Genomic DNA, 65,311 nt, shown 5'->3' with positions numbered 1-65,311 from the left:
CATGAAAGGCTGGCATGTCCTGCAGGAAGAAATACACAGCTTTGAGGACTCAGGTGAAAAGTAATATAATGACGGGGCAGAATTAAAAAAAAAAAATCTTCTATAAGTGGGAGCTCATGAGTGGACATAACATCATGAGCTGGGGAGGAAAACACATGAAATTATATTTTGGTTGCAACATTGCTCATGAGCTGGTCAGGAAGATGCCTCCACCAGCAAGAAGATACATCAAGCAAGATAACTTTAATGGACCTTGGGGAGTATTGACAACATTGTACAAGGAATGGCAAGATCTAATGTTGTCACCAGTGTTCAGAAAGGATGGGCTGAATTGTTAGAGATGCTGAGAAGGGTCATGTGAGTGACTGAGGAAAGAATAATGTGTCATATGAATTTGCATTAGAGGGACTGGAGCTATTTAGCAAGTATTATTTTATTCTCTAGGAGCAACTCCTTTAGCTACTTAAGCTTAAGGCCAGTGCTTCTCAGAAATGGGCATAAAATGGCCGTGATACATATAGAATGGATAGAGAAGAAAGATCCTAATAACTCGAACCTTCCATTGGGGTTCAGAAACTACCAGCTCTTAAAGGTGAGTTCAATAGGAAAGGGGTCGTACAAAGTCATTCCTAGTATTTCAGGAGATAGGACTGAAAGGCTGAAAAGCTCCCTCCAGTTTCTTATTCTTATCACATCCAGAAGAGAAGTGAGCTCGTGCTGAACAAAATCCATGGGTCCAATCATGTTGAACCCTCATTCTGTTGTACATTATTGGAGAGCTTGGCATTGTTACCTTGAAAGCCTCTTTTGCTGTATCCTTTTCCAATGGGATATTTTTGCAAGGTACAAAAGTATGTTAGAAATACATGTTTGGGTTATAAAGTCTTAATCTTGAATTTTAGGATAATTGCTAAACAAATACCCAATAATTAGAAACATGAAAGGAATATTTGCATCTGGAGTGAAAACGGTATTGTAGAGAGATTCTAGCAAGACTGAAACATGTAAAGGCTTTTGCTTTGTAGCAGTATATATAAAAAAAAACTTAGCAGTATTAACCTTTGGCATCATGCCCAATGTGGATGGTTTTATGTGCCAGAATTCTTGAACGAATGACTGAAATAGAACTGCTAGTCTTTGGTGAAGATGCCATGTTAAGATTACTCCTAGTACATGTACAGCATGAAGATAAAATGGTGGTATGGTTGAAGAGTTAAGTACCTAAAAGGTAGAAATGCATATTGGATTGTCTCTAGTTGTCCCTCCCTGTTTTCCAGGCTTCTCTTTGGCTCCGTCTCATTTCATCTTGTCCTTCCCAGCTCTTGTACCTCTCACCTTACTGTTTGTTCAGATCTAGTTTCTGCTACTGGAAGTGTTTACATATTTTACCTCTTAACTATTTGTTTTAAAATGTACAAAACTGTAGGGGAGGGATCAAACTCAGGGTCTCCTGCTCCTACCTATGTGCCCTTACCAGGGCACAAAGCCAGGCTGCATTTCTGATCTCATGAGTAGAATTTGTTGGCTGGAGACTGGCTCTGCTGATCTCCCTGATAACAATTGGGGAATGTGGCCTTCTTCTCAGTGGAATAGACTTGATGGCATCTAAGCTCTATGCCTTCTACCACTGTTCAGTGTGTTACAGAAAACCGAAAGGGGGTACTGGTGCTCCTGCTGGACATTGTTTCCAGTAAATCCTGAAGTTACAACATTTTTCCTAACCATGTGGCCAGTATTAGTTTGTATTCCAAATGCTTATTCCTGAAATCTATCTTCAAATTAGGACAGTTCAAAAAACATTAGATGAGAAGAAGAATCATACTGAGACATTTCAAGTGTGTCTGGTTGTTAAGAACAATGTTTTGACTAGTACCAGGATGGGGAGTTGAATTTACTGGTTACATTTGATATCATTATCTCTTCTTAATACTCTGAGTCTCACATGCCCTACTTTGGTATCTCTGTTCAAGGATGGAAGAAATACACTGAATTCAGTTCAATTGTTTAAAGTGAGATATCTAGTGTCATTTGAGGTCTGTCAGGGCTCCTGACCCCTGTAAGGTTGGCAAGTATGCCACAGGACCTGTGGGAGATCTATGCCCTTCTGGAAGAGCAGATGAGGACCAGGCAGGATATCCAGCATCAGAAAATCATTGCCTGCTGTTACAGGAACAGATGCATATGATACGGGGTTTCCCTCAGCACAGAAGAATTAGTTTGCAAATGCATAAGGCAAATCTGCATTAATACTGTAATATTATCTAGTGCTAAGCACCAGATATGGTCTAGCTTTCACAAGGCTATTTCATTACGTCAACCACTTTGACCTACTCAGTCACAACTTCTGTATTGAGCAAAGAAATGCTGAAGTCTTACTAAAGTCAAAACATGAATATTTGGTGTTGCCTAAGTTGTAAGAAACCTGAAGAGAAGTTTGAGAACAAACTTGCTTAGTGTACACTTAAAAAAAAAAAATTTCTCCCTTTAGCACCTATTACAAGTAATAAATTATACATTACACTGTATGTACTTTCTTCCTTGAGAATATCCAAGTATACTTTGCAGCACTGCTTTAAACCTCTCCATAGCCATTTGAACCAGATATTGCTGACATCTTAGGAACAAATCAAGAGACTTGCCAAAAATTACGAAACTCTTGATGTAACAGTGAACAGGATCCAGTTCTCCTGACTTCTGGCTTTTATGGCATGGTCAGTTGCTTCTGTTACCATCCATCTTTAGTCTTGCCTCGTATTCTGAAAAGCCTCAACTCAGCTCCAGGGAACTTTTCCCTCCTTTTGTTACTGCATGAGAGCCACTGCTTCTCATTCCTTCCTCTGGGCTTCTAGATTATGATCTCCCCCGCAACACACACACACCTTCTTTCTCCCCTTCTCTCTGCTGCCGTTTCTAGGTATTTTGTCTCAGATGCTCTCATTTACTGTAAATTAGAGGTGAACTTGTTGCACTGGTGAATCTGAACAGTGCTGTCTCACCATTACTGAACCTTGGCATGCAGGGCCTGAACAAGGCAGCGGCTTTCTCTTGTTATTCTTAACTAAATAACTGTTGCACCTAGAGGTGGGCCTGTCGGCCTGTATAACACAGGGTTTTTCATATCACACTGACAAATTCTTTATCAATATTATATGCAATATTATGGCTCTCACATTTCCATTGGCCTTTGCTACTTTCTCTGCTGCTGCTCCCATTCAGGAAGTGAGCTGAGAGGCACTGCCAGCTGCTCCCATCCCATCTCCCTCCTGCTCTGCTCTTTGCAATGCCTCCAGCTATCTGTATCCAGTCCTGTACTCCAGCAGCAACAGCAGCAGTGAGCGCTAGAGACTGTGAGGAGCTGTGGAGAAGGGAGCAGGAGCTGGTGCTGATGTCTGTATATGGGCAGAGAAGTGGATCTGGGGCAGAGGGTTGCTAGCGGCTGTGCCCTTCGACCGTTTCTCAAAGCCTATCTGGGCTGCAAAAGTTACTGCTGCCTATTTTTCTTTAAGCCTCTCCACCGCCTTTCCTGGTTCCTCGCAGCATCTTCTGCCCATTGTTATGTCGCATCCTTTCAGACTGAACCCGTACTCTCTCAGGATCGGCCTCCTTGTGTACAAACACTGTCTCATAGAGAAAAACCTTGAATTCATATGTAGGAAATGAGTATAACGAAACTGATTAGTATGGATCAGTATAAGATCAGCAAGATCTTATGGAAAGGAAAAGTGATACTATCCTGCAAAAGCTCTAAAGTTTCCCACTCTCACTCATTCTCTCATAGATTTTGCTCACTCACACTTACATACTCCCAGGCACCAACTCATGTGTTCAGTGGCCTGATCAGGATCACTTGTATGTGATGGAGAAGACAAGCGACAATGGCTATCGTGTCTCTAGGGTTCTTCACTGGCTACAATGGACTGATTTGCGACTTGCCTTTGATACTCCTTAGGAATGGGGTGTTTAGGATTCCCCTTCCGTTTATTTTTTTTGGTCCCAGTGCCATATAAGTATTAGGAAAAGTTCTTGAATTTCACAGTTTTCCTGTTAGCCTCATCTGGGTATTTTAAGGCTCTAGTCCTTTTCTCTATCTTCTTGAGTCTTTATCTTAGGTCATTTTGTTCCACCACTTCATCTGAATGAAAGTCAATTAATGCATAACTTTTCTGTTAATCCTTTTTTTGCTGTTTTTGTGTGCTTTCATACATACGCACACACACGCACACACGCACGCACATTTACATTCATATTTCATTCATACCCATTTTAATATTTTTCTGACAAATCTTTACATGTAAAAAGAAAGATGATACATGGGCACAGGTAAAATCACATGAACTGCAGAAAGGAAAAGCTTGGATTAGTTATGCGCAATGCACTCAAGCTATTAGTACAGTATTAACAAGAAGTGAGAAAGCAAAATTGTTCCTGGGTTTATGCACAGACATTATTGGCAGATAGTATTTTGGCAGTTTATCAGGTACTACTTGTAAGTGCATAGTTAGAATTCAGTTCTGTCTGCCATTCTGGTAACCTTATTAAAGGGAAAATATGACTGAGATTGTAAAGGTGCAGTAAAGGGCATAAAATGCTTTGAACATAAACTACAAGTGAAAGGAAAAAAGAACTAGCTCTGGCATGTCTGTTCAATAAAGAGAGGTGGGAGGCAAGGAAGAAGGTATGGGATGCCACAGGGTGCTTCAGGACCCCTAAGAGAAGTACAAAGGTTCAACAAAGTCATTGGCAGAAGGTGTTATTCAGAGTCAAACGCTGTTTCTGGTTCTGCTGAGTAGGGAAATCGATGGGACTCGTCTTGAGGTCAGATAATATCAGCAAAAGCTGGGATAGTTTGCCCATCAAGTATGTGGTTATATGCTAAAAATAGTCCAAACACAACACAGTTTGGGCAGATGGATTTTTTTATTAGGATTTGAGGTAAAATCTTCTAAGCTCAGAAATGCCTGCTGAGAATTAGCAAACAAAATGAAACATTTGCCTGCCCTACTTTTCCTGCTCAACCATTCCTGTACAGATATATGTCATACAGAAAGCAGTGCAGCAGCAGCAGCCATTACGTTAGCGGTCTCATAAAAATCCTCACAGAATCAGCATGTTTTATGGGGCCTGTGCTCTAAGCTGTTCCTGCCTCTTTTATGGCTCTCCTCAGCTGGTCTTTAAGATAGTTTGAAGGCTTTCATTTTCTGGCCATGCACTTGAGATCATGGTACGTGTATAAGAACTGAAGGTAAAGACCTGCAGCTGAAAGTGTCTCAGGGCTGACGAGATAATGGAGGGCAGTTGACAATGCTGCAGGGCAAAATCGTTCCCATCTGTGCTAAAAGCTGGCTAGATTCAGTGACAGAGGTTTTCCTCAATCATTTGATCATGGGATAGAACTAAAGTTGCAGAGGTTCTCTCCACACCACGTCTGGCTCTTCTACCGTGGAAGATGTGCTAAACGCAACCTGTAGTCTACCTGCGCTTTTTGTAGTAAACTGCAAGCCCAGAGCAACACCTTTCTAACTCTTTGGGTTTCCATCCTTTCTGCAGCCAAGAACCTACATGTTATATAAACTGTTCTACCTACTCCGGGCTGGAGAAGGTACCACAATGGTGGCTGAGCCTCTAGCTGCAGAAGGCATGGCAGTTGTGTTTATGTGCACAACAGCCAGAGGTGATGATTTGGCTCAGTTTTATATTTCAAAAAGCATAGCTCACATGATTTATTTTCATGGCAAATTTGGCATTGACTTTTTCCAACATCAAGAAAACAGCAATTAAGTAGCTAATACTAAAATGCAACCCTGAAAAGGAAAATCATTCCTACACTGTTAAATTCTGCTTAGTTGTAACTTATTCTATTAATTTGAGAAATTGCTGACATTTAGGGCAGCTCTATAGAAATCAGTACTATAATATTTTGTGCCTGATTTTGTATTCAAAAAATCTATCCGTCATCACTCCAATGCTGCTTTACATATTTAGCTGCAGGAGCAAGCTGTGACTTGCTGTCATGTTAGAATATCATGGTGGTTTGGAACAAGCGTTTTTAGCTCAGTGCTAACTTCCCATACAGCCTTGGAGTAGAGATGTGCCATGGCAGAAGAAAGGACAGAACTATGATTCTCAGCTGCTGAAGAAATTTCAAGCAATGTGAAGGCTGCTTAATTATAAGCCCTGGCTGATCCATCTCCACATTGTGCAAGTTGGATCTCTACTTGTATCTTGGACTGTCTAGAGTGGCTGTAGGCCATATATTGAATGCATATTGAAATACATTCCTGTATAGAGAATAAACAGGAACAAAACACTGAAGCAGCATTTAAGCTGTCAAAATGGGACTGAGGTTGCATGTAGGTCTGCCTTGTAGAGAAAACGCATCTCGTATTAGCAGCTCAGTTCAATAGGTTAATGCATATTTCAGCTGGAGTTGTAAGAAGTACAGTTCTTTAAAATGTCAGGAAACAGAGTGGCAGCATGTGTGAGGGGTGAGTCCGGTCTCTCTCTTTTTTTGAGAGGGTGGATTTAGTCAGCAGAAGATTTTGCTATGTTTTAGGTAGCCTGAAGGTGTGCCAAGAACTGATGTGGCAGGCCAACACCAAAGCATTGCAAAGAAAGATTCTCTGAGTATCAAAAGCATGAGTTAAAAATCCATTGTGAGTAGTAATCCTGTCACTCAAGGCATTAGCAGAGAAGCTCTCATGAAGAAAGGAGATCTTCACATTGTCTTTTTGTGCAGTTTTGTGGCTCCAAATTGAACATGATATTATCCAGATATAGGACTCAAGAAATTAAATATAAGCATATCTTAAGCTTTAATTTCAGTTTTTCTTGAATTTATCACTTTTTAATATACTTTCATAAATTAGGAGAACTCATGGAAATAAAAGGTCTTAGGACAATGCAACAAACATGGAGAAGTTGTTAGATAAGCAGCAGACCAAGAATGAAAAATGCAAAGGAAAAAGGAGAAAGCACTGACATTCCAAAAAGCAAAACGTGATCTAGCACAAGATGTACAGTTTGTAGTTAGGGCATGGACAGATGATACTTTTAACATGCTCAAAGGCAAACTAAGGTCATTATTAAAACAGTGTAAGCACAAGACCTAGAAAACCTACAACGTTGCCAGCTCTTTTTCAGATGCAGACTATGAAGTTTCAGATTTAGGTGGTTAACTACTAAGATACTTTGGAGTAAGCAGGGAGTAGAAATAAAGTTAATAGATGTAACTCACAATATGTTTTTAAGACTTCCAGGCAGTGAATATATAGCACTTAACTGTTTGGATAGATGGAGTCTTTTATAATGCAGTTCTGAACTCTTTTGCTAATTAATGAGGCACTGATAGGCTTTAAAGAAAATGTTCTCAGTCTTTCTCAGGGAAGAAGGTGACTGTTCCTCATATTACTCCTTGCCTGTACTTTTGTCTCTAGGTATCTATTTTTATACCCAGGTCTCTGTTTCCATGGGTTCAGTGCCACTGTTTCGTGCTTAGCTTCCTACTTTACTTGAGATGTGTAGACAAAAATGAAGGGAGAAGGAGACATCAGCATCCCTTATCAGCATCATTTTGGAACACCATAGATTTCTTTTACATCCAGAAGGGCACACATAAAAGTCCTGGGCTACTAAGGGAAAAGAAATGTGGGAAAGTGACATAATGAGAGGAAGTGAGTGGATGACTGAATTAAAACTAAAGAGGTAGGAGGACTGGTTGAAAATGGAGTAGAGAAATGACTGAATGGATTAGTAGTAGAAGTTGCAAGAGAAAGAGGAACATAAGGGAGAAAGGAGTTGCGAGACAGAAAAACAAGGAGGACAAAGAACAAAAAGGGAAATATAAGGAGTATTTACTGGAAAGAGAGGAGATGGAGAAAGGGAGGGAAACTAAAATAAAGTACAAGTAAAAGTTGGAAAGCTGAAGTTAAGCTGTGATTAGAAATAGAAAAAGAAACACAGATGGAACAAATATTTGAGAAGAAGAATAGAGAGACAGAAAGAGGACAAATTTAACAGCCAGACTGTGAACAAGTAGAGAATATTGGCAATTTTAAAGCTGTCAGTTCAGTAGGATGTCCAATTGGGAGAGCTCAGGAGTCATTGCTGGAGACTTACAGATTGATAGGACCATCCAAGCCTAGCAGATGATCTTGTTTAATAGGATAAATAAAAGCAACATACAGTTCACTGAGCTGAAATTTAGTGGTGATGGCTTGAGTTAAAGAATCACAGCCTGCAGAGAAGAGTGTCAAAGATTGTGACTCTGGAGAGAGATGTAATGGTGATGAGGGAAAACATACTAACCAGAACCTTCCAAGAGAGCATTTGGCAGTAAAAGTAGCATTTGCAGGCTTTGTGGTGACTTTACAAAGGTGCAAGTTATTCTGGCAATGTCCAAGGCTTTAATGTCCCCTTATTTAGAATGTCATAGAATGTGACATTATGGTTAATAAATTACTGGAAGGACTTTGCAGCCATTAGAAAAATATAGCAGAAGATAAACAAAATGCATCAGAAGTATCCAGCCCTAAATTTTGGACAAAAAGTGAGAAATAATTGAATGTACTCTGAGGACTAAGAGAAGCAAAGAAATGTAATTTGTATGCATCTCTGTTATACGTATTCTGTCTGTGGTTTGTCTAAATTATATGTGTTAACAACACAGATAACGCTCCATGCCCTCTTCAACCCACCACCTCTTTTTCTCTACATAGCATTTTCTAAAACAGCAATAAGTACACTACTGGGCATAAAGAAAGAAATTGTGACCTGAATACAAGCATGATTTTGTCTGGCTACTTAACAGCCTAGGTTTCCGTAACAGCAATGTCTAAAGTAGTCTAGCTTGAGATGTCTGTGATACAAAGGAAATTCTTACCAGATGGATTCATACCAACAAGAAGGATGGATTCATGGAAAGATGTGAAAGAACAGAGTCAATCAAACTGAGCAAATTGGCATAGTACCTGTCTATTTTAAACAAAGGAGATGCAAGTTACGTGTAAAAAGATGACTTGTTAACAAGTCATTCAAGCACCGAAGATGGCTGGAACATGGGACCAAAGAAGCTGGATCTGGAAATAAGAAAATGACATTACCTCAGGGAGGGATTTTGCAGTGTTTTTAGGAAGAGGAAGAATCCTGTGTCCTCAGAAAAATGCCATACAGAGAAAACCCAGATCATATGCTGAAAGAGACCTCTTAACTGCTGTTTAAGGGCTTTTCAGTGGCTCTGTTCTGACTCTGCTGAATCTCCTCACTTGTATTTCAGGATCTCTGAGCTCAGGTGGCTGAATAAAGCCTGATGGAGAATTATCAGGCAGAAGGGAACCGTAGGGTATGCTTTCACTCCTGTCTTTACATTGCCTTACCATCTTTACGTAGTATTTTCCTGGTATGATAGCATTTGAGACATGTGAATTCACCAGAAACAATTTAAGGCTCTGTACGTATTCACCTTGGGGAAGGGAGGTGGTTTAGAGTAAGTAGCGTGCAAAAGAGTGCAGGAATCCCCAGGAAGCCATGTGAGAGTTGGGGCTGGACTGAAGAACTAATGCGAGTGTCCTTTCAAATTATTAAGGTGTTTTTTCCACAGATCTTAAGAGTACCAGTGGGCTAGAAGATTGTGCTGCAGTGCACGACCTGACTGGGCAAGTCAGTAGGAAAGTCCACAAATTTGAGTCATTCCTTTACAGTTTTGAATATTTTTGTCCACTGTAGCTGATGTAATATAGCCTGTGACTGATGGTGGCTCCTTCCCTCTTGACTTGATTTAATTCTAAGTAAGGCAGACAAAGTGTAAGCCCACATGTGTGCATGCGTGCACACACATACGTACATATGCACAGAGAAAATCTGTATTTTTCTAGAGAATGACACAGCTTGCTTGCTTGTTAATGGCTAAGCTATGTGAATTCTCTAGACTTGTCTCAATAATTTTTGCATACTTTTATTTGTGAGCAGATTTTTTGTCTGCCAAGAGCATTTATGTAGTTCCGAAGTAGTCTCTTTGTTGCTAAAAAGACTACATGCTGACAAAGCTATGTGCAAAAATCTAGAGCCTGATCTTGGAATTGTTGACTTCTCATCAGTTTAGAATGGAGCTGCATCATGACGTTGAGTCATTGGCTGTCATATTTAAGGGATGTAATTTACTGAAAGTGAAATTATTTAGAAAGAAGTGGAAAGTCTTTTCATATGTTGCATTTCCCTGGAGTTTTTCAGTTAACATTGTACGGTCACCTCTTCCTATTTTCCAAAATTTATTTCTCCTTTTGCTGTGAGGCTCATGTAAATAACCAGAGGATGGACTCTATACGGTGGTCTGCAGTGAAGTAAATTGAACACAGTTTTATTTCAGTTCAAGCAAATGTAGGTGATACTAGTAACAATATTAAATAAAAGCATTCCTGATACAAGTGGGATTTGAAAAGGATGAATTTTCAAACCCCTACATACCTTCAGAGCTGTATCTCAGAGAGGTAGTGGAGTCTCCTTCCCTGGAGATATTCAAAACCCGTCTGGATGTGATCCTGGGCAATATGCTCTAGGTGACCCTGCTTGAACAGGGAGGTTGGACTAGATGATCTCCAGAGGTCCCATCTAACCTAAATGATTCTGTGATTTTGTGATCTCTGTATAATTAGATCACTCCTGAGAGACATATCTACAGAGAAATATTGTTTAGATTTTCATTGCATTACACTGCTTCTAATATCTATATGAATAACTGTTTCAGTTAGGAATGTGAGGGCTTTCTGTCCTGAAACAGTTATATTGCTATAGGCTCTAGCATAGATCCATACCAGCGTATTAGTACCTTACCCTGATACAACTTATTTTTCCTCTGTAGTAATTGATAACATCAGTGTATTCTTTGCTACACTCATATGTTTGTATTCACATTAAAGGTCTTGTATGATTCACCGTAACCAAGCTAATTAAAGTCATATAATTTTTGTATGTCAGTAAAGCCCAGGCAGTATCCAGTCACTTCAGGGGTTAGCAGGCTTATCAGCAAATGGATATTTGGTCCTAGTGTGTTTTTTCAGCCGTTTTTTGCTGCAGGGACAGATTCTGATCCTCTTAGTCGTGTGGATTGATCTGCAGACACAGGATACATTTTTATTTAACAAGTTTTTAAAGTGTTTCGAAATTTGGTGCTTAGGTCAACTTTCAAGAAATTACTGGATAAAGAAACTCTAGGAAAGGGAACTCCTCCTCCCTCTCAAAAAAAAAAAACAAACCAAAATCCCAAAATCCCAATGCAGTGGAAACTGAGATTATATTTTCCTATGATTCAGTCTTTGCCTTACACTAGAAAAATCAATATTACTACAGACCAGATCCTGAAATATTTTCTCAATGGAAGTTTTTCCTGAATTAAAAACTAAGGTCTGCAGGACTGACTTCAGCATTACTGCCGAAACTAGTGGAGATAAGTAAAGTTATTGTGCCTGTCCTTGAATTTTATATAGATTTAAACTAACTCAGGGAACATTTAATCAGAATAGAACAAGTTTCAGTATCTCACTTATAAAATGTGTGTAGTCAGCATAAATTACATAAAGCTAATATTTTCAGAAAAACTGTTACATTTGTACAGTGCTACTGTAACCGGTCAAGCTATGAGATTAATTTGTAAAATGGAAATCAAAGTACTTATTTTACTGGTATTATAAAACTTCCAGAAGAGGCCAAGAAGCCAAATTATACAATTTTGAAATTGGGAGAAGAAAAGTCAAAGGTTGTAGGATTTTGACAAATGTTGTTTGATGGGGATGAAAATATTATGACATATATACTAGAATGGCTCAGTTAAGTGTGTGTTATTTCCATTCAATTTTACATTCCATGATGTTCTGCTAAACTTTGGATGCGCATAGTCCTATTTGTCCACAGAGAGATTTGGGATGTGAAGTGAGATGAACCAAGGCAGCATGTAAACAGGTTTTCAGCATTTGTCAGCCTTCCCTTGCTGAGGAAGCTGGCTGGTATGTATTAGAGTGGAGCCTGAGTGTGTATCAAAGGAGTAAATCATTGGGTGCTAGGAACAAAGTAAAAGGGAAGATTCCTCGATGATCTTAAAATCCCCTAGATGTCTGATTGGTTTGTTTTGTTCACACACTGTGAGTAAAATCGCAGTGGAGAGAAGGGCATTGCCTCCAGAGATGCGTTTCCCCCCCCGCCCCCGCCTGTTAGCATGGGCATTGTCCATTTCCAGAAGAACCTCTGCTAAGCATGTTCCTTAAGGCAGGGCCTGAGATGTTGCCAATGCCCTTTAGACATCCCTGCACCTGTTTTGTTACAGTGGTTTTGTGACTTTTAGTCTTTTATTTGTGAGCAGTACATTTGTTACAGGACTTTGTGGACACACACTTTTTGGAGGTGTGGGGCAGAAATGCTCTGTGGGCTGTTTGAACAAAAACATTATTTAGTTGTCTGGAAAACTGAGGGTGTATCCCTTCAGATTTGTGTTTTATATGATGATTGCAAGTTATTTTTGACACATAGCTATCTAATCTATGTATATTAGTATTGCCATAGCTATCCATTTCAAAACTCCAGAATGGAAACAAACATGAATTTGGACCTTTAGCACACTTTTGCATGAGGAACTCGGGGTATTTTGTTCTGAATTTGTGAATATTGTGATCTTGAAGGTGGTTGCTTAGCCAAAGATCCAAGGCTGCCTTTTTTTTTTGTCCTTCCCTTCCCTTCCCTTCCCTTCCCTTCCCTTCCCTTCCCTTCCCTTCCCTTCCCTTGTGTTTAACTCCCATTTAAGCAACTGGATGAAATAGGCAGATTCCAGGTGTGCTAGGAGCTTGGCAGCTCTATATGCCCTTCTTGCTCTCATAGAGCTACATTTGTCCCACTTAAGAAGATAAGCAGGGTTGGGTGGTTCTACAGCCATATTTGCAGACCCTGGGATACTGGATGCATGTGAATAAAAATAAGGGCAATTACTTGGACCACCAAAAATGAGCTGAGAAGTAAATCAACCCATCAGCCAAAAAATAAATAGGGTAATCCTGCTCTTAATGTTGCCCTCTCTGATGTCCCTCTCTGATAATAGGGGCCATTCATAAAAGCTGATAGACTGGCAGTCATTCTTAGCAGTGTTGAGCCAGAGAATTGGGGCAATTTTTCTCTGGGGTTTGTGCACCAGATACATTATAATAAAAATCTTTGGGGTTTATGGTCTAAGATGGTGTTCTCAGAAGTAACCCACATGGTGATGAGTGTCCAGCCCCGCTAAAGACAATGAGAGAGGCTTTAGCTGAACTTTGGGGTCCCTACCTCCCTTGACAGACCAGCCCAGTCCAGAAAGGATTCACTAGTCATTCCAAAAGATTTCATGGGGCATGCAAGGACAGAACAACAGGAAAATAACAATCCTAGTGGAGAAGCAATTTCTGCACTAGGTAATAGGTACAAACACAGTAGCACCCCTGGAGGACTGCGTCCTTTGATTTGTCTCATTAAACATGTCAGGTTGGTGATTCAGATGCTGTATGAATGAATGTTTAAGTTTATTGTTCTCGCCAGGATTTGTGGCAGCATGGTAAAACTTAGAGCAGCCTCAGTGCACAGCCACCCCCCACCCCCACCAGCTGAGTTTGTTCAGTTTCTTAGCCCTGTTTTTTGCTGGTTGTTCACTATGAGGGTAGAAGAGAAAGAAGCAGTAACTGAAAAACAGATAATACTGCACCACTCCATCTTCTCTCCAACTGCCCTTGATCACCTTGAGCCTGTTTGTTGCGCTGGATGAGAAACTAAAGCCCACCTTAAAACTCATAACTCATGGGTGTGACTTGCAGAATTTACCCAGTCGAGCTGCTGTCGGGGCACAGCTGCTGCAGCAAGTGTGAGAAGCTGTGGGAGAGGAAGGTGGAAATGTGGCGAGGGGGCCCACAGGGGCTGAGCAGAAGGATGGTGCTGCAGCAGGCATGAATCTCCGAGGGAGCAGAGGAGCAGATCTCCAAGAAGGTCGTCAGACGTACTGCAGCAACACAGAGACGGCACCAGCAAAGGCACCAGCCCTGGCTGGAGGCCCATTTTTTTCGGAGCCCTGCGCTGATTTAACCCTCTCAGGCGGATGCGCTTTTGCACTGCAGCAGCAGGTCCAGAAGTGCAGGCGGTTGGCGGCCCCCTCCCCTCTCGCCCGTCGCTTCAGCAGCGGGGCCGCGGCGGAGGCGAGCGGGGCCGGGGTGCCGCGCCGCCCCCGCTGCCGAGCCGGGGCAGCCGCCGGCGGCGTGGGCGGGCAGGAGCCTCTCCCATCTCGGGGGGCGGCCCCCCGCCACCGGGCGGCTACCGGGAGAGAGGGGGCCCGGCGCAACACGTGGGTGAGGAGGGTGCCGCCGTGGGGGGGAGGTGGTGGGCGGAGCGGGGGTCGGCCTCCCTCTCTCCGGGGAACCGGGAAAGGGGCTCTCGGTGGGGCGAGTTGTGCCCAGCCCCGAGGAGGAAGAGGAGGAAGAGGAGGACTCGCCCCGAAGACCCCCCCGCCCCAGCCGGCCTCGGTGTCGCTGTTCCCTGCCCAGGTGCTGAACCGGAGCCAGCCGCGGCTTAGCGTCCTCCCCCGCCTCCTCTCGCGCAGCAGCTGGAGCCGGAGAAAGCGGATCCAGCGACTCCCGGTCCCTCCTCCTTCCTCCTCCTCCTCCTCCTCCTCCTCCTCCTCCTCCTCCTCTCTCGAGCCGCCGGAGGGAGAGAGGCCGGAGCCGCCGTCTCGGGCAGCGGGCGAGCATGGGCCGGGCGGCGGCGCGGCCGGCGGCGGAGCCTGCGGCGGCGGCGGCGGCAGGGCCGGAGGCGGCCGGTGGCTGCTGCTCGCCGCTTGCATGAGGCGGCCGGGAGCTGGCGGCGGGGCGTGAGGCCGGGCCAGGGCCGGGCGAGGCGGCTCCGGGCTCCGGCGGCTCCCCACCCCCGGCCATGGCGGCGGCTGCTCGGCGGAGCCGCGGCGGGGCGGCGGCGCTGGGCCTGCCGCTCCTGCTGCTGGGTCTCTGCGCCGGGCGGGCGGCCGGCGGGCAGCTCCGCTACTCGGTGCGGGAGGAGCTGCCGCACGGCGCCTTCGTGGGCAACGTGGCGAGCGACCTGGGCGTGGATCCGCGGCGGCTGGCAGCCCGGGGAGCGCGGCTCACCTCGGGCAACGGCCGGCAGTACCTGGAGCTGGAGCTGGGCCGCGGGGTGCTGCTAGTGCGGGAGCGCATGGACCGGGAGGCGCTCTGCGAGCTGAGGCCCTCCTGCTTCCTCAGCCTGGAGCTAGTCATCGAGCAGCCCATCGAGGTGCACAACGTGGAGGTGGAGGTGCTGGACATCAACGACAATGCGCCGCGCTTCCCCCGCCAGGACTACCGGCTGGACATCAGTGAGTCTGCTGTGCCCGGGGCCCGCTTCCACATTGAGAGTGCCCAGGACCCCGATGTGGGCACCAACTCTGTGCAGAGCTACCAGCTCAGCCCCAGCCACCACTTTGCCCTGGACCTCAAAGGCTTCCAGCGGGGCAGTAAACTCCTGGAGCTGGTGCTGCAGCAGCCACTGGACCGGGAACAGAGTGCCCTGCAGCAGCTGGTGCTCACCGCTGTGGATGGTGGGGACCCCCCCAAGTCTGGCACAGCCCAGATTTCTGTACGGGTTGTGGACACCAATGACAACCCACCTGCCTTCGACCGCTCCACCTACACTGTGAGCCTCCTGGAGAATGCCCCACCTGGCACGCTAGTGGTCAAACTCAATGCCTCGGACCCTGATGAGGGCTCCAATGGGGATGTGATCTACTCCTTTGGCAGCTACACCCCACAGAAGGTGAGACAGCTTTTCAGTGTGGACCCACACTCAGGGGAGGTACGGGTTAATGGTACCTTGGACTATGAAGAGGCGTCCTCCTATGAGATCTATGTGCAAGCCACTGACCAGGGCCCTGTCTCCATGGCTGGGCATTGCAAAGTGTTGGTCAACATTGTGGATGCCAATGATAATGTTCCTGAGGTGGTCCTGACTTCTCTGTACAGTCCGGTGCCAGAGGATGCAAAGGCAGGAACTGTGGTGGCCTTGATGAGTGTCACTGACCAGGACTCAGGACTGAATAAGCAGGTGAATCTGCGTATCCCCCCCGGCCTCCCCTTCACACTCAACTCCTTCAAGAACTCCTATACCCTGATCACTCAGGGCAACCTGGACCGTGAGAAGGCAGCATCCTACAACATCACAGTTACAGCTACTGACTCTGGGAGCCCCCCCCTCTCCTCCCAGAAAGTGATCCATGTGGAGATCTCTGACATCAATGACAATCCCCCATACTTTGAGGAACCTGTCTACTCAGTTTACATCCCTGAGAACAATCCCCTCGGGGTCTTGCTATGCACTGTTAAAGCCACCGACCCAGATGTCGCCGAAAATGCCTATGTATCCTATTCTCTACTAGATGGGGATATTGAAGGGCTACCTGTCACCTCCTATGTCTCCATTAAATCTGATAATGGCAACATATATGCTGTCAACTCCTTTGACTATGAGACACTAAGGGAGTTCCAAGTGGTTGTCCAGGCTCAGGATGCTGGGATCCCACCACTGAGCAGCACTGTCACTGTCCACATCTACGTCATGGATGAAAATGACCATGCTCCACAGATTCTGTATCCTACCTCAACCAACACTTCAGCAGCCCTGGAGATGATCCCACGCTCAGCAAATGCAGGATATTTGGTAACCAAAGTTATAGCCATTGATGGAGACTCGGGACAAAATGCCTGGTTGTTCTACCACCTGGTACAAACCTCGGATTCAGACCTATTCAGGGTGGAGCTCCATAGTGGGGAAATTAGGACTACTCGCAAATTGGGGGAGGAGAGCACACCTACTTACAACCTGACAGTGGAGGTGAGAGACAATGGAGAGCCAGCAATGTCCTCATCAGTGGCCATCATGGTTGCCGTGGTGGACAGAGTGTCCAAAATCATCCCTGACACAAGAAGGCACATTAAAAGTACGAGGAATTACTCAGAGATCACTCTTTATCTCATTATCGCTTTGAGCGCCATCTCCTTCGTTTTCCTTTTCACAATTATTGGGCTTACTATTATCAAGTGCTACAGATACAGTCTGTATGGGGACTCCTGCTGTGCGGGTTTCTGTGGGGTCAGAGAACGATGCCCTGCTGAAATGTACAAGCAGGCCAACAACAACATCGATACTAGGTTACCCCATGGTTTAAAAGTGCAGCCCCATTTCATTGAAGTGAGGGGCAACGGGTCTCTCACTAAGACCTACTGCTATAAGGCATGCCTAACTGCAGGATCAGGAAGTGACACTTTTATGTTTTACAATACTTGTGGCCCAACAGGAACTGGTCCCTCTGCAGTGATGACTGAGAGGCATCTGACAGGACAGAGTGGGCAGAGTGCACAAAACCTGATCATACTTAAAAATGACTCCATTACTCCTAATGAGGTGAGGCAACGCTGACAATGACCAGTGCTCTGGGCAAACATGTACTTAAGAGGAAATTCAAACTGGAAAGCTCAGATTCTTTGTATTCCCTTTTGGGTTTACTGACACACAGCTACAAAACTCGTCTCTAAGGAAATTTAATCTGTGCAATGCGTTTTGTTTTTGCATTTGTCTAGGTAAATACTGAGGCTTTCAGGGTCCATTTGGTAAGTTCAGTATATGTGTCTCTTGTCAGATATTCATATGCTAAATAGAGTATTGCCTTTTTCTCTTAGAGATCTAAAACTGCCTGCTGTCACAGAGCACTAGGGTATGTCACATGTGGTCTTACATCTTTAATGTTAAAAAAAATATTGCAGGAAAAAATAAAAAGAGATTAGCCTGGAAATCAGTAGGTTACATTATGGCAATTATAGATATTTGCAACTTGGTTGATTTCATACCTAGGCAAAGTTAGTGAGGCTAGATCATTACAATAATATACTTTGCTACTAATATGGGTGCATTTTAGTTGTCTGAAAACTGCAGGCTCTCATTTGACAATATTTGTTCTGCACAATGCTGCATTTTGCACTTTCTGGGCTGTGACCGTCCAGTGGCACCTTTCTAGAGCATTATAGCAAGTTACCATCATTATGTTGCAGTGCAACAACTTCTAACCCGCTGGGTTGCTATTGAAAAACATTTAATCCCTATGGTTTGACCAGCAGTATATTAACCTTTTCAATATTTTTCCATGGTGAGAAGTTAATGGTTGCTTTCTGTAAAGCATACGGCCAGTCTGCAGTTGGTGTGTAGGTTTTACATTCTGTAGTTTCTTCTTTACAGATATTGGAGCCAAACCCAGAAACACTCACTTGGAGAGAATAATTATGGTTCACAAAAGGAAAATTTTGCAATTACTGTGTATTGTTTGTACTCTAGGATTGTAGCAGACATACAGTCAGTTTGTATGTTAATGTGTAGTATGCATCCAGGCATGGGGAAGTGAAGGGAATAACTGTGGTGGGATAGAGAGGAGCCTGACTTGTGTGCACTTGCACAGAAATATGACTTATTTCTTTATCTATTTCTAGTTATTCACTTATGAAGATGTGAGCATCTTTTACAACTGGTATTTAAAAACATACAAATCCTAAGGATTAGCAAGACTTCCATAAAAATACTCTAATGGAAAAGTGATCTTCCACTTAAAACCGTTGCAGTGTTTTTCTATAAATCACAGTGGTGTGGTATGAGGGTTCTTTTCCCATAGTTTTTGTACCTTAAACTCACTTTGAGTATCATGTGCTGAACAAATGAATCAATACTGATGTAGTTATTAATGTCTACTATAGATGCAGTTTTCAAAAATGCCTAGAATCTGTTTGATCATAGGAGGGTATGCTCTTTAAGCGTGTATGGAGAAGAATCAGGGAGTAGGATATTTGCCTTAAATCTGAATTTCTGAAAAAATAGAGAGGTAATCTTTGAAAATGGTTTCACTTTGGATTTAAAAGCAACAGGAAATTAGTTTAACAGATTCCTATCACATTTTAAGGAATCAGTCTATTGAATGCAATGAATTAGCAAATTTTGAAAATCCCAGTGCAGGTCAGGCAACGGCAGCTCTGCCAGACCGAACTTGGAGTACAAAAGTAGAGAGATATATAGAACAAATATGCGAATGCCTGCCTGTATGGAGTTATGACCTAGAAGAGAAATCAGTTATTCAAGTAGTTCTATATGATTTAAATAGAGATGAAATTCTGACAAATACTACTTATCACAAGTGCTTTTGTAAGGTCTTTGGTTATTAAACTGGCTTATGGCAGTATATGCCATGAAGGTGTATCAGTGTCAAGTGTATATGAGAAAATAGGTGCATGTGATGACATGTACTAATTACTAATTCTCAGCTAATTATGTACTACAAAATCATGTGTTTCCCTTGTTTGAGGCTCAACATTTACACAGTACCTACCATCCATTGCCTAGCAACATCAAAGTATACTTTTTAAAGATAATGATCTATTCATTGCTAGATCGTCAGACACCTGTGTTTTTCTTACTTGTTTATAGTGAATTCGTATCGGTTTTTAAAGACCCATGCCTTCACCTGTAAAGCATAGCAGCAAGCGTTATTGTGCCTTGCAATGATTTGCACAGTTAATCTCTGAGGTGTATGTTACTTCTGGAAAATGTGAACAAGTCTTTCTGACAGTTTTTGGAAATGATTCTTCTGTTAACTGTGCAATGAAGAGGATGGGACCAGCTGAAAGGGCTTCCTATGCATGTATACCATGCATGAAAATATGTCTTAGGTTTCACAGAGACTACTATTTTGCAAATGCCGTTTTACAGTGGGATAAAAAATATCTCACAGTTATTTGAGAATAATGTCAATAACATTTGATGCAATCAGGTCTTGGTCCTTTTCATATTTAAAAGTAAGGTCAAAGCTGTTAGTAATTACTCTGCACTAAGTTGGGGCTAGCTTCATTTGGTCATTACATGAATATATGGGAATGGAAAATGCAGTGCATTAAGGTTAGGTAGGGAATTCTTTGCATCTGTTGATGTGTTGTTTTCTATATAGTTAGTCTGATTTGTACCACTAGTGTCATAATGGTGTAATGGGAGCTTATTTCTGCAAGAGAGCCCGTGCTTCTACATTCACCTTGCTCGCCTCTATGGTCTTTCATAGGTTTATAAGAATATCTCAAACTAAGTGTGTTTTGTAAAGGAAGTGTACTAGTATGTGCACCGAAAAACTTAGAAACAGCTATTGCTGGCATGAGTCTGGTGATAAGGGTCAGAATGCAAGGTTAATGAGTATAATGCTCTAATTAACTTGATCACTACTACAGGAAGACCAGGTAGGCAATGTAGGAAATCTCACACTAAAAAAGTAGTGAAAAGTATTGTGGCTTCATTGGTGGCGCTGTGCGCATTTATGTCCAGCCTGGATTCTTGCCTTTTGGGAGGGGTGAAGAGGGGGCAGTGCAATTTCACTGCTAACCACTGCTGCAGTGATGATCTGTCATTTTCAGGAATTGTTTCAGTACTTTAATCTGAAGTCCCCTTCCCTCACATACCTGTGGAGCTGCTGGGTGATATTTGAGTAGTATCCGTTCCTTGGTCAGTCTTTTCATCTCTCCCGTTTTGTTCTTGCCTTCTCTATAGTTAAGCTTGTTTATTACGTCTTGGATCCCATTGCAACCTTCTTGCTTCAATATAGGGATGAGCAACCAGACTGACATATGGTTTAACGGAAGTTTTCTGCCCCAGAAGGCAGCCTAGCACATTCACAATAATGAGCAAGCATTCTGGATCCTTAAGAGAAGCAGATACGAGCTCTTCTGATTATAGATTCCTTTTTACCACCATTCTGTGGTTACTGTGTGACTGACAAAATGCAGTTTCATGTGATACTCATGAATAACTTTATGTGGTGATCTGTTCACACTTTTGAGGAAGAACTAAAGCCGTAAGACCCAGGAATTCACTGGCGTTTTACCTTTTTTTAAGCAGACTGCTCTACTTCTGACTTCTCCCCTTTATTTTCCACTTCAAAGTCAGCTTGCTAAACACGTGAGGAAAACCAAGCAACACTTGAGTTGAACACATCTTGACACTGCTTTTGAATAAAAGCATGTTTTGAAGTGTCTAAATCTAGTAAGCCCACAGCATTGTCTGGAGCAATCTCTCCAAGAGATTTCCCACATGGGCTTTAAAGGTATTAATGGTAGAATATCTTACAATCTCAGTTCAAGAACTTAAGCCTTTAAGAAATTCTCCAGCCTCACTGACATTGTAAAGGTTAACTATAAGTGTTTGTTTTTTTGTTTAGCGGTAGCAGCTGAAATTTTTCTGCTATGCAGTGTCAGTGCTCTGTGCTTCAGGGAAGTCAGAGTGTTAATCTTGGGGTTACTGCTATGTCAGCAGAAATTTACATCCAATATTGAGCAGAAAAAGCAGGTTTTCTTCTCCTAGAACTTGTTAAATAACTTTACAGAAGCATTTACCTGTTCACTTCACTTTAATATTCTCAGAGTTAGGAATGCAAATGATCACTCCCAGGAAGAAAACTTGTGGGCTACTGAATTATGGTGTTTTTCCATTTCCGTTCTGATTTCTTGTATGATAAACATATCCACAGACTATAAATAGTTTGTTCTCCACGTTGAATTAATTGTAAGCATTTACAGTAGGGAATCAGCAATAGAAGCCTCTGTTATCCCGCAGCTGTCAACACAGTGTCACTAGAAAATAAGCAGAGCTGTATGCTGTTGGGGATTTTAAAAGGCCTTTTATTATTGCTTCAAAATTGATATATTTGATAACTATACCTTGTCATTCTCTTGTGCATTTGTGTGGAAATAGGAACAGAGTGGGATGCTTTTAGCAGTCTCATTATCTGGCAACTGTTTATAAATGTTTGATTCGCAATTTTCTACCTCAGGCAGGTCCTGGGCTAACACCCAGTGTAGCCAATGGGAGGCTTCACATTGATTTTCAGGAATATGGGATCAGGCCAACATCAAAAGTTTTAATTTTTTCCTTCTATTCCAGAGACAAATCCTTAAAGTGTTAAAATATTAACTAAGAAGAGAACTTAGCAGAATGTTTGTAGCAATATATTTTCAATTAAATTTTATCTCACTGAACCAATGAAATTCTTCTTAAATTAACCCATCCTGTGTAACTTAAAAATAATTCAGTGAAATTTTGCATGAGCTTTTCTGCTGCTAAGGTGGCTTGATTTTGTGATGTATATTCCGCTTTGCTAATCAAACTTTTAAATGCAATTGGTTGTTTATGATGAATTACATTAACGCTTGTGGTTCTGTGGTTGGCAGAAAGTAGCCCTGGTGCCTGGAAGAACCAGCAGGAGCAAACTGTTGTCATGAAGTGTTCAAATAGTGCAATGGCAACCACTGCTACAGGCATCTGGATTGATTTTTGACTCATCTCACGCGTGTGATGATGTGTGCTATTTCTAAGGCAGAAAAAGTGTATAACGGGAGGAATAGGAAGTGACTGATTGTTTCTGTGCCGGATTATGTGATTTCCATCACCTCTAATGATGAGTGGAACGGATAGAACCATGAGATTTGGTACATGGCCTCCAAAAATCTCTGGGGGAGATGGCAGTCTAAGATTAAATTGAAAGTAGTGGCTGGGCTAGCAGGTGGCAAATAGTGCCTTGCAATGAGTTGGGAGCTGCAGAGGTAAAAGGAACAGTATTAGCTTCATCGGCGTTGTGTAAAGTAGCAAGTGCATGAAGATATACAACTGGGAAGAGGCTAGCCTACTTCAGAGTCTGTGTTCCTCTTTGGCCTTCCTCCTTGTACTCACAACACAGTGACTACTAACAGCACATTCTGATGGGGCAAGTTTCAGTTTGTGCTCTGCAGCCATAACGCACTGTAGGATGATAACAATTCTAGTCATGTTCCAGTCCATGAATATTAAGGTATGAAAGTGGTGCCAGTCTGTCATGGGCAAAGGTGAATTGCTCATGGGTAGAGACATCAGCCAACCCAAGCATACAGACTATGAGTTGTTTGTTGGATCTGTAAAAAGCAACAGTGCTGCATCTGCATTGTGGAATGATGTTACTGAATAGATTTGCTTGTCTTCTACTATGCTGTCACTTCTATTATTGATCATACTTTTGCTTTCCTCACTCCTAATTGCCCAATCTTGTTTAAAGGTATATTGAAACTACTTTCTCTTAGGACCAGAGCATCTTAAAGAATTAAAACCTGTAACAGAACAAAAGGAGTAGCCAGTTACACAGGCAAAACTGGAACTTCGCCAATTTTGTAAGTTACAGGATGTCAACCTGCGATAACGCAACTGTAGGACAGACCTGTGTCTCTTTCTGAGGTCCCAAAGTTCCCAGTCATGCAGTGATCACACTCAGTAAAAATGGGTGAGAACAAGTCTAGGCAAAGGTAGGCTGATGTTCAACTGCCTACTCCTCTTTTTCCTGTGAAGACTTTAAAAAGTAAGGAAGTCCCCAGACAAATTGAATTTTTCATAGTTAAAAACCAAAAGCAGCCCCCTGAAAGTGTCGAACGTCAACTATGGCAATAGATCCCTCTCCAGACTATATATACCTGAGCTAATTTCTTCTTCTGTCCCTTTGGGAGCTGCGCTACACCCCTGTTCTCCATATTTTGTCATGTTATTCTTCATACTAGTCTGTGAAAACCAGGACATGGACAAAGCTTCCCCCCTTCTTCAGTATATCTTCTCTGTTAAAGCTTTCAACATTATATGTTTTAGTGTCCCTGTAGCAGGTTCAGAGTATTCCAATACCGGCCAGAAGATTCCTCTATGCATGGTCCTCCAGTTCACTCTGGCAGTAGAGATGTCCACCCATTTGCTCATTTACACATGAAGAATAATAACAAATAGAGAACTGTCTGGGAGTGGCCACAGGAAACCACAGCATCTGGACAGTAACCTTTGAAAGTAACATATTCTCCCAATTGCTGCCGTTTACCTTATACTGACATGATGATTTTCCGTCCACGTACTGTGGAACGAATGAAGCCTAACTGATGAATTTCTCCTGCTATCGTATCCCATTCATGATCTGGTGTATGAAGGTTCCCAGTGCAACAGAACATGGATTATTGTTTTTCAGCTGAGAGCTCTCTAACTCTTGGCTTCCTCTTCTTCCTCTTTTCTCACTCCTACCCTACTTGTACCAGACAGTTTTGTTTCTTTCTCATAAGCTCACTTCATCTGTGTTTTGCCTGGAACTGTGGTAAGATTGAAAAATAGTGACCTTAGTGCAGATTAGTGACCTGCATCTCTCTCATTGCAAAAATGAGGAAATGGGCTTTCCCCTGCCTCCACATCTCAACTGGCAGTTCCTCTGCTATAAGGGAATCCCCAGCAGAGGAAAAGCCAAATCTTCTGGTGTCAGCACCCTTCATATAGTAAGAAATACAAATCAGAGAGAGAGGCTTATTAGTGTGTAGTGTTTTCTATCCACTTTAGTTGACTATTACTGTGTGGTTGACTTTAGTGTTGTCTTAACATCCCTGGGACTGTGGCCAAAATAGAATGAACCAGAAAGTACTGGAACCATAACGGGCCACTTTCTGCTAAACTCAGCAGAAGCTGAGCATAACAGAGAACTGGGGCCTAAAAAGGAAGGAAATTGCTAGCACAGATGTTTAATGTGTGGTTGCAAGTAGCAGCCTCTTCCCTTTAATGTAACTTGTATCGTAAAGAATGTCAAGATGCACATCATCCAAGAGCATCTCACACTCAATGCTGGGCCCTGGAAATATGGTGATAGAGCAATGGTGTAAGTTGTAATTGCTCCATTTTCATTTGAATAAAACCTATTGATCCAGGGAAGAGCATATGCCAAACCTCAGGAGGAAAGGCAGAGCTGACTTTAAATAATTCAGAGCATTCCACACTTTTTTTTTTCTCTTTCAAATAATGGGACCAAATTCATTTCTGGGCTGCCTCCAATGGCTTGAAGAGAATTACACCGTTACTATCATACATTATTTGTGTGTTTGGCACTGTATAAGATGCACCAGGAATGACTAGTCCATTATGTCTCTGGACTTACAGTTTTGAACTTGAGAGCCTGAAGTTAAGCACTGATTGCAATATTGCATAAAAAGAATGTCTTGAAAAATCCCAAGAAATAGCCATGGTATGTATTTAGGGTTATATTTAAGTGCTTAATTTTGTGGCATCTCAGTTTGCATTCATTGGCTGTAGCTAAAAATTATTGTGATGGTCCCATGATGATATAAATGAGATTTTCTGGAGCAATTTTTGATCAACAAGAAATTTCTTATTTATATCTTTACTTAGCAAGCCATTCTGCAGCAGTTCAACATATGCTGAGGTTTATTTGTCAAAGGTAGTGCTGGCTATTTTCCGCCTTCTTCTCCTGTGCCCTTTCATGAATATGGAAAATGTTTTAGTTCTTGATATTATGAAAGAATGTCTGCCTTTGATAAACGACTTGCTGCAGTATGCGTATCTAATACAATATAGTGCAGTCCTCTGCAGTCCACTAAACTCTAGCAGAAACCTCACAGCAAACAGACTAGCTCATGCACTCCCTTCACAGAGGGCTGCATTTTATATGTACTATATGCTATACAGTGCAGGAGCTCAAGTTTCATTGCCTTATCAGGTAAACAAGCAAAATATGTATTCTGGGTTTGTTATCTTTTCTTTTCTTCTTTGCCCAGAATGTTTTTAAATGTGCAAAATAACTGTCCACCAGTTTGCAACATTTAACGTCTTTCCATGCAGATCATCTGTAGTCAAAGGTCTTGGCATTTAAACAATTTTTCTGTTGTACAGATGATCTCTGTGTGTCCATTTAAAAGACTCCTTAGATTTGTAGAAGGATTTGGCAGCTCTGAATGTGCACAAAAATTGAGTAGCTCCATTTAGACCCTTCACAGTAATGACAAAATAAGCCAGATACACAGGTTTTTCAGCATGTGTAGCACACATTAACAATGTTTCCCTGGGCTTTTGTTTCTACAGCCAAAACACCCTAATCCTGACTGGCGTTATTCTGCATCCCTAAGGGCAGGAATGCAAAGGTATGTGTTGTGCTTCCTGATATGAAGGGGAATTCTGTCTTTGTCCGCTCTGAAAAGGACTACCTTCTTTCTGTCAGGCTCCTCTGATGCCCTAGACTGATGATATCTGTATGCTGAGACAGAAAGCACCTGAGTTCTGCTGCTGTCTCTTTCAATCTACAAATGTTACAGATTCATTTTGACCACATCTTATGCTATAACGGTGCTTCTGTAGGTCTGCACATTTGTGTTGCTTTCCTTTACTGCCAAGACATAATTGCTACACTTGTTGTGTTATTTAACTGTGATTATACACTTTATGTTTACTTTTAAAGCTCCCCGTTATCATCAATGCTGATATGTTTCAATAGGCTGTCTGCAGCATTGATGCATTTTCCATCTTGCTGTCTCTCATTACCATAAAAGTATACTGCTCTTTCAGGCATTTTATTAACACCATGGTGCAATCAAGGTGATTAACACAGTTAAAAGGACATTTTGAGGATATAAGACTCAGATTTTCAAAGAAGTCAAAGTAAGGCCATTTCCAAATCTCTGTATCTTTAAAAATGCCTGCATAACATCCCAGTCTCCGCTATAATTTGACACTCAGTACATCTGAAAAAAAAGAAGTATAATAAAGCCATTTTTTGTAGAGCCTAGATAAAATAATGTCTTTGTTCCCTCTTCCTGAGCAAATTAGCAAAGTGGTCTTATTTTCAGGTGTAATTTGACATGATTAATAAGACTGCATTAAAAGTTTAGAAGCATCTAAAAGGCTGCAAAAATTCCTAATGGCACTAAAAGTGCAGGACTTTGTGCTTTTCCAAAAATTTTTGGTGTGATGAGGCTGTGGCCATCACCTTTTATCCATTATTATTATCCGTTACGGAGTTTAAGAGACTCCATGAGGCAGAAAGACAAAACTCAGGTTCAGTCTCTCCCCTACCCCTGAAACTGTGCAGGCATCTATGTGCTTCCTGTGGGTAGGGCACACTGTATCTCTCCATCTGACTTTGGTCTGCTATGTAAAAAGGAACAAAAACTTCAGGGACAGAAGGAATGGAAGAAGGAAAGAGCTTGATTCTGTGGCTTGTTGGGCAGAGAAAAAATCTGGGCTTATTGGTTTGTTTCTTTTACATTCCTGTGGTTTTTTTTTAATCCCTAACTGCTTACTGCAAAATAAATAAACAGTCTGAGGGAGGATCCAAAAGCAGGAATTCTCCTGTCTACCTGAGCATCTTCTCTACCAGTTCACTTAGTCAGGCATCCTCTTGTATATTCTCAACCTGGCCCTGTGGATTCACATTCCTTTCTAAAAGGAGTTCAAGATTTTGCCTGAAGTTACTTGTACAATAAATGAAAAGTCAAAGCTCATTTAAACCAACTGGTCCCACAAGCAGGGAAGCTAATGAAGCCTTTCTGAAAAACTATCTGTGTCCCTCTGTTCTCTCACATCAGCAGCCCTGTCCCTCCCTGAAATCTCAGTTTTTGAGACTTTGTGACCTGCCCAGCTGCTGATGTTCATAACAATTGTAGGAATTTGGTGTCACTAAGACCACTGACCTAAGTCAAATTGGCTGAAGCTGCCCATTAAGTTCAACAGGGAGAATGGAAAGGAACTGAGAGGCAGATGAGCAGAGACTGGGATTGAAAGTGCAGTCACAGAATCCTGTTTCTCTAAGGAATCATACACAAATAAGCACCTAGTTTTGCATTAAAAAATAGCATATAATTTCTTTTTCTTTCCTGTAATGTACTGGCTAATGTGCAGCAATTGCAATGGTGCTTTCAAAGCCACACTCTCACCATGCAACACTGAAATTTGACCTGTAGTTTCTGCATTTGAGAAGCATAATTTCTTTTTCCGAACTGCTCATCAAAATGATATGGTAACCCAGGAAAACAGGATATGTTAGAGTATCACACTCACAGAAGTGCTCGACTAACTAAACCCATTTTTTGGTATTTGCTTTACCGTTAATTCATCATAAAAGCAAAGACTTCCTTGCTAGCAACTTCCAATCAATGAAAGCAAAGCATCCTAGAAATACACGTTTTATAAGTTATGCCACAACTGTGTTTAGTGAATAAGCAAAGATGATTCTTGCAAGTCAAGATAGCTATTTTTCACATGATCCAGCAGAATTTGTTAGCATGGTGCAATATTGTGGTGGTGCTTGCACAGTGACAAACAATTATAACATTTTGAAGAGCAGCTGGGAAGGGGAATGCTGTAAAGCCCAGGGCAGTTGAGGACTGTATAATCTAACCATGATATATGCTTATTCAGTGCTGTGCATATGGAGGAGGCAGGAATCTTACGTGGAGGACCAGGAGGGCCTGATCAGCAGTGGCCGACAGTCTCCAGTGCTACTCCAGGTAAGGGTGTGAGAACATGGAATATAAATAAGGGGCTATTGTGAACTGAAATATACTTCCTAAAGCATCAGTCTTCATTTTTGTTCTGCTTTGTCTCTCTCAGTGAAGCCCTTGTAAATTTGTCTGTGGATTCTAAATAGCATGGAGTGATTAAGCAAAAATACCTCTTTCTTTAGTCAGTTGCAGATGAACACTGGAGTTGAGAGTCCTTAATTCTAGGTCTGACCCTGCCTTTGGAGGATTTTGTTTTGTGTAACCAAAGGTCTCCATTCTGATGTATCCATTCAGATTCAAAATTCCCATGATTGGGTCTAGAGTTGATTTGCCCTCCTTTTAAAAAGTAAGAACAGTTTAACTGGGGTAGGAACTTCTTCCGTTCTCCTTTTGCTGCTTTTAAAAACCCAGTAAGTCTGTTTGAACGCCTATTTCCTATTTGCTGCGGTGAAATGAGACCTATTTTTGCTAACTATTTTCATTTAATAGTACACTGTAATGGAAACAAAATGATTATTTGCTTATCAGAATAAATTACCAAAAAAACATTTTACAATGTGTTGTTATCTTTGTTTTTTCCTTTGTTCAGTCACTGGCTGACTAGTTCAAAACAGCCAATAAGAACTGACAAAAGGTCCCCATTTAGTTAAGAAAAAAACATTCCGAGTTTTTGCAGTGGGGACAATAAAATATTCTCACTTTTTATGTTGGAGCAGAAATGATATAGCGACATAGACATAGACATCATATACATTGTTGTTACATAGCAACTACAGTAAGATGCATTGCCATCTTGCAAAGATTTCATTTCATGGTTCATATAAAAATTGTATTTGACAACTAAGATATGTGTGGTCCACCCAGATAGGAATAAACAAAATTGACAATACCTGTAGAAGAAATCTTTTACCTGTCTGCTTGATTAAATATGGGAAAATCTTTTGGCTTCAAGGAGGACTTTTAGGAAACAAAATTGAAATGAAATCCTACAGTTTGTTCAAACTGAGGACAGAACTACATTAATTCTGGAGTAGGCTAGGTGGTGGAAGTAGATTGTTTCCCCTCTTTTTGTGGAGTGAGACACTGCGCTTGAAGTTGATAGACCTGCTCACTGGAATAGCCGGTCACTGATGTGATCAGCACTTTCACAGTCATGTCCAAAACAGAGCAATGAGATAACTCGAATAAGGTTTCCCCTCAATGGATGCTCCATTTAGGGTTGTCACCCCTGTGTGACAGCTATGTGAGCACTGTGAGTCCTCCAGAAGTTCGGATGAGGAGTGATGCTGGTATCACAGAATTGGGTCAAAGGCCCAGAAGTGGGGTCTCCAAGAGAAAAAATGTAAAAGCTGCTTTGTAAATCATTTTAGGTACAAAAATTTCCCTTGGCTTAAATGGGAATTTTACCTGGATAAAAGACTGAGGACTAGCTTCAGGATTTGCATTCACACTTGCAACTTCTGCATGAATTAATGGTGCCTACCAAAACCTGTACTGGTATTGCAGAAGGGTTATCTGCATAGGCAGATTTGGAAACTAGACTTAATTGGTCCCTAGGCTGTAACTACCTAGTTATCCTGTGCTCTTCCTTCTGCTGCAGGCTTTGCAGGGAAGATGCAGTTTGTGCACATTATGTAACTGTTAAGTGTGAAACTGTAAAGCTTGCATTTGAAAATGTCACCACAAGTACACTTTAACCTTAACAAGAGGTTTTCCTCCTTTAACAAGAGGTTTCAGTTCCATTAGTTACCTTGGACTGAGCACTTGTTGTATTACATCATACCAAACTCAGCATGGGTGCAAAAATTTGCCCAGATGCTTGTTGCCTGGTAATGCCAATTTCTAAGTACCCAGAAATACTTATAAAGGTTCGATGTATATTATTCAGGAGCTTCATTGCCATTTGGGTCTTAGAGTGCTGTTCTTCTAATGGGACTCCTCCCTGCTGTTCTTTTTGGATTGGGTCATTTTAGTCTCACTTTGGGAATCTGAACATCTCCCGGTCTGAGTAGCAGGATTAGCTTTTGGCCTCTGTTACTCTTTCCCACTGCTGGCTGTGCTGGTAAATGAAGCATTTATACAAAGAATATATACCTGCCACACACTATTCTATATGTGTCCGTGGTTATGAAGAGCTGAAGAAAACATGTTAATGTTAATTCATAGCTTGTGTCCATCATCATGCATCACATTTTCAACAATTTATTACACTACTTTAGATGATTCTGTCTGCAGCTTGCCACAAATATCTATTTCAACGGTTCTCTATTTTTACTGCATAGGTTCATGACTTGTGATGTTTTTCATTAGGTTAACATACACAGCAGATGCTTTTCAGTAGAAATTCAACTCCTTAAAGGTCAATTACAGTTGATAGAGTCATCAAAGCTTTTGCTCCTGACATGTCATTTGAATCTGAATAGTTACACCCATGTCCAGATAAATTCCTAAATAAGCTGTTCATTATCTCTGTTATCATCGGCATATGTAGCAGCTGCGGGTCTCCACTTCTTATTGCTATAAACCACTTACATTCTGTTCTGTGCACACATGCTCCATGGAGTTGTTTTAGTCCATTGATTAATCCCAATCACTTTGCCATTAAACCATTCATTTAATTTAACAATCCGCAAAAGCCATGGATAAGATGCCTTACAGAGACAGATTGAGAGAGTTACTCGATGAGAGCATCCAAATATGATGTCATAGGAATGCTTTAAGAAGGATGAAGAAGTCAAGTGTTAAATCAGTAAATCCTTAATTCCTAAGGCACAGCTGTACTTGATCATCACATGATGTATCAGCAAATATAGCTTGTCCAAGCACAACCCAATTCTCATTTTTACTGATAGCACTACCATTGATTTTATGGGGTATTTCACCCATGCAGGGGAGCAAAGCTTGATCTGATATTGTTATATTTTCTTTATATTTTCTTAGGCACCAATGTAATAATCTGTAGGTTCATGGTCAGGACCCTTCCAAATGAGGTGAGACAAGAAGGCTCAAACTTTCCTTGGGTAGAAGATAGCACTAGGTCCAGCTTGGTAGGGTATTTCATTTGCCCTCATTTGTATTTTTCTGTGCTGCAGGTTCCAATCTACAACACAGAATTGGTAATGCAAGTTGTTTCAGAAAAAACATTCTGAAGGGGTATTCATGGCACACATAACATTCAGGAGTATGGTATGGTTTTGTGATGAAAAAACAACCATGAGGAATTTTTAAATCCTCTTTTTGATGTAGGCTTTATGTGTATATAGTAAATAAGGCACTAGGCCACACCCTATACATGTAGGAAAAAAGCAGATTTCCATTCAGAGCATGCCATGAATGAATGCGAAAAGGACCTTAGGAAAAAAATTTGCATTTGAAGTATGCAAGTGTCTAGGCGAAGACAGTGGGTGAAATACTGGTATCTCTGAAGTCCATGGCAAAGATCCCATTAGCTTCAAGGAAGCCAGGATTTCAATGCCTTTTCCTATGAATACACATAAGGGGCTGAATTAAGGTTGGATAGGCAAATGCAGTCCTAAGATATGCCTAATTTTATGCCTCTGCTTTTGCAGGAGCAATATTTCTCTAAGTATTTCTGTCATTTTGTTGCCTTTATAAAATTACTTTAAATGTGATAAGCTGTGGGAAAGGGATGGTAGCTTTGTTTTTTAAAGCAGCCTTATGAAAAATGAAATTATATTGTGCAGCAGTCTGCAGACCTCAACGTGGGTAGTCCTCTGTAATTGAAATTCGTGGCGCATGCGTTTATCACTAGAATGGGCTAAGTAAACAGCACTAGCAGTAGGCTGCTATTCCTTAAAAGACATAACCCGAAGAGAGAGACAATTTAACAATGGGTTTCATAGCTACTTGTAAAGGTGGGGGAATATTATAACTACGGAACCCAGAGTTAAGGTCTGGTTCTGAAGCAGACTGTACTTCAGTGCTTATATATTTATATGCATATATTATATGTATATAACCTTCATATAAAGATATATATGTCCTCATGCCCCATTGACCCAAGTCTGACTCTTTCAGCACTTATCCTCTGAAGTTTGTCTCTACTCCAGCTTTCTTCTCTTTATTCACTGTTTTTCCTGTTCCTTATGTCTTAACTCTCCGATCTTTTTAGTTTTTGCCATGCTACTTAAGGATCTTCCATGTCTGCATGCTCTCAGACTGTCCTGAGAGACTGTCTGTGCTCTTAGGTTTTATGTTTGGTACCACAGTTGGTCTGGAGTAGTTTTCTGTAACTCTCTGAAGATATTTTATGCTCTAACCAGCTGGCGTGCCCAGGAGGTCAGTGGATGGAGCATGTGCTGTAGAATAAGTGATAAATGCTGAAAATTAGAATTAAAACTAGCTATAAATACAAGAAGTAAGCAAAATGAACTGAAAAGTAAAGTCAGCCTTTCTGGTAAGCTTTATAGTGCTGGTTCAGGGAAGGGGATAAAGTGTTACTTTGGTAACACTTTACTGTGGGAAAGCTATGAAGAAAGAAAAGGGAAGGGGATGCTTGGGTAGGTGCTAAGGCAAGTGACTAATTACAAAAGGGACAGAGAGATTTTCTTCTCTTTGGAAGGAGAAGAAAACACTACAATTATCTAGTGTAAGTTTCTGCATAGCACAGTTCCATGTTTCACATAGTAATTTGTATGTCAAGCAAATTAGTTCTGGTTGAACAAGACCATTCTTTCAGAAAGACACACTTTCTTACAACAGAACAAAATGAGAAGGGCCCAGATGACAAATGGAGACATTGGTGTAAGCACAATAGAGGCCAGAAAAATGGGATTGAGAGATCTGAGAAGGGAAATCTAAGGGCATGGGGAAAAGAAGAAAAAGCTGAGAATAGGAAGGTGAGCAGAAAGGATCTGGGAGAGAGGAAAAAAATTAGAAAATGATTATACAAGTTCTGCCAGTGGCAGATGGCATTGGGAGTGGGACAGAATAGTAGACCCTTAAGTGAGTACTGAGAATAGGTCACTGGGAAAGAAAGGTGGCACACCAAGATTGGTTAATAGATTCTGACAAAGGGAAAAGAAAGCTGCATTGAGATTGGCTCTTCTTTCCATTGAATATAATATTTTGATCTCGCCACATCTTTGAATCCATTTAGCAGCACTGCAGAAGGGAATGAATGATTTTTTCAGTTTGACCCTTTCCCTGCTACGGTAGACAGAGTTCTTGAAATTCAGTAGGCATAACACTCCAGTAACAGGTCACTGGGAGGCCACAGTATTGCCATAAGGATTTCGGTTTCTGAAATCTCTCTCTAAAAATTCTGTTTAAGGAGAAAGAGCCTAGGAAAATAACAATTCAGAGTACTAGGAGACCTCACATGGAACATCTTTCATATCATATAGCTTTATGTTGTGTTGTAAACAGAGAACATTCTTTCTAAATATCAGTGCGTTTCAATTCACCTTCTTGAAATGACCTTTCTTATCTACAGAAAAAAGGGCCAATTAAGACTCCTCAACCAGCCCAGCAGTCACTGCAGACAATGTGCAGGGGCTGAAAGTGCTGCCTCTTTGAGTATTAAAGGTTAATTTGCAAATGACATCACAGAAGGCCAGTCTGGCTTAGCTTTAGCAGTTTATTGATTAAGGCTGTAAAAGATGATAACCAATCAGCAACTCAGAATACATTATTGCGATCTTGGTTTGTTGCATAATGTTGCAGTTGTTTAAAATGGAAGGAACTAGAAAGTGCAGCTGTGCCCATTTGTATCCTATATATTGATTTTCTTTAATAACCAATTTTCTATGGAATTTCATAATTCCTACTTTCAAAATCAGATATATCTATGTATCAAAATACCTCTATTAAGAGCTATATCTTTATGGTCTTAGAAGCATTGCCTGTATGCTATTACACATGCATTACATGTGTAATATTTTGAAGGAGAATATAGGGAAAATACAGAACAGGCAAGTCATTCATGTTGCTTGTGAAAATCAAGTTTTGAATCAATGATTTAATCAATTCCCAAAATGAAGGTTATAAGAAGTTTAACCAGTTCTTAAGCCTACATAGTAAAGTATCATAAAGATTCGGTTAGCAGCCTGTTGTAATCATGTAAAAAATCATCCCCATAAAGCATGCTAAAATCATTATTTAAAGCTGCAGTATCTCTGCCAGCTCAGTATTGTCTGGAAAAGGAAATCATGCCAACTTTCTCATGTAGGATATGGAGCAGTGAGACTATATTGACATGGGAATAATCTGCTGGGATCATATAAGGCTTAAATCCTTTCCTTTTATTTTGCATTTTGACCTTGGTCATTGACATCTCAAATCAACTCCATCTAGTTGCTTAAGCCTTCAAGGTAATGAGCACACTTGTACACTTTATTCCCAGGACACTCCCAGTACACCTCCCATTCCTCTTCTTTCCACTTCCTTTTCCTCCATTTTTACTTCTTTCATGTTACCTATCTGGTTTGGTAAGTGTACATCTCTCTCTTCCATATTATTCTTTGGAACTTGTTTATTCCTTTCACCTAATCACTCTGGTGTCTTCCTGTGTGTCTCCCCTCTGTATTGTTATTCCATGAGCGTTCAAAAGCAGGTCACTGGCTTGGCCACACATGACCTTTGCTATATTTCACATCAAACTAAGTATCTCCTGCAACAAATGCTTCTCATTTCTGACAGCCCACTGGAGGTTGGAGAAGGCTGAGAATTTCAGATGCTGTTTGGTCTGAAGAAAAGCATTTCCAATTGGAAAATTTTTCAAAAACCATGTCAGAAAGATTTAAATATTTACATGGTAGATGCAACCTGACATTCTGATTATTATTTTAAAGAAGCCGGTGATCTTTCTTGACTAGGAGCACATGTCTGCTTCACCAGATGCAAAACATGGTTGAAACAGTAGTTTGGGCTCTCAGTATTTGCAGCCAGGACTAGGCAAATGAATAGGCTAATCTAAATTTATGTTCAGCTGAGAAAGTAAGCAATGAAAAGAGGGGAAGACAGATTGTATTTTACAGAAACTGCAGTCATGATCTAGCTAATGTTAAATTTGCTTTCTCTTATTTTGTTATTCTCTTCTTAGCTCTAAAAAAAATCCATGATTGCCTTGAAATTACATATGTGATCTTTATGGCAGGGCCCATGATTTTTCAGTGGATGATACAAACTAAAACAGATGACACGGATGAGAGATTTAAGAATGTACAATGTCTTTGTCCTTGAAGGCTTATTGTTAAAAAAGAGGATTCATCAAAATTTGAAAAAGGCTAATCCGGAACACTTCAAATTTGTGAGATCTATTTGTCTTGAAAAGATTCAATATATTTGACTAAGTTTTTGATTTCATTTTGTCCATGAAAGAGGCTTTAGAAGGTTCTATGCTTTCATGGACTGTGGAGAATTCTTAATTCCACTTGCTGCAAAGATCTATGGGAAAGAAATTAACCTGTCTCATTAGCCCTAGCCAATGCTCAGTGTAACTGTGCATCATGTAATGTAATTAAAGCTGAAGCTCCGCTCCCTTTCATTTAGATCAGGACTGTATTTGTCCCTGACTGGAAGCAGCTGTTACAATGACCATGTCCAAATTATGGTCTTCACATAGGGTGATTGTTCCAATGCAGATTTCTTAAGGGTTCATGTAAGACTAGTAGCTACGTTTGAGCTACTAATAATACAGGACACCTGTAAGCTTTCTAAATCCCATAAAAGCTAGAGTAACAGGAGACAAGAGGCTAGAGGCTTTCTAGGACTGAATAATTTGAAGTAAAAGTTCCCAAACTGTGGACAAAAGCTGCTACTGCTGAAGACTGCCATTTTAAGGAGTATGGAGGTAAGAGACTGAATGAAGGCAATTTCCAGCTGCTCTAGGAAGCAGTAGTTTCAAACTTGGTACAGGTCACAGTGCCTGTAAGTGGCCACCAGCCTGGAAGCTTCATTTCTGGCTCCAGATGTTACAATAATGGAAAGCAGGAAACACGAGGCAGCTGCTGAGAGGTGGGCTGCAGATGCATGAGAGAAGGGCAAGTGGGGTTGGCCTTTCAAGGGTGGCAGACAGGAGTGGCAGACAGGAGGGCCTGTGGCTGGAGAGTGACCATGCAGAACTGGGCTTTATGTTAGCTACTATGTTTCTATTAGGGTTTTCCTGGGCAGAAATACTCACACAAGGACTGTGAAATGCATGCACGGTGAAACGGCAGGCTTACGGCAGCTGAACAGCCAAACCCGTGTCTTCCGGACACAGGCTTACTGTTCACTGTGAAACTGAGCAGTGTGTGCAGAGTGAAGGTGGGGTTCAGACCTGCATGATGAACTCTCAGGGATCAAGGATGCAAATAACCAATTTCAGAACTGGCATTCAATGCAGACCCTTTATGTTAACTTAGAGGGTTTATATCCAGTATGCCATTGCCAAGGAGGAGACGTCTAGCTAGCTGGCTAGGAGGAAGTCTAAGTGACAATAACTCCTCATCTATTCAATTTATCCTTTTCTATAACATCCTTTCGCTCCTTCAAAATATAAGTTACAGTTGCACCCGAAAAATGCTTCTCTTTTGATAACTGTTACTAACTCTACTCCTCATTTTAAGAACAAGGAACATCTCTTGCAATTTACTTGATTTTGATGATTGTTAATTTTTTTATCTCTATAATGGCCAATAGTTTCCTAACTATTCGGATAAAACACCAAATACTCCAGATAGATTAGCAGGTTGCCCATCCTGATTAATGTAGCATCTAGAAATTATTCACATCCCAAATGATGGTGGCAGCAAGCAAAAAGGAGCATCCCACTTCTTAGGAAAAATTAGATTTATCACATGTTTTAATTGATTCTTAAACATCTGGAAGGAAATTTTTTTGTAATTAAAAATCACCCAGTGTTCAAATCTAAGCATCTTTTGCACTTGTCTAACTATCCATTGCTGCAGGCTTGTCCTTCTTTGTGATCCTGACAACAGGATTTTAGGTCTTGCATGCCTATGGGTAAAATTCTGCAGCTATGCAGAAGACAAAGGTTTTGTTTCCTGTGCCTCTTATTTTCTCAGAGGTTTCAATAATAAATAAATAAATAAATAAATAAATAAATAAACACTCTCTTGCAGCTGTACTACCTTGGGTTATGATCTTGTCAGAACTTATAAGCTAAACAAGTATTTATCTGGTCAGTACTTAGGGGAGTTGATGGTAATCAAATTGTTTCCACATGAGCTTACAGCTGCTTTGCCCCTGTTGTGTCTCCCTTTTCTGGTTGTTTTTCTCTCCACTGATGCATTTACTGCTGTGATCTTAATTTCTTTCTTTTTAGAATTTTTTTAAAGGAAAAAATACTAAAAGGAATGTTAAATCAACATATGATATTCATGAGCCCAGGGAAATTTCAACCTTGCTTTCTTTTGCATGTGTATGCAATCCACTATCTGATAGAAAATAGGCAAATAAAAAAAGCAAGCTCCTTGTTCTGAGGAATTTTGATCTGGAATACATTTACATCCCAACTGATGGAAGAAGCAAAGAGGGTGAGGGAAGATAGACCACTTTGTGATATTACATCCTTCTCTAATGGCTATCTGCCTGTGTGCAGCACTTTGCTGCACATAAGGGTCATGAATGCATTTTTCATGTGTTTATTTTTGTAATCTGCACATCCTAACGGATAAAACTGGGCATTGCTTCAGTAGTATCAATGTTGTACCATGGCAGTGTCTCTCAGGTCAGATGGCCCCACACAAAGCCCATACAAATAGCAAAAAACAAGCGTCACCTTAGGGAACTTGCCGTTTACATGACTGGGACAGACAAAGTCTGAGAAAATAAGGGGAATGAAATTATAATTATCCTATTAAAAAAAAAGAAGAACAAGGTGCAAAAAAAGTTAAAATGCTTCTCATCTCACTGTGGCAAAGCCAAGGACTGGATAAACATCTGCCCTCCCCAAAATGTTCCCACTGCAGCAAGGGTGAGCAAAGAATAGCAGAGCTTTAAGCAAGTTTCTGATGCCATCCTTGCTCATGCCTCTCCAGCCTGCTCAGCCGTGGAGAGCCCTTTAGGCCAGGACTTCCTGAGCACTCTGTGATTATTGTCTCAACCTTCACATTTCATTGCTGTGCTTGCAGGCACATGCAGTGTCAGACCTTCAGCAGCTCAGAAGTCCAGCTTTTAAAGAGGCAGGCAGAGGCTGCTCCAGATTCCCCTGGGCCATTACATTTCTGTGGTTTGCAGCTCCCTGATCTCTTCTCTGTATTTCTGCTGAAGTGGGGCTGGCAGAGCAAAGCTGCACAGAGCAGAGCAAGGAATGGAGCTCCGCTAATGTTCCTATTTTTCCTGCACACACTCTGACTATTTATATAACATTGGCCTAGAGATGCTGAATTTCCTGTGACATATAAACTCTTAAGTCATTCAGTCATTACTTGTGCGCACTCAGAGGGTGTAATGAAGGATGTAGAACAGTAATAGCAGCATGCAGAAGCATCCTCCTCATTATAGGGATTTAAGTCTCAGAAAATCAAGGCTGTGGCTGTGGATGAAATGAATCTGAGTGCAGCTTCTCTGCTCCTGTCTTGTGTGATTACAGTCACCCATCCCTAAAAGCATCCCCTCTTAGCATGCACGCACAGCTAGGAAGATAAATGGGTTGACTAGGAAGGAAAAAAAAAAAACTTTGTGGTCTTGTGAAAATTGTCTTCTATATTTTGTGCTGAGAAAAATTGTGTGCTGCTTCTGCTTGCACAGGTAGTTAGGGCAGGGTCAGAGAAGGCAGGGGAGACTTTGCATAGCCTGTGGTGTCTTGTGCAGAGCCTGCATGCCCTAGCTCAGCATGCAAGCTGTGCCACAATCAGATGCCAAGAGGGGACCAAATGCGAAACTGTGAAGAGCAGCAGTTCAGCCCACGGCTAATGCTGCCAAGGAGGCAGGAGCTAGAACATGTTTCATTGGCTGTGTTTTGAACATGGTGCAACCAAACTGCTTATATTTTCATCGAATTTGTTACTGGGAAAAGATGGAGTGCTTCATCAGTTGCTGTTAGTGGCCCAGTTCTGTCCTGTGCTGGTCTCCCATGGCTTGTTTTTCAGATGCTGAAAAAGCAAGTAAGGGGTGTGGAATGGCAAGCAAATCCTGCACCGATGGGTTCTCAGGCTGCCTTGGGATCTACACAGTTCTGTTGCACAGAGAGGGGCGGGATTTGAGGGGCTGCAAAGGGAGTTCAGGCTGCAGGTACTGGTTAAGTCTCACACAAGGAACACTGGAGCACGCACAATGCAGGCAGCACTGGGCTGGCAGTGGCACCGTTTAAGCACCTAATTATGCAGCTAATCTTCTTAGGCTCCCTTAGACAATTAATGGCAGGAGAGGTCCTTCCCCCTTCGTCCCTGGAGCTGTTTGAGCTGATTGATGCATTTTCCCTCTAGCTGTAGCTTCTTATCCTGTAATCTCACCTATTTGGCCTAATGCCTGGTCATATGAATTGTTTATTCAAACTTTTTTTTTTTTTTAATACACAGTTATTTCCAAGGGGCAAGCTCTCCAAATAGTTTCAGATTTTTAACCCGCAGATCTTTAACACACTGGGGAGTCACTTAGAAATCAAGAAACCATGAGCCGAGCTCAAAAACAATCAAGAAATTCCTGAACCTTCTTTAATTCTCTTGAATTAATTTTCTGGTCTTTTTATTGCACACAAATCACTGGAATATAGTAGCTGAGGTTAAGAGGAGAACAGAATGTTGTAAGACTCAGAATAAAATCCAGAGGGTTTGAACAAAGGTAGTAGTGAGAAATAGCAAGAGCTATAGTAAAATATTAATATTTAAAATTAAAAAGATTAATATTTAAAAACGCACAATGAAAAATCTCCTATCCCACCTTTCTTTCAAACACTGCACACAAACTTTAAAACATTTTATTTAAGGTACAGTATCCAGACTGGGTTTTTGATTGCAAAGAAATATTATACTTTAAACACATCTCAGGATGTACAGTTGCAAATTACATTCTTCTCCCTTCTGCTGTCCGTTCATCACTATCCCATGCTATGTTACTTTTCAGTGATCCTGTATACTCCCAGGAGCTGTCATTTTATTGGTAGTCTGTCATTTTATTGGTAAATCAACATGCATTCCTATAGTGGTGTGTAAGTAGTAATAATTACTGACTGCAGTAACTGAATCTTTTGTTTTCAGTGTTCACGGTACCATTTCTAAATGCTCCTGTTTGTCATCTCAGACAGTACGAGCAGACAGATAGTGTAACTGTAATCAGTGCCCTTCCAAACACCTAGAGTCAAATGTATCCAGTCACATACAGAGGGTGAGCTGGCCCAACAAAATAACCTGCAACGGCAGCACAAATAGGCCATCAGCAGGAGTGTAGTAAGAACAGGAGTGTGCTAGCACCACAGCAGTCTTTAGGTTTCCAAGGGTGTTGTTCTCCCTAGTTATTGTGCGTTTTGCTATCTCTTAATGGCAAAAATTACCTGTGCTTGGTAGGTTATTATCTATCTTTGTAAATTTATGCTAAGGTAGCAGAGGGTAGGTAGCAGGGGTATGGCTGGAAATGGAGGAATGAAAATAAATGAATAGCATTATTCTCAGATGCTTTATCTGCCTCAGTTATTTCCAGATTTCACTGCGGTTGGGATAAGTAAAGCACCATGGGCAACATAACCTTTTACTTTCCTTCCTACTGTTAGTTTAGCTTCTTTTCTGCAAGACAAGAAAGGTTAGAAATTTTTCACAAGGATCACACACTGCTGTTCTACCCCAGCTCCCTCTCTTTGCCTCTCCGAAGGATGTAGGTGCAGTTACATAGTAAAACTATTTTCAGCAGTTAAGTTTGGAGGCATAACAAAGCATGTTTCTGTTGTTCCAAACTGTAAATTGATATATCCATCTCAGTGTGCAGACTTTCAAACTGCAGCTAAATCTAAGAGAACTAGAAAGAGAACTACCCACCTCTGGGCTCACAGACAAAATAATTTGATGGTCCTAATCCAGTTCCCCACTGGCAATTTAGCACATCAAAGAAAACACCATTACAATTGACACTAGTTGGCAGTCCTAGCAGAGAGGCTAGTGGAACATGCAGCCTAAATCCATACAGATCAACTTCTGCTCTCTTCTGAGGCATGTTGGCTAGACAGCATGATAGGAAGCTTGGATCATTTCTGCAAGCTTTTTAACTGTTATCAATGTAACATATCTTCCCAGCCATGAACGCTAATTTTATGTTTGTTCATTTCTTGATGCCTTTTTACGAATCTTCAAATTATATACCAAATGTAATTTTAAAAGTTTAATCCTTATCAAGGTTTACAATTAGCCTCCTTATTCCTGGCTGGTGTTTCTCTTTATGTGGGTCTCGGATGACATGCAGTTGTAACAAACAATATAGAAACTGCATCTAGGTCCTTCATAGCTACGAAGTGAGGTCAGCCCTGGCTGGAGATCTTCTTCGATGATAATTTCACTGTAATCTATGAATTCTTCTTTCCATTTGTTCACTTTCTGTGATTAATTTGAATTACTTTTTATTTTAAAAACTCTTCATATTTCTTTCATGTAGAGTGAAAATCACCAGAGACTGGGATGCAGGTAGGAGTGAAGTGGAGGTATTTCTGCATCTAGTGTTGTTTCCTACATTCTAAGCTTCCAGGCAGGCCTTAGAGCACATTCCACTTGTGTATTAAAGAAGAGATAGAAAGAGGTAATTAAAGAGTCCAAAATATCTCTTTGAAAAGAACTGTAACAACCGTATGTTAAATAAGTCCTTAGCACAAAATTGCTGCCAAGTGTGCCTGCAGAGTTGCTAGGAAACCATAACAAAAATCCCTTTTTTATAAAGCACATAGGAATATCTCAAGCATGGCAAAATTTTGCTGCTATTCCTCTTTTTCTTGTGATGAATGTGACAACATACATGGAGAATGGAGAGAGGAGAGAGGCTCTGTAAAGGAGAGTTTGGAGGGAGCACAAGGAGGCTGATCTCTGTTTCTGCCTGTAGTCCTACCAGTATTGCAGGCTTAGTGCAAATAATTTTTGTAAATAAAGAATCAGTTTTCAGCTTTAGGAAAAATGGGATACTTCTATGCTCTTATTCAGCTTGTACCCCAAGAAACATGGTGGCAGCTGGCAAGGAAGATAGTGAGGCTCGTAGCAGGGAAGAGTTTGTGATTAACTGCTAGACAAAACAGCTTTTCAGGCAGACTGTGTAGACCAAGATGGCCTTGGTGTAGTTCCGTATCAGCTTATACCAGTCAAAGTCTGGGCTTTTTGATTTTGCTTTATCTTGTAGTGTTTGCCCTATGATCCAGTCCTCTCTCAAAGCAGCATTGTTTTTCCTCTGATTGTACAGTTAGCTGGTTAAGGAAGCTGATGTGGCTGAAGAGACTTTTCAAGTAGGCTTAGTTTTCAGCTGCATTACCTGATAATGAGAACTAGTACTGGCACAAAGAGGAGCAGGGCTACTGCAGACCAGACTTCATTCAGCTGTGTGGAAGTGCATCTTCAGAACAAAGAACTGTTGTGCTGATAGAGAAACAACCTTATGAAAACATAGCAGGCAGAGGAAACAAGAACTGATCTTGTTTTAGAGTTGATCATAAAAGATAATGAAGAGGAAAGGAAGATAAAGGCTTTCATTATCTCAGTGAGAAGAAGACAAACAAAGAATAAGATACTTTTTCCAAGAATAATGAAGCATTTGATAAGGGATTTGAGAAGTACAGTAACCCCCTGACAGAGTGAATTCTTGTAAAATATAGTATTCTTTTACTTGAGATGAAGAAGTAGAATATTGAATAGATATCTACATGAGGAATCTAGAACTCCAGCACTGGAGAAAATGAATTCCAAAATTAGAGATGAGATAGATATGCTACCTCTACACTATACTCAGGCTATGCTCAGCATGCAGAGCTCCTCCATATTACAATAAGCTTGGAAAAATACTGAACATTTCTCCCATTTATGCTACCTGATTTGCCTAAGCTCAGCCTCAGGTGAATAAGCCAGTGAATCTGACTTTCTAGTTCAGCTTTGGGGCTACACCAAAAAAAAAAAGAAAACCCATAAGATTCAGATTTAGAGAAATGCATGCAGATAGTGAAGTCTGCTCAGTTACTTAGAAGAAGGATCAAAATTTTCATAGCTGTGAACACAGAACAAGTGTACCAGCTCAACATATAAAAAACTAAGAATAAGGACAGAAACAGAGGGTGGGTTTGGTCTTACCCAGCTTTAGTCATCTACAGTGTAAATTACAGCATCCAAGTTGGTCCCTTAAACTCCTGAGCTGGACAACCGAATTCCAGTGGAGAGAAATGACATGTTTACATTTGGTTTGTCACTTCCTAGAGCAGATGGCTAAAACAGATCAGGTGAATTATGTCCACCAAGTTTCTATTTCACTATTATTCAAAAAGCGTACCATGACTAGATGAAATGTTGAGATCTATGTTTTAGACAAAGGGGCCAAAATATACAGAGCTGTGACATCTGTGTTCTTAGTTAAGGCAAAGAGGCTTGCCCTGTTTTGGGGAAGACAAGCTGGGGAAAACACAATATAAGGAAACAGATCTACTCTAAGTCTGGATTCTGTAGCCATCCAGAGAGAACCAAGGACAAGCATATGCAGTGCCTGGTGATGTGAAAGCTTCCACTGAAGAGGGGACTTGTGGTATGATTTTAGCAGATCCAGACATTATCAGTGGATACACTAGTCAGAAGAGAGCTGCCAGGCATTCAGCTGCCATACTTACAGCTAGTCTATTTGATCAATGACCAATTCAATTTCAGATGGATTGTGCTGCCAGCTGCAATATAATCAGCAACAGAGATAAGCAGCAGTATTGAACTAGAGAACATGACCAAATGCTGGTGTTGTGTAACAGAACTATTTAATGGCTCACAGGCAATTGCACGCTGTCTGGAAGAAACCCACCAACTCTGGGACATTATTGCTTGGAACTTATCATAGCTGGCAGGGTAAGCCTTGGATGTGATTGCAGTATTGCATCAGCATATTCACAAGAAGAGAGAAAGAAGTCGTCATGGTTCTACCTACCCTTCTCATATACTCTAAGGATATATTTATAAGAGCAAGTTGAAGGTAAAAGAGAATCCACTGTGAAGTCCATAAGACTACTGAAATGCAGATATCCATTAAATGTAATAAAACCACTGTAGAAAGAACTGAAAAGTCTGTGAAGAAGAGACATTGCTATATCCATAAAATAGAAAAATGGATCAACAGCCAAATACTGATTAAAAAAGCTACAGGTAGATAGAAATTAGCATTGATGAAAAATCACTTAACAAGTCATTGAAAAAATCTTCAGCCATTTCCACCATCTGAGGACAGACTATCTGTTCTGCCCAAGGCAATCCTTAGTGACTGTAGTGCAAGAATCGTGTTCTGCCAAACAAAATGAGGCTACCTGGTGCCTCAGTTTTTGGTAGGCTTTTCTAATGCTTGAAGGGATTAGGCAGGCTTGGAAGATTTCCTAGTATAGATTGATGCAGAAAATAGAGGAACTCCAAAACATCTGAATATCAGCCTTTGTCATCTTAGTGTAAAAGAAAGAAAGCTCGGAGAAAAATTCCAAATCATACCTTAGAAGTTTCTCTTTCTCTGTACTCAGTGTAGAAAGGACCTAGCCAGATATCTCCCTTTATTGAAGATTCAGCTTTACAGTGTACCTGAGATGGATCCTGCCCCCAGATAGGAAAATATTACCAGTCTCATGTACAGAACGCAGTAGTCAAGCATCTAAAGATCATCTAGTTAAAAATTTAATATTAAATTTTTGTTCATTTCTTCTACATCAAAAGAGCTATGATTCCCTCTTCCCTTCCCTTCCCTTCCCTTCCCTTCCCTTCCCTTCCCTTCCCTTCCCTTCCCTTCTTTTTCCCCAGGCTTTTCTCTGAAGCCACCAGGATTATAGATTTGATTTTGTTTTAAATGAATTCTAATATTGTCTGGTGCTGGAGCAGAATTTGAGCCTTCAAAAAATCTGGCAGCTGCCATAGATTGGGCATTAAATGAGAGGACTGGCCATAGTGCACTTGGAAGTAGCAACTGGTAAAGAGTGGAGCTGTCTCCAATGGTATTGATTATTATGAATGTATAAATACATTTTCCACAACAGCTTTGGCACTCAAGTCAAGTCAATGTCCAATATGTAGTGCTGATGCTGAAATCTTTTCTTTTTATATCCTTGATCTTCACTTTTGGATGCACAGCTACTAGTTTTGTATATATTCGGTTAGTAGTTAAGACCAGCTTAGATGCTGATGAAGCTGATGAATAGGTATAATAGAGCACAGCTTGCTCTCTGCTCTGCCAGATACTGGGTTTGTGGCCTTTCGGTCTCTATACAAAACACATCTACATTCACAGGGAAGCTGAGGAGACAAAAGAGGATTGCTTGTGTTTTGAGTGGCCTCTATTAGCTCTGAAGAGGCAAACGTTGCATGTTTTTCGGATACTGAACATGTGGTCTGGGACTGCAATTTTGTGCCATTTTGTAAATATGAAAAATATATAACATACGTTAAAGTAAGTGGAATATTTAATTGCTGAAAGAAATTCAGTATTTGTGAAAGGTGGCAAATTGTTCCACCCGGTAGTGAGGTCCTCTGTTTACTGCAGAGGAGAGGAGGTGAGTAGAAATTTGACTCTCCTTTGGAAATCTGCTTGGGGCTTGTATTTGACCTGAACCATATTTAGCAGCTACTGGCTCTTTCCTAGCTCATTCTTTGATTTCTCTGCTGAGGTTGTTAATAAGGGGGGAAAAATGTTATTACTGTTATCTGCGGTGTGGAGGTTTGTTCCACCCAGCACTTGACAGAGATCCACCATCTCAGATCACATAGTCCAGGATGTGTCAGGTGCATCAGGGGCTGTAAGTGAAAGTCTCCAAATCATATTAATCACTAAAACCTTTAAAGGTTTTGAGAGAGTAAATCCTAGCAAATATTCAGTTGGGAATTCAGAATAACTGGGGTACACCTTTATGCTGAGATAACAGTTTGAACATACAAATTAGAGTTTCCAGATGAGAATGTCACTGCCTAATCAGGAGAAACATATTCAGGTCATGTGCCAGATACAGTTATGCAGGATAGCAGTGTAGGCTCACACAGCCTTTAGGGAAGTAGCATAATACTGGAATCCTGAAAAATAATCCAGAGACCAGCGCATAGATCTGAAGGAAGCCATCGAAAGATATTTTTCTGTCTTGCAGACCACAATTATTGATTACTCAGTCCTGTGATTCTGGGATGCCAGCTCTTCATTGACTGGATTTACATTTATGAAGGCAGTTGCTCTCTCTACAGCAGTGGTGCATGACATGTTCTGTTTGTCACAGAGGCCTGGGTAAGAGACAGCACCTGTTATTAAATTCATGATGGTGTAGAGAACAGGATGGATAAACAGACCATGAAATTGCATTGGGTTTGTCCTGTGCTGTCAAACACTCAAAAATTAAGCCTCAAATAGAGATTGTTTTAAAATTTTTTTGAAAACAAAGCATGAGTTCTTTTTATTTGCTTTCTGATGCATGAACTGTCAAAAATAACTTTTTTTCCTGTGGAATCTGAGGTTCCTACACAATCACATAACTACTGCTATTTAAGTAAAATGACAAATTTTCTGATAATTGGCAGGATGAATGGGCGTATGGTCCCATGGTGCAAAGACTAGAGACATAAAGATCCCGTATGAGCAGAAAAAGCTAAATGTGAAAGCTCAGGCTGCAGTTTATGTTCTTTCATTATTTAGTTCTGATTAAAATACAACAGTCACAAGGGCACAATTCTGACTCCATTCTGTGTATGTAGACTTCGGTGCACTATGGCAGTGCCACCTGCTCAGAGCTTTTTCTTTATTAATGCAGCTTTCATACTGCGTCCAAAGCAGAATTACCTGGGCAACAGCAGAAAACTTGCATATCCGCTTATGATAGCTGAAGATTTGGAGGAAGGAAACGGGTCATTCAGTTTTGCGTCTGAAGACAAACACTAAAGCAAAGCTGGTTCTCAGGAGTAGGGAACAGGAAGGTTACTTGGGAGGAGTGTGCAACTGATTTCTGTATTGCTTATAGTGGGGAAAAATAGTGTTTACTGCCTCAGGAAGACTGCAGGTTTGGCTGCAGATGCAGATGTAGTTGTCCGGACAGGTGAATTTGGGTCCCAGTGTGGCCTCGAACTAACAAGTTTATCTCAATTTCTTCAGTAAGGGGAAAAAATCATCCCAACTGGCACCATTTGATATTGCTAGATGAACATTTGGGACACTGAAGAGGAGAGTGGCTGAGCAATTCACAGATTCTATTTTCACTGTTTATAAACAGTTCTTTGGCTGGCATTTTTCTTGCCTCCCCTCTCTCACCTTATATTCTGTTTATTGTGTACGTAGATCTCCCAAAAATATTTATGGACCAAAGTAAAAGCTCTATGCAAAAAAAAAGAGTAATGCCATCATACATCGTGTCCACCATTTGTTCCTCTCAGGTACTGTAGGCAAGGTCATACGACTCATATCAGTATTTGCTACTGAGCCTAAATATTTGTCCTCTCTCCATGCATTGTCCCCTCCTGAAGACTGTTACATCAGCTCTAAGCAACGGGTGGATTTGCTCATCCACACAGAGATACAAATCTCTTTGCCTGTTCACTGAGTTTTCTCACTAGAGATACAAATTGAGTAATTGATGATGCAAAAAATGTTGGTAGCTGCTTGCCTCAGATCTGCACACATAATTATCCTATTTTTACATGAAGAGATGTTAAATGTTAGTGCTAGTTTCAGTAAACATGCACACATGTTGTTGCATATAAAATCCTGAATTGTGTGCCTCTTTGTTGAACAGAATGAACTAGATCAAACACAGCATTTTTAAGCATCCTTTAGCTGTCTTTTCTCCTCACTACACACTTTATGTGCTTTGACTGCGCTTCCTCTACTCTATAAGCCACTGCAGAAATTTCAGCCACTGAGCAGCTGCGTGTATGCTTGAATGAAGCGTTCACTAGTACATGTGTCAGCAGGAAAAGATATAAATAGAGCTTTTTTCTCCTTGTTGTCGTGGTATTATGTTTCTGCTGGCTCTCCCAAGCCACGCATTGCCATTTCTTCTTCAAATCTGGTATAAAGGAAATGCATTTAAGTTAGGTTCAGTGCTACAGTTGTGGATCATAAGGAGAATATGAAGAAAAGTATGGGTTGCAGCCATTTATACCTAGTGCTTAGTGGGACAAGACACGTCAAGATGAGTGAACAGCTGATCTTGCTGCTGTCCAGGCTGTAGTGTTGATTCTCTGGCAACTCGTCTTTCGCTGCAGAAGTTGCCTTTTTCCTCTCTAGTGAGGAAATATATCGAAAGAGCTGACAAAAATCCTTTTTTATAGAAATGTGAGGCTTCACAGCCTAAGCATGAAGTTATTTTGGCTTTGTGCTGCCCTGCTGACACATGCAGGTCTCACACATCTGCAATGAAGAGCTGCTGCCGTTGCCACGTAACACAGCAAATGCCAGATAAGCCAAACAGATCCGGATATCTGGTCAGTCAATTGATTTAACTTGGGATTCCTGACTGGGAGAAGAACAGCTTTCCTTGGTATAGCAGGAATATGCATCTGTCATCTTGTGATCTGTCTCGTGTGATAGGCATCACGCCTCAGGATCCCATTAATCTGAGTGGTCTTAATTTATCAAAATGTACTGAGACAAAATACCCATTAAGCTACTATTCCAGATGCAGAGTTCATAATGTAAGAAGCCCAGTTTCCTCCACTACTTGGCCTGGTAGTGGTGTGACTGAGGAAAGATGCTGGGAAAATAGAATCTGAAATGAGATGTTTTTTGAGGCGGAAGAGGGTTTGGCCTGTTCCAGGAAGTGTAAGGACTGGTACAGGAGGCCCTTGTTGCCTATGGTTTTGTTGGAGTTAATAATATGGTCTCACCTCACTTTTCCAACTCAAGTCAATCCTTAAAGTGTTCCTGAGGGATAAGCATCTCAGTTTGTCTACCGTTCCTGAAATAAGCTTTGTCTTTGCATTATCTAAGTTCATCTCTGTGCAAGGACTACTGCAGGTAGTAGTAGCACTGTGCAAGGACCACGGCGGGTAGCAGCAAATCACAATTTATGCCAAAAATAAGATAAGAATAAGATAAGATAAGAATCTGCTTGTGTCCTCCTTGTCACTGGTTTCCTTTCTGATAAAGGACTGCCTTGCACAGTGCCCCATCTGCTGCTATTCAGAGAAGTGCCAGTATTACAGTTTGGCGTACAGAAGGCTGCTACGTTATGTTAGTCCCCGTTGCTATCAGGAGTTAGTGTCTGCATTGTTCTGAGCGCACTTACACGTAGAGTGTGCGTGGAATAATTAAGAGGCTAGTCACTCATCTCCTTAACAATCAAATGATAATGCAAAACAAATGAACCAATCGTATATATATATGTGTATACATGTACATAAAATTACAAAGGGAAACAAAAGATTAAAGGTTAAATCAATGTTTAAATATTTAGATATATATTGTACATGTAGATCCTATGAGATGTTAGTATAAAATTCCTTTTTATGTAAAGGATTCAAGAAGCAACACTATTACCTTTAGCTTCCATAACTGTTAAGATCTTTTAAATATCTGTATTCTCCAATGGCTTGTCCTGGGCATAGGACAAGTTTCCTGGAAGGAAAATAACTGTAATATCAATCCAGATGTAGTCTGCCCGTGATTTTCTCCCTGCCATCATGAAATATGACTTTTTAAAAATTTAGTCAGGATAAGATTTTTATCTAATTCAGCCTCCATTAAGCAATAATATAGAAATAAAGTGCATTTTCCTTACTCTTCTATCAGGCATCCATTGCACAATCACTATACTTTATGTGCAATAATTTGTTTCCCAAATCTGAGCTGCATGTCCATTTTAAGTCAGTTCTTTAAATTTTAATATTTTCTTTGGACAAGTGAAAGGGAAGGAATTTTATAAAAATAACTTTCTGATACATTGCTAAGAGCTTTTGAATAATGCCCCTCTTGAAAGAGACTTCATTAGCATGCAAATAAGTGGTTCATTAATATAACGTAAAGCATCATTTTCTGTGGAAGGAAAAGTCTGATCCATTTCTGTAGTGCAGGAGTAAGTCTTAGCCTAAAGTCTGACTGGGACTATAAAATTAAAATCTGAACAATTAAAATATAAAACAGGGCATGTATAAACTCTTAAACTGGGATTGTAAGGGTGAGTTCTTACATAACAGGCTCTAATCTGAAAAGGTTACCACAATCACAAAATAACAAAGATGGCTCTACCTAGTTTTCTTAAATGTGTTAAGCATAAAAATCTTTATATTTACCATCTCTTTAAGAAAAAGAGCATAGTGCTGGAGATAGAATAACAGAAGGGAGCTGCATCTTTCTTGAAATGGCTGTTGCAGTGTGTGGTGCCATCCATTTTAAGCAACTGACAGTTTTGACTTCATCTTTACTTAGACAACCATACCTTAAAAATCTTAAATATCTGTAACTGTATGTTATTTCTCCTCAAGTAATCTCTTTGTTAAAAACATTTTGTTTCAGCATTTTATGGCCTTTACAGTGCATTACTTAGTAGTTTGTAGTTTATGTGACCAAATACATGTGCTATATAACAAGCACTTGAACAAATTAGAAGGTGCATAAATACATTTAAATTACCTTTCAATAGAGAGCAAGTGCACAACTGCACACAGGTCTATTAAGTTCAGCAGTATTACAAAGATGCACATATGTAGAGAGCCTAATGCAAAATTTTCATGATAAGGTTCAAGCAGGTACTATCCTCTCAATTAAGAGAGGACCCTTTTAGCTGCAGGGAAAGGCAAAGGGGTAGAAGGTTTTGAGCCATGACATAATCGTTCCAGACTTCCAGCTCCCAGGGTGGTCAGTCTGGGTCATGTCATCAGTACAAAAATAATTTCCTCTAAAAGGAAAACACACTGGTGGCTGTAAATTAACATAATATTTGGATTTGCCTACAATCCAAGAAGTCCTCAAAGTGTGGGCCTTGAGACCACTTGAAAGATCCAAGTTGTTCCTGCAGTAAGAGGATGAATGTGGGGAGACTTCTCAAGGTCGTCTCCATTCTTTCCTCAGAGAAGTTTTAGTGGATTCTGAAAAATGGAGAAATTTTGTAGCATGCTTATCCAGGGGGCTTATCAAATTGTATTAGCAGTTACCCATCACATTTAATTAAGCTTCCTTTTTAGCTGATGTGAAATGTTATAATATTAGCTCCATTCATCTCGTATCAGTAAAAAGGAGAAATAATGGGATATGATCCTAACAGGAGACGATAGGAAGCTGTTAATGTGAAATGCTTATTGTGCAAGGAACAGGGGACTGCAACTGCCAGATTCTGTTTTGAGGTCTGCAATATCTTCAGCTTCACAGACAGGGTGCAGCTTTCTGTGGAAGGTATTTAAGTAACACACCCGTTTTAGGCCAGGTTGCTGGCTAGCAGCTATATCAACGAGAATCAAAATAGACATCAGTTAGTATTTAGTTAATTGGCTTTCAAAAGGGGATAACATTTACAAAGGTACTGCAATAAACTAGCCAGAGAAGGTCAGCTAAGGGATTTGGTAGGTCTAAGTTGATTTTAAACACCTGTATGGTATAGTATACTTTAAAAAAAAAAAAAAGAAGAAATCCTATGAGGAAAAGAAAACCAAACTAAACTAAATAGTAATAATACCCTTCCTTCCCCTTTATGATCCACCCAGAGAAAAGGCCAGCCTCAGCCTTAATCCTTGAAAAAACAGTAAAATGACCCTTTTATTTGTGATCACAGCCACAGGGAGCCAGGGAAACAAATTCCAACTCTGAGGTTCTGAGCACAGAGCTGCATCCAGCCTCTGAGACAAGACACTGCATTTTCCGCTCTCTTACTGTTGAAGCCTGTAAACTAAACACAGAATGAAAAAAAAAAGTGTTATCTCTGAAGATCGTTTCTTAGGAGTCTATGATCCATTACTATGCTATTCTTGCTAAACATGCATGTTTAAAGCAGAGGCCTCTAAAAGCACTGAAATAACGTGTCCCTTTTCTTCTCACTACCCCGTCAATCGTCCAATTAGTTAGTTTAAAATGAGTTTCTGTTTTGAAAGACTAAAATTGCTGCAGGGTTTCCTTAGTAACTGCCTTTCTGTTAATTTGTTCAGTCAAATAATTAAGTAATTCAGTTAAAAAGATGGGATTTCTTTTACCTACCAGTACTGGGTTTTGACAGTCATGCTGGGCTCTTTCCTCTCTTTGCACCAATAATAATACGGACTCTGCTAAAGGAAGGTGTCTATCTGCAGCAGGTTTCCACAGCTGTAAAGACTGGTGGACATGAGTAAAAACATGCTAGTCATGGCCAGGAGGTCCAATGTGGATTATATGCTAGGAGAACATCTAATCCTGTCTTCTGTCTTCCCTTCAGGCTAACCTGAATTCCCTTGACCTGCAGTTTTCCTGTTTTGGGGAATCAGTCAAAGACAGCCATAGAGATAGGGGCTGTTTTCGCCACAGGCAGCAGTTGAAGTTATTGATCTTGTGATCACCTCGCAGAAGCAGAGTGGCCTCCAGTGGCAGGAGGAGGCTGTATAGATAGCGTGACTGTGCTCTTGGATTCAGTTCAGTAGCTCATCTAGCAGAGAATAAAGAAGAGGGGCTGTCTGCAGAATGCAATTACATGCTGCAGCACCAGCCAGCAAACTCTGCTCCATCTGTGCTGCCTCCTTTTGCCCTTCATAGCAGGATTTATGATGTTCTGTGAGCCTGTTGTCTTTCGCATAAAGGTGCTTGTACATAATAATTAAATTATTTTTATTTAAATTTGACAGAACACAGTAACCAGAACTATCTTTCCATAATAGAGAGCATGCAGTGCACTGATCTGTTCCTAGCGTTTGGAGCTCTGGCTTCTGAAATGGTTTTTGCTTTCCTTGCAACATCTCGTATCAGAGAGGCAGCACCTTTACATAGTACCAGTCAAATGAAAGCAGTTAGAACGTGACCTCCACAGACAGTCTTGTATGGTGTCCCAAATTTCTGTAAACCATCTGCAGCTCTACCTGTGTGCCTCCCAATCTCATTCTCTTCCTTTTTGTTCACCTAGGATTGACTCCCGGAGTGGTGGCCCATTAACAAACTCTACCTAGTCTTTCCCCAAAAGGCTCTGCAAAGTTGCTTATGCCGAACAGATTTATAATGTAGGGTAGGAGAGGAAATGTCTTCAATCTGCCTAAATATGAACACGCAATAAAGCTGAGCTTTTCCCACTGCCTTCTCTGCCTCCGCCTGTATAAATTATTATCCTTCTGTCTGCTGAATGTCTCCTGGAGCAGAGAGAGATCTGCTGGACTCCTCAGTAATACATTATGCAGATCTATCACATAATTCAATAAGCACATGATAAGAGCTGTGTCCCCCGACAACTCCTGCACGTGATGCAAATGTTCATACGCTGTATCCCCCGGAGTGCAACATCTAATTGCTGCTGGAAGGACAATACAGAGCAGCCTGGACATATATGCGTGCAATTTCAGTGATGTAGCAGATAGATAAAGGTGTAGTTCTCAGTTTGGTGAGGAAGAGGTTAAAGCTTTTGCTGAGCAAGGAGTAACAGACAAATTCTGCCAGTGGGAGCAGAGGTGGGCGTAGGTACAGTATTAGAAAGATGTTACCTGAGAAGGCTGATGGTTTTGTTGTGGCAGAAAAGCCTTTTTTTTTGTAAAGGGAGAGTGATAGGAGCTTGATGCTGCAGAAGCTTTACTCTGCTTGCTTACTCAGCAGCTGTGAGAAGCCATTTACCCTGCCTGTGTTGTTCTCTTGCCACAGCAGGTCTGTCGTAGCAAGCAAAACCATTTTTTGCTTTCATATATCTCAGAATATGCTGGCAGAGCTACTTGGTATCTACAGTAAATGTTTTAATATATAGACATATAAGATTGTTTTCATATAATGAGATAGATCACGGCTATTTAAATTCAATTTAAATGTCAGCATGAATAGTAACCGGAGACTGAGCTAGAAGTGACCGCCATGCCCAACCCCTGCTTTGTAGCTGGATGCTGGAGCAGTGGGGGGGTTAGGAATCTCACAGAACATATGTGCTATAATTACCCTGTTTAATGTTGCTGACTTTAAATCCAGGCAAGGGATTAAAGCCACCGACTCCTTGGTGGGGAGAAGATTTCATTTTGTTCATTCCTCCTGTCCCTAAATCATTAGTCAGAACAGGTCAAACAGATGGAAGGGCAGAGAGCAAGAATTATTTATGTGTTTTCTCCTTAAGATTCCAAATTGACGTAGTCCTTAGAGATGGCTGAGACTGTTTGTCAAACTAATAGTTAAAATGGTTCAGCTTTGTTCTGGCTGAGTCATTCCGCCATCTTTCAGTTCAATATCTGTCATTTTTTAATGTTGATGACGGATTTTTACTTGCTTTTTTTAGTTTGTTGCTGTTTTTTAAAAAAAGATTAAATGGACATTTTAATCCAGAAAAGGCTTAGGGAAGGTCAGTGAAGCCAAAATGTCTGCAAGGATCCTCAGAAATACACAGAGAGGGTTTTTCAGTGCATGCTGTTTGTATTTGATGAGCTGCTTCAGAATCAGTTCACAATATCAGACTCTTTAAAACAGTGAATATTCATTATGCCTGCCAGAGGCAGAAGCTACAGTCAGCACAGCATCAGCACAGGAGGCAGGGAAGAGAGAAATCAGGTTAATGACTAGCTTTCTCTGCAGTTTGATTCCTGCTTATAGCCTGATCTCCATTTAAAATACATTCATTTAATTAATAAGTGTATTGCTACTCTGACCTGGGGTCAGAAGGGTCTGTGATTAATGACAGGGGCTATTCCTAGTCTCGTAGTGGCTTTAGTCGGCATGTTCTGGTGGCTAGAAAAATTGTTGAAAAAAATTTCATTTCAACTCAGTTGTACTGGATGGTTTGGTTGGAAGCTTTTAGCTGAATGACCTCTTGGGTCCATGAGCCACTAAATTTTTAGAGACAAAGTGGTGAGTGGGGAAGGGTGGAAGAGAATGAAAGCAAACTGCTATCTTGGCTGAGTGTGTCACGTAGTCAAAAATGTCTCTACAGGGAGACAGAGCTGCACAGAAATGCCTCCCTGCTCTCCCCCTTCAGCAGGGGCACATCTGTTCTCACACTGACTTAGTCGTTTTCTGACAAAGGTTCTCTAGGAAAGCAGCAGAGACACAGGAGATAGAGAGAGCATGCACACCACTCATAATATATGGTCAGCTCACATTATCGGAAGTGAGCACCACCTGTCCTTAGTAAACACCAGATTGTAGATCTGGGGCTACACAGGAACAGGGGAAACACATATGGTCCCTCAAAAGGGAGAGCATTGTCACCGAGATTAAAAACTCTACACTCTTTGCCTAGACTTGATACGATATCGGTCTGTGGGCTGAATGATGCCATGTTCTGTGAGTAGGCATTTTTCCTCAACCATAGAAGACATCTCAGTTTCGGACTGTCTGTACCCATCACTCAGCATTTCGACTTTATTCCCCTTACATATCAGCTCACATGGTTTACAAGCTGATGAAAGGCAACCCTTCAACTAGGTAAATTCGCAAATATTGCCTTTGAAAAGACAGCACTGTAAATCTCAGTGACAGACCTGTATTTTGAAGTCTTTCAGCAGAATATTATTCAAGACCCAAACTGTGCAGGTGTCATTGCTGTTGTAACTGAGATGTGGGCTCCTAAGGAATGGGAATGAAGCATCCTTTACAGTATTGCTGATCTCACTCAGGTATTTCCCAATGCCTGCCTAAATGCATAGAGAGATTAGGGCCTAGAAAGGGCCTCATCTTGCAAATTGTTACACAGGATTTTTATGACTGTCACTATTAGAGAGATTAGTTTCCAGCTTAATTTTTTGGAATTCTCTGGAATGGTCATCAGTTAAACATCGCCCAAGCCATGATGTTGCTTGCTTTGCTTCTGAGCATGCACTTTGAGAGTGCTTCTGAGAACACTTTGCATGAGCCACCCAAAAGTTAATCTAGTTTAAATTGGCTGTCTGGGCATTATTTGTAGCTAATGAAGTAAGGTGAGACAGTTCCAGGAGAGAGAGGACAGGGACACAGATAATTAATTCCATCTACAAATTAATTCCATCTCCAAATAGGCATTTAAGCTAGGTCAGTTGAATTGCTTCCTGAAGGTGACTGTCTCTATCTATAGACTGTATTGAGAACTATATTAGATAGTTTAGATTAGATACCTACTTTTTAGGTGGCTGAAGTCAGGATGGGGAAACCTCATCCTCGAATCACATCTTAACAAAAAAAAAAAAAAAAAGGTGTCCACAGTTTAGATACTAAAGCTAACTTTCAGGGATGCCATTCCTTGTAGCATGTGCCCAGGCTCCCTGTACCCAGCATGGGGAAAGTTGGTTATCTTTGAAGAACCTGCATGCTGAGATCAGGACTACTTGGAGCACAGAAAAGAGAAGCACTATGCTCAGCAGGGCACCTCATCTCACCTGCAACCTGCACCTTTTCTGAGATCTTTGAGCTTATGATACCTGCATGGCACTGTTTTTTTTAGGACTTGTTGAACATGTGCTTACTGACTGTAATTTGTGTGCTTTTACAGTCATGTGAGAGGTAAAAGGCTGCAGCATATAACCCATAAACGCTTCTGGAGGAGGAGAAGTAGCTAGACACCGTACTCTACTGATTCAAGCTTTCAGCTAGGTGATTTTAGGATGTGCTTTTTACATCTAGATCTGCCAGTGCATTTTGGGAAACAGTCACCAGATAGAAGAATAAGTATTTTGGAAGAGAATCTGAAAATCCTTTCCTCCCAGCTAAACAGATGAACTACCTGACTGCAGTCTCTCTTTTTGTGGCTCCCTCTCAGATATATGCTGTGACACTTGTATTTTGGTCAGAGCACAAAAAAATGGAAGGGGTGAAAAGTTCATCCTTCATTTTACTGTGCAGACATACAGGCAAAGAAGCATGAGGAGCTGCAGGTGCAGCCTAGATTCTGGGTTCTGCTGCATGCATGCATTTTAAAAATAAATTACTTGGTCATTGAATATGAAGGCTGCCAGATTCCTTGAGAATAATACAAAGAGCAGGGGACAGACTCCAAAGTAACCCTTTGCAAAATACCAAAAAATGTCCAGACTACGCTTTCATGTTGACCTCTGACAAAAACATATTTAGCTGCAGGAAGAAGAGAGAAGAAGTATAACATTTTAAATTAGGTAGTATAAAAATAGCTGGAGGATTTACTGCATTTAGATATTTCTCTAAGTTTAATAAACAGCTCTGAAGCATTTAATAAGAGCCAGAAAATAGGCAGGAGAAGCACAACTAATCTTGCTAAATGTAAAATAGCAGCTATGTGGAAAGTTTTTGTTCTTAAATTCCCGCTGATTAGAAACAGAATAGTTGTTTAAGGGAGCTTTGGAAACTAGAAGGTAAGTGACATTTGTCCTTGATCTGAAATGCTTAAACATACAGTACTGTTGGTACAGCTGAACTGTGACCTTCCAGCCTGCCAATCCAGATAAACACACATATTATCAGGTAAATCAAGCAGAAATAAAATTTCCTGAGAAGACTGCTGAAGCCCCACTCCTAGGAAATGATGATTATTAACTCATTAAATTCTGTCTCTCTCTATCTTTTTGTACGTGACTTCTCCACACAGCTGTAAGGGTAATTAGTTTCCTTTGACTTAGTGAGTATTAAGGAGTATTAATATGCTTAGTTTATAAGGACAACAAACATATTCAAGGACCAGGAAAAAAACAACAATGCAGGCAAGCCCTTCAGTCTTTAGTTTGACAGACTCCTGATTCCAGGATAGATATGATGGGTTTGTTGTGCTTGGTTTTATTATGTCAGATGGATTTGTGATAAATGCCACTAACTTCATCTGGTGAGTGGATTTGTCTAGGCAGACCCAGATTAAAGGGTCAGTATCCTGTTTTGAATTAGATTTTAATAATGCAGACATGTATATGCACCCTGTTAGACTTGCAATAGTTTTCATGCAAAGAAAAAAGATGCTGTACGTTAAGGATACCTACATCATTAAATGGCTCTTGCAGGTTACCATATTTATGTGGTGAGATGGTTAATATAAAGTCACTGTCACTGCCTCATGTCCTGCCCCCAAACTAATATGGTCAAGTGGCACTGTGGTCCATAGAGCATTGTAATCCTGTACACTTCAAAGTTGTTTCTAGACTGTTCACTGTTACAGGGCTCTCCCCAGCCCAGAACAAGGATAGTTCAAAACTAATTTGAGGGTACGTTCAGCTGTTCCTCTGCCAGCAACAGGAAAAGAGCAGTGGATCTGGGCCAGTGTTTTTTGGAGTAAGTGCTGCCTGATGCTGTTAGGAAGGAGAAAGGTCTTATTTGTCAAATAGGGCTTAATTTATTGTGTACAATGTGAAAGCTTAGATTTTTGTATTGTGAAGAGAGACAACAGACACACAATGTTCAGCTTTGTAATTTATTATTTCAAAGAAACAAAAGATATGACATGTACCTGACCAAAATACTTTATTAAACAGATATGAAGACTGGAAGTTCATATTAATGTGTTGGATAGGAAAGGGCTTGTTAGGACTTAGCCATTACCAACAGCAAACATTTAAAAAACCCTGAACTTGATAGATAAGACCATTAAAAAATTACAGGAAAGCTGCAATTGATAGCAAAATGTAGGAAGTTCCATGTTGATAATAACTTAAAAAAGAAATTTGAGAATAGAAAGATTAGGTTAACATCACTAAAACAACTTCAGTAGTTCCTGGGAAGAGTATAAACTCCAAGTCAGATCTTCATCAAAAACAGTCTTAGGGAAAAAAAGAAGTGTACAGGCTCTTCTATTTCTTAATTAAACATTACATTGTAGAAGCAGTCCTATCCCCCCTTACAAAGATTCCACGTGGCAAATATATTATACAGATGGCCTCAGAGTTGGTTCTGATGTGTCATGTATACAAAATCCTTTGGGTTTGGAACATGGACATACTGCATAAATATGAAAAACGAAGCTCAAGAGGAATCATGCTTTCCAGATATGTTTATTTCGCTGCTAGGCAGGAGAAGGATTGTCAAGTAGCAAAACATCCTCTTTAGTTTTTAAATCAGGAAAGCCTTATGTCTGCATGCATGATATACATGTTATTTCATAAATCAGACAATTGTATGAACAACATTACAGAAGATAGGGAATAATAAAACAAGAATCAGAAGTACAGGAGATGCTGTTCATTTCATGGAATGATTGCTAAAGCAAATGCAATATAGTTCATTATGACTACAGGGGTGCAGAACAGTCAGTACATGAGGTTTATTGAATAGCATCTTCTGATTTGGCAAACATTGGAGATCTCCCTCTAGATTGTCTACTGTGGTTCCTCTCCCTGCAGTCCTTCACCAGCAGGAGGCCAAGGACTCCCGCTCTGTTTGTTCGCCTCCTTCCTGTGCCCTACCTTCTCTTTCAAGTGAAAGTTCCAATTGGAGAACTCACTGCAGTATTACTTTCCTTCTGAACCATTCTTGACAGCTCACCAAATCTGGCACCATTCTCTGATTCCCCATTTTGTATATGATTTCATAGTTTAGAAGAATTCTCCAAAGCTTTTATAAGCGCCACAACATTCCCTTGCCAAAGGGGACAGGTTGTTAGAACCTGACCTTGAAGACTTTGAATATTTCTGAGACCAGATTTTGTACCCCAGTTGAAGGAGTTCTGCAGTGTCTCTACACAGGCAGTTCCGCTCACTCCCATTTTTGCTTCATGGCTCTGTCTGCAGATCAGCCACATTGCATGCATGCTAGTTTGCTCTCAGGCGCCTTTCTGGGCTGCACCAACTAGTTCCCTCATGGAGAATCCTGGACACAGCTGACAGGATAGTTTGCTAAGGGGTCTAGCATGGATGTGCACACTGCCAAGTTTGACTCCCTCTGACCTGGACTGTCCTCTAACATAGTCCCAAAAGGCTTGGCGCCATCATACATACCTTTGTGTCACACGATACACATGCTTGGGTATCGTGCTAGAAAACACTGCTCTGATGGGCTGCAACACAGTGATCTCTTTATTTCAAGCTCTTCAAATTCAAAAGAAACATAAAGAATAATTGTATTCAAGTCATCACATGGGATCTAGAGTGTGTTGGGCCAAGCTCTATATGGGGTAGGTCAGTGCGTACTAGCATTGAGCAGCCTGGACCTGAACCAGTCAGTACCACAGCTGAGCAGCCAGGTCCTCTCACTGTTGCAACCACAGAATCAACATAGACCCAGCTAAAACTGTAGCTTTCAAATAGGTATCTAATAGTCACTGAGTGCTTGCTTAATCATGCTTTAAGCTTTTCTTGGTGTTTTTACCTTTTCAGAACCTGAGGCGGGAGAGGTGTCCCCTCCAGTGGGAGCTGGTGTGAACAGCAACAGCTGGACCTTTAAATTTGGACCGGGCAATCCCAAACAAAGTGGTCCTGGTGAGTTGCCAGACAAATTCATTATCCCGGGATCTCCTGCAATCATCTCCATCCGGCAGGAGCCGCCAAACAGCCAAATTGACAAAAGTGACTTCATTACCTTTGGCAAGAAGGAGGAGACCAAGAAAAAGAAGAAAAAGAAGAAGGGAAACAAGACTCAGGAGAAAAAAGAAAAGGGGAACAGCACCACTGAGAACAGTGACCAGTGAGGGCTTATACTCAAAGAACCCACTTAGCCAGTTTTTGTAATAATGGCAGATTTCTCCTATGTAGCAACTCCCAACTTCTTCCTACTGTTAACAAATTTCCTGTATGTACAGACTTCAGAAAATCAGCAGGAAATTCACAGTGTCTGTCTAAATTGCTTAACAGGTTTTGTCTTAAAAGCTTTATTAAGTCTGGTGTTAACTCTTTTTCTCCACTCTGGCTTGTTTTCAGAATCTAAAAAGCAGACACAAGTTTCCTTTCTCCTACGCCGAAAAGGAGAATCTTCACAGTACAGCCAGTGAGAGGTTGGACTCTCTGCACTGTGGTTCCTGTGCTCCTGTCTTGATGACACTTATAGACAGGTTTAAAAGTTTTAATATTGTGCAGCCTATACCTGATTGGAAATATGTGTGCAGATGTCAGCTAGGTGATGTAAGCTCAGATCATAAGACGCAAGAAGAGCTGGTAAATATGCAACAGAGGAAACACCTAATGAATAAAAATGTTCTAAGATGTTCGGGCTGAGGAGGAAATGTCTGAAAGGAGATGACCAGACTTTTCAAATCCAGAGAAGTGTGGGAATACTGAATCCTGTACATTACGTATTGTACACACGCCTGCAAATAAAACCTCACATTTACAGCTCTTTAAGATACCATAAATTATATCTCTTACCAAGCCATTAGGAATATTGTCCCTTAAAGCCCTGCATTACCCTGGCAAGGCTAGCCCTCAGAGTGTAAGAAGGACAGGGCTAACATCCCAGGAATGTAACTGACTGTGATGCTCTGTGTCCCTGTTTCCACTCTAACATTATTTTGCACATTATGTCTCTGAAAAGGTCAGAGGTTTTCCATGACACATATGCAAAAGAGAGAGAAAAGAAACATGTTAACTATGCTATTTGTTATTTGAGATATTTATTTATAAAGAAATATAGCTGTAAATGTTAAAAAAATGCCCTTTAACCCAAACAGAAGTCAGACTAGAGCCATTATAAATTAAATTGCTGCTATTCAAGTGCTTTAGAAAAATTGCCTGAAACATCTGTATTATATCGGCCACTTGCCAATAACAGCTTTATTCTGTCGGGTCACTTGGGGCTGCCTCTTGCATGTATTAATAAATACAATAGGTTTTTTTTTCTTTGCATTAATATGCACTTTGAATACACATTTGCAAACAAACTGTCCTAATATGATGAAACAAAAGCAATTCCTCACACAAATGGATTTACTAACCTGCTAGCTCTGTGCAGTACCTTGGTGTTACCGCCCACACACCCTTTTCTGATTTTAGCTTTACTTTTATATGAGATTATGAATTGCTGACCCTACTAACACTCATTATGTAAAATTCAAGTACTGTATGTATGCTGTATGCGCTTATAAGAATCCTGAAATATTTATTCTGTGCTTGTGTATGTGAATGTCAATGCAACTATTATTAGGGTGGACTTTAAGCTTTACTGTTGAATGTAAATCCATTATTTCTTTTTTGTACACTTGTGAAAAGGTGGAGTAGTGTTAATTTTTTAAGCCACTGTTGATTATCAGTTTTTGTGTATGAAACACAAGTAAAATATCTTTCTTAAATCAAGACATGCATGCATTTTGGGATTTATTGGTAAAAGTCAGTGAAGCTAAAGCCCTATGAACTACTAAACCTAGTGGTATAAATGGAGTATTGACTGTGACTGAGGACGTGGATATAAAACAAATACATGTATTTTTAAAGAAAACAGAGGTGATGAGGGAATTCCAAGGAGTTTTCTACATTATTTTACATTCACAAAATAGAGCTCAAGTGTCATATTAATTGAAAATGTTTAAGAAACTGCACAGCTCTGAAATTTCTAACAGTCCTTTTAATCGGGGATCAAAGAGAACAACTGAATTTCTTGAGGCATGTCCTGCACGTTTTAAGCTCTCAAACTGCTGACAGTTCAGAATAGGTCAATTACCATTCATTTTAAAAATCTGCAGTAAGTCTTAAGACATCACAGAAGGTAAGGCTTTAATAAAAGAACTTCGTATCTCAAAGCATGAACTTTATGAACCACAAATGGTCTAATGTGGTTTATTTAAAATTTTCTTTTGCTACCAATCTCGTATTACTGGCAATAAAAGAGACCGCGCTAGTTGAGAAAGAAACTCATTGATTCAGTTTTACAGGCTCACCCAAAGCAAAAAGCATAAGGGGTGAGGGTGAGAGGTGGTGGTGGGGGGGCATTAATTTTTCGGCCTTGCAAATAGTATGCATGCAAGTGTCCTGTGTAAGTACATTTAACTCCTTTTTCCATTTGGTGATCTAAAGCAAGAGTTCCCAACATGTTCATAAACTGGAGTTACAATGTTAACTAACACATAAGAGGATGCTGCTGTGTTGTACTAGAGCTCAGAAAGTAGTTCTCGTCAATGCCTCTGGCAAAAACGCGCAATACAGATGTAACTCTTACAGGAATCTTTAACGTTGGATCTCTTTTTGCTTTAATTGAATAAATGGACCAAAAGTAGAAGAGAGCGGAGGAAAAGTAATAAAAATTTGCACCTATTAAGTAATTTTTTTTTGTTTGTATGTTTTACCCTAGTTTTCAATATTTTTGTTAGCGGTCTTGTCTTTCCACCTTTTGTCTTTTGGGGTGCTTGTATTTTCCTCTATACAGGCCAGTCTGATTCTTCCATTTTTCATCAGTGTTCCTACCTAACTGGTTTGAAGGCTTTCTTCAGTCAGAACAAGTGAAGAGCTGCAGCATGTCTCTGATTTGCCTGCTTTAATATGAAATTACATTTGTCAGTGCTGGCATTGATGCAGATGCTTACTGCAGGAGGTCTAAAGTAGGAAAGGTCAGATGGCCTGGTAAAGAAAAGCAGAATACATGAAGACAAGCATTCCTGTATGGAGGTCTGACAGAACAGAGAACAAACTCCTAGAGGAGAGAGCTGGAAATGCTCTTGCTGGAATTATTTAATAGGGCTGGACTGCAGCAGTGAAATATATGTTACACAGATTCACTCTGTATGTTCAGGAGGCTGAATCAGATGCCCTATCAGACTTTTTGAAGATTTTCCATCTTTGAACCCTCTAGTACAACTGGAATACTGAGATATCTGAAGTGAAATTTGGTTATTTCAAAACTGGTATACAAATAATACCATTGTCATCCTCAGTTTTGGATGTCCAGGAGGAGGAGAAAAATGTGATTTATTGAATGAATTATTTTTGGAGGACTGTGGGCTGGAGGTCAGAGTTTGGGTAACACATTCTGCCAGGCAGTTTGGGGATTTATTATTTAAATACTGCCCAACAATGAGAATCAAAAATCAGAGGTGGCCAAGACCAACAGTAATCAAGAAATAATAGTTTCTTTTTTCCTCTTGCTGATAACAAAATGAGCAAGACAAAAGTATATTCCAGAATTTGTTAAAAAGGAAAACAGGATTTGTTTTTTGTTTCTTTGTTTTTTACCAGTTGAATCCACAATGTTATAAACTGTGAGTATATTGGTTTTGGAAGTGTGTTTTTAATGCATAAAAGGCCAGTGGCCACAATCAATGGATTTTTGCAACAGTTAAGACTGAGTTATGTTGCATATTAATTACATCATGTCATTATGAAGATAGATCATTTTATATTAGACTTGTAAGACATAGTCTTGTATAGTTTCTTTCTGCTCTGTATTTAGGTCAGGACATTATAGGACAGCCAATTAAAGTTTCCCACTGATCTTATGTAAGAGGAAGAATATAGCACCTAAAATACATTTCCCAAATTCCATGCAAAAAAATCCATTATGGAATTAATTGCAATCAGCTTTGATATCTTTTAGGATCATCTTTAATTTTCCCTTCCTCTTCATTCCTGTTATGTATCTGAAGAACCACTTCCATTTTTGCAAGAACCTGTTAGGTTGTTAATAGCCTTTCTCTCCAGGAGATATGAGAGTAAGCTACCTTTATAGAACAGTGCTTATGAGTACATGATAAATTAACTACAATTTATATAGCATACATAATTCATATTGGTCAGACCTGTCCATTTTGAGGCTTAAAAGTCTTAAAGTTCCTGTAAATAGTGTTTCCTCTAGGAAACCTGCTCATTTTATTAGCTCCCTAATCTGTATATAACATATTTAGGTACCAAATGAGCCCATGATTCTTCCTGCTTATTCCACCAAGAACTTCA

General features: G+C 40.7%; 1 protein-coding gene across 1 annotated transcript; it reads left to right on the top strand.

Annotated features, from left to right (window-relative positions):
• Nucleotides 1–14,925: 14,925 nt before the first annotated feature.
• On the top strand, nucleotides 14,926–62,725 carry PCDHAC2 (protocadherin alpha subfamily C, 2). Its single transcript, XM_068960140.1, has 5 exons — nucleotides 14,926–17,442; nucleotides 17,619–17,648; nucleotides 25,972–26,030; nucleotides 28,303–28,391; nucleotides 60,818–62,725. Exons 1-5 carry the CDS (start codon nucleotides 14,926–14,928, stop codon nucleotides 61,126–61,128), a joined length of 3,006 nt encoding a protein of 1,001 aa, XP_068816241.1. The 3' UTR covers nucleotides 61,129–62,725.
• The last annotated feature ends 2,586 nt before the right edge of the window (nucleotides 62,726–65,311 follow it).

The sequence above is a fragment of the Struthio camelus genome, chromosome 13, assembly GCF_040807025.1.
Source record: "Struthio camelus isolate bStrCam1 chromosome 13, bStrCam1.hap1, whole genome shotgun sequence".
NCBI classification, from domain to species: domain Eukaryota; kingdom Metazoa; phylum Chordata; class Aves; order Struthioniformes; family Struthionidae; genus Struthio; species Struthio camelus.
Note: the sequence above shows the minus strand (reverse complement) of the source record. Positions and strands in the feature narration are given on the sequence as shown.

What these genes read in the sequence shown, in the direction of transcription:
- PCDHAC2 (XM_068960140.1), top strand. Translation starts at nt 14,926, where the DNA reads ATGGCGGCGGCTGCTCGGCGGAGCCGCGGCGGGGCGGCGGCGCTGGGC. An exon ending in AGGCTTTCAGGGTCCATTTG is followed by an intron (nt 17,649 to 25,971) that starts GTAAGTTCAGTA and finishes TTGTTTCTACAG; the next exon opens with CCAAAACACCCTAATCCTGA. An exon ending in CTAAGGGCAGGAATGCAAAG is followed by an intron (nt 26,031 to 28,302) that starts GTATGTGTTGTG and finishes ATGCTTATTCAG; the next exon opens with TGCTGTGCATATGGAGGAGG.